The following is a 69874-nucleotide window of genomic DNA, read 5'->3' on the forward strand; positions in this document are numbered from 1 at the left end:
TGCTGGAGGCCAGAAGTTTGTACTAAGGTGGTGTCGGGGCTGTGCTTCCTCTGAAGGCTCTAGGAGGGGTTCCTTCCTGCCTCCCCAGCTGCTGGTGCTTCTTGGCTTGTGGCTGCATCACCCCAATCTCTGCCTCCATCTTCACATGGCCCTCCTCTCTGTCTTCTCTTCTTCTCTCCTCTTCAAAGGACACTTGTCATTGGATTGAGGGCTCACCCTAATCCAGGGTGATCTCATCTCGTGAACCCTAATGATATCCGCTAAGACCCTTTATCCAAATAAGGCCACATTCACAGGTTCTGGGTGTATATATATTTTGGGGCACCAGCATTCAGAACACTATAGGCACCACAGTTTTCTGGAGTCTTAGCTTTCTTTCTTTCTTTCTTTCTCTCTTCACTCATTCAATTTTTTGAAGCCAGTGGAGAACAGAAACCAGACACCCATCCCTGCCCCCAGGCCCACTTTGGGAGGAGGTAGGGGGCTGTCTCCTTGCCAGGAGGGGAGGCATAGGCCCGAATGCTGCCTGATGGCCCTGTTTCTAAAGCAGGCCAAGCCCTCAGGAAGCCAGCTCCTCTGTGGGCGACAGAGGAGCTGTGGTGAGCTCCCCACCTTGCCCCAAGTTCACAGAGAACACTCCAGCAAGCACCACTTTATCATTCTTCCATGGCGGGCTGGGCTGAGAGGTTGTCATTTCTCTTCCACCCGTCAGAACTCTGCAGTCCCTTCCACAGTTCCAAGGCTAGCCTCTGACCTGCCAGCCGATTTCTTTCCAGGGCTGACAGGCTGGGTTAAGAGGGAGTGCTCCCCTGAGCCCAGACATACTTTCTTGACTCCAAGTTGCTTCAGCCCTCCCTCACAGAGAGCCCACAGCTCCTGCTGTAAAGTGATGCCTCCCTTTCTCTGAATTCTCCCCTCCATTGTAAAATGGCCAAGCTGGCCCAGGACATGCGGTGTCTTGTGCAACATGTGTGGGTTAACTTTTTTTAAAAAAATAATTTATTTTTGAGGTAAAAACACTTAACGTAAGATTAACCATTTCAGAGTATACAATTTGATGTTTTTGCATATTCAAGTGTTGTGCCACTGTCACCAGTATCTAATTCCAGAACATTCTCATCACCCCAAAGGAAACACTGTCCCCATGAGCAGTCACTCTCCATTACCTCCTCCCTCCCCCCACCGCCCCTGGCAACCAATGATCTGCTTTCTGTCTCTATGGAATTGCCTGTTCTAGACATTTCATATAAATGGAGTCATACAATCTCTGGCCCTGTGTGTCTGGCTTCTTTCACTCAGCATCATGTTTTCGAGGTTCATCATGTTATAGGGTTAACTTTTTTATTGTGAAGCACAAATCTCTTAGGAAGACAACTCTGTGAATTAAAAAAATATGTTCCACCCTTTGTCACCACCACCTAGCCTAAGATATAGAATATTTCAGTCCCTTAGAAGCTCCTAAGGCTACTTTCCAGTGAGTGTCCTCCCCCAAGGGTCACTTTCCCAGTGGTCCTCACCTGAAGGTGATTGTGGCCCCCCACAAGGGACACCTGTCACAACTGGGTTACATGCTACTGGCATCTAGTGGGGAGAAACCAGGCATGCTACTCCACATCCTCTAATGCACAGAATGCCCCCCAACAGAGAATCCTGCAGCCCCAAGTGTCACAGTTGCCACCGTTAGGAAAGCTTGGGCTCTCCTGACTCTCTCCACAGATTACTTGTGCTTGTCTTTGAATGTCATAGGAATGTGACCTGGGACCACACTGTGTGTCCTGTGTCTCACACTTTTGCTCAACATTATGGCTGGAGATTCATCTACACTGCATGGATTCGTGGTTTGTTCTTTTTCATTGGTGCGTCATATTCCATTGTATGGATATACCCCAATTTATTTTCCATTTGCCAGTCAGCGGCCACTGGGGTGGTGTCCAGCATCTGGAGATGATGAATGAAGCTGCTATGAACATTGGTGTGTCTTTGGGTGGACATAAGTGACTGTTCCCATTGGGAATAAAGAGGAATGGAATTGCTAGATCAGAACAATGGAATGTTAGTAGATCAGTACATGATAGTTAAAGCTCAGGGAATTATGATAAAAAATCCTGACTTCTGGCTTCTCTTGAAGAACCATTCTGGCAACTCTGAGCCTGACTTCCCACATCGTAGCTCTCAGCTGGAGCTGAGTAGCAGCAAATGGCTGCCAGCTTAAAAGGGGGTTGTGTCTCCAGCTCCCCACAGCTGCCACCCTCCATCTTCACTGCCGCACACCTGCCCCATTTCTGCGTTTTTGTCCCCTGGTTGGCATTTGGCTTTGCAGCCCTTGTCCTGGGTCCATGCAAGGTCAAGAATCACTTTCTACCTTCCTGTGACTATGGCCTTGATCTCCATGAAAACCTCATCTCCATTCTCAACATTTTTCCCAGTTCCACTCCATCTCACAGAACCTATATCCCCTTTAGACCTGGCAGGCATTTTCAGGTTGCCTCCAGCCCTCCCACTACCTATTGCCCTCCTGCAGCCTGGACCCTGCTGGCATTTTTTTTCTTGGCGACATCCTCAGAACCTCCTCTCTGCCCAAACCATCAGGGCCTTCTATATTCCGTGGCAAGTTCCTGCTCTCTGCTTACAGGTTTGCTTACAGGTCCCTTCCCTAGCGCAGGCTTCTCTGCGTCCCCTGGCCAGGAAAGGCCTCCCAGCTGTACTCCCCCACAACCCCTACGGGTCTGCCACCCTTCACTGTGCTAATGAGTCCTTGACCAGTCTGTCTGTGTCACATACTGCCATTTGCCCATCACCCAGCTCAATGCCTAGTGAATACTGGCAATGGGGTGTGGGACATGAAAGAGAGAGGGAAAGCCTTCGTGCTAGGTTGAATAAACCACTTACCTGGCCTGTAGAAGTAAGCTGGGCTCCTAGGATGAGATTGGCAGGCACACCTCACTCCTCAGAAGCTCTTTCCCATTGCTAGCCCAAGGGGGCAGGGCCTGAGAAATCCGTGTGTGTCCTCTGTCCTCCCCACCCTTACCACCAAAGTCCATACCTGCCAAGGCTGACAAAGTGCAGGGCTCCTTCCCTAAGGTCCTTACCTTCCCACAAGCCAGGCCCACCCCCCAACCATCCCAGCTATCTCCATGCACTGTCCAAATGTCCCCCTCCAGGACTCTCTCAGACTCATCACGTGCTCACTTGTCTTCCCTCCCCTAACTTTGCCCTCAGTGTTTTCCTCCCAACTCCTCCCTCTGCCAGATCCCTCAGCTCTCCCCTCCACATCCCTCCTCTTTCCCAAGCACTCAGCCGCTCCTTCTCCTCCTCACCTTCTCACACCTCCAACCTCCCCAGGGCTCTTTTCGCCTTCCTCTAAGCAGCCCCCACCTCAGACACGCACAGCTCTCTCCCTCCCCTCCCCCGACTTTGTCCCCTCCCTCCACAACTCCTCCCCCAGCTCTGCGCTCTCCACCCCTCTCCCCAGGCGGGGCGGCCGCACCTTCAGCGCACCTGGCGGGGAAGGGGCGGGGCCTTTTCACCTGGCGGCCACAGAACAGCGGGGCAGCGGCCCCTAGCGGCCGGGGAGGGAAGCGCAGCCCAAATGGGCTCCCCTCTCAGCTAGTGCCTAACTGGGAACCACCACCATTCTTGCCTGCCTGATACTCAGACTCTTCCCCTGGCCGCTTCCAGGACTCTCGCTTTCTTCCCCCACTTTTTCCTGTGCCAGGAGCGGTTCTAGTTGCTAGGCATATGCAGTGAACAAGAAACAAAAATCGCTGGCCTGGAGGAGTTGATATTCGAATGAGAGAGACAAACAAATACATGAAATAAATTAGGTAAGGATATGGCCTGTTCCTAGATGGAAAATGCTATAGGAGGGGAAAAGGGGAGAGAGGAGCCAGGAAGTGAGGGGGGTGTGTGTTTGCAATTTTCAATAGTGTGGTGGAGAGGTGACTTTTTTTAGCAGTCCTGGAGGGAGGGGGGTGCAAAGCTTAAGGGGTCCTTTTGGCTCTGCTTCTAAGATATGCCTTAAATTTGAACACCTCCCCAGCATCGTGTTCCACGCCTCCATCGCCTCTCACCTGGATTAGCAGAGGCATCCACCTCCCTAGTCTCCTGGCTTCCTCTCAAATCCCCCCTATAATTTGGTTTCAATTGAGGTAAAATTCACATAACATAAAATTAACCACTAACCATTTTAAAGTGAAGAGCTCAATGGCATTTAGTACATTTAGTGTTGTGAAACTATCTACTTCCAAGACAGTTTCATCATCCCCAAAGGAAACTCTACCCAGTGGCGGTCACTCCCCATCCTTCTCCTGGCAACCACCAATCTGCTTTTCTTCTCTGTGGATTTATCTAAGGCAGACATTTCATGTAAGTGGAATCGTACAATATCTATGTCCTTTTGTGTCTGACTTCTTTCACTTAGCATGTTTTCAAGGTTCATCCATCCACACTGTAGTGTGTCAGAACCTCTCACTTTATGACTGAGTATTATTCCAGGGATTATTGCATGGATACACGACATTTTATCTGTTCATCCACTGGTGAACATTTGGGCTGTTTCCATCTTCTAGCTTTTGTGAGTAATGCTGCTCAGAACACTGGAGTGCAAGGATGTATTTGAGTCCCTGTTTTCAATTATTTTGGGCACATAACTAAGAGTGGAATTGCTGGGTCGTATGGTAATTCTACATTGTACTTATTGAGGAACTTCTCCTATAATATTTTAAACATGCAAATAAGATCATGTCAACACCCCAGCACGTGCTCAAAGCCCTTGGCTTCCTAGTCACTGAGAATCTAATCCAGACCCTCCCACAACCTCTGAGGCTATGCCTGGTGGTCCCATCATGCTGGCCCCTGTGCTCTTCAAATAGTCCTTCCAGCCTGTTCCAACCTCAGGGCCTTTGCACTTGCTGTTCCCTCTTCTTGGATCATACATGATAGTTTCCATCTCCGCTTTCAGGTTTCAGCTCAAATGCCTTAAATGCCTCCTCCTCAGTAAAGCCACCTTAGCCTAAATCATACTCATCCACATCCCGCCTCATGACTCCTCACAGTTTTTTCCTTCATAGCATCCATCACTCTCTGAGATGTTCTTTTTACTAGTGAATCATCAGGTTCCTCAATAAAGTGTGAGCTCCAGGAGGACAGTGACTTTGTGTCTTATTCACCATCATACCCTTGACTTCCAGAAAATGGATAGCCTGGAACCAGGTTCAAGGCCAGCATGAGGCCAAAAAACCCTCAGCTTTTAAGATAAATCATATTTTAATGCAATATTTTTAAAAATCAAAATTCATGCAAAAAATCCATGATGAATAAAATATTGAAATCTTCAATAAAAAGACAGCATCGGTATTCCTGCTTTCTCTTTCCCTCAGGTTCCAGTGTGTCTCCACATGGCATTCTTACTTTATTTAAAAAGTTGATTATTTTGGTCATTGTGGGTTTTTGGCATGAATTTTGGGTTTCTTAAATATTACATTGCAATTTATTTCTCTTGATCACCGAGTTTTTTGGTGTCCTCTTAAATTTTGTGGCCCAGGAAGCGCCTCACTCCCCTCACCCTAATACCAGCACTGGTCGGAGCCTGGTGTGCCCTCCTTTCATCACAGGTGTTCGAGGATGAACCGATGAGCAGGAGGGAAACTGGGAGCTGCGCAACTTCCAACCCCATAACCCTATTCCTTGACCCCTGCACAGCCGAGCATTGACTCCAAGTGACCAAGTCCCAGGGCCAGACATGTTTTTTTAACTATTTGGGTGAGTTATGGAGCCTCAGTTTCCCCTTCTGTACCCTAGGGAGAAAGTACCCACCCCACGCGGTAATCATAAAGAGTAACTGAGATGGTCAATGTTAACTTGGACCATTTCTCAGCTAGCCTAGGCCTCTCCCCAGTCACCATTCGACATCTCTATTTGAACATCCATCAAACCAAAGGTAACTCCTGGATTTAACCTCCAATACCATCCCTCCCTCCATCGTCTCCATCCTTCTAGATGCTCAGGCCACAAGCTTTGACTTGCCTCTTTCCCTCACATCCCACTTCCAATCTATCTGCTCCACCCTCAAAATACACCCGGAACCCACCCACTGCTCACCTCCTCTGTTACTACTCCCAGCATTGAGCACCTGGACCAATGCAGTCGCCTTCTCCCTGTCTCCCAGCTTCTGCTCTTGACCTCCACACTGTTTCCCTACAATGGCCAGAGGGTACTTGTGAACATCTGAGTCAGAACATGTCACTCCTCTGCTCAAGAACCCTCCGTGGCTCCCACCTCACTCAGAGCAAAAGCCCAAGTCCTCCCCAAGCACACCAGGCCAGCACAATCTGCCCCATCACCTCCCTGCTCGAAACTTCTTTTCCCCTCACTCACTCCCTCCAACCACACAGGCACCTTCGAACACCCAGCACATTTCTGCTTTAGGACCTTTGCACAGGATATTACCTCTTCCTGGAACTCCCTACCCCCAGTTCCTGCCGACTCCTACCTGGTCGCCTCAGGTCTTGATCCAAATACTACCTTCCCTGACCTCTCCTATCTAAATTGGAGGCATCATCATGCCTCCTTCTTCCTTCCTTAATTTTCTTCCATAGTACTTAGCATCATCTGACATCCTGTATCTTCCATTTGTCTGATTTCTTGTCTGCCTTCCTGATTAGAACGTCAGCCCCAAGAATACAGAATCTTTTTTGTCTTGCTCACTGCTGTGTTCCCACACCAACCACAGTGCCTGGCCCACAGTAAGTGCCCAATAAATGTTTGTTGACTGACTGAATGATTCCCTCCAGAAAGACAGCAATTGGGATGAATCCTGGCCCCCACCTATCCTCCCAGTCCAATGCTAAGACCTCTTTACCTTGCTTTTCACTTGGGTAAGGGTGTAGAACAGGATGGGGCTCAGACATTGCCTAAAGTGGGGGTACAGAGAGGCTCCAGGAGGGCCAGGGGCGCATAGAACCCCGCTGGCTCACCCCTCAGGACTCAGACAGGCCCACCATCCAATCCCTTAGTACCCTACTCATTTTCCAGGGCTAATTCTGTCATGTCTTCTGTGTCTGCCTTACCCACTAGCCCCAGGGTGCCTGAGAGGGCTCCCAGTCTTGATTGTGGGGCACTAGGCATCCTCAATGCCCAGCATGGCACTGTCCTAAGGGTACCTACAGGCGCTCTATGAGGAAGAAATGGAAGGAGTGAATACATGAACTGGATGATGAAGCGGAGACTTGGGCATTGCCCTGGTTCACCGGAGTCCAGAAACATGTTTCTCTCCCCTTCCCACCTTCACCCTCCCTTGCAGGACCTAAGGAGCCTGAGGCAGGACACTCAAAACCAGGGAGTTAGGCCTGAGGCAAAGGACGCAAAACACTGGGGACAGGGGAGGGTGGAGGAGAGCAGCACCCAAGACCGTTAGCGTCAGCGTTGGTGCCAGAGGCAGTGGGCGAACACATGGAGGGCGAGGACAGAGGACACAGTGAGCAGAGTAGTGTCTGAGGTCAGGGTGCCAGAGGTGCTAGGTGCAGAGCATATAGGGTCCCCAAGACGCGGAGGATCAAACGTGGGGTGTCCTAAGCGCGGGAATACTGGGTGTGGGGTTTTTCTGGCACGGGGTGCACAGAAGGTGGGGTGCCCAGACACAGGGTTCAAAGGACATGGGATGTCCAAGGTGCGGGGCACGCTGGGAAGGGGACTCTGGAGGCGCAAGGTAGGGTGCGTGAAACGAGGAGCTACCGGGGTGGGAGCAGGGAGTCTGGAGCGTGAGACCAACCTGCGCAGAGCTGGGCACGCGGCGACCAGGCGAGACTGTGGGCGCGCGCGCGCGCGCGCACGCGCTGGTTCCCGGAGCCTGGTTGCTGGCTTGGCTTCCATTGCGGCTGCGCAGCCGAGGGTCTCGAAGCCGGGGTGCTGCGGCCCTTTTGCACCCCCAGTCTCTCCCCATTCTTCGCCTCCTATGACCCCCGCCCCACGAGGCTAGAGACCGAGATGGAATGGGAGGTTGGGGAATCGATCCCAGCCGCGACCAGGGGCGCTGAGCTGAACGCGGGCATTGGGAAAGAGAGGAGGGGCTGGGAGGGGGTCCTGGTAGGGATTTTTCCAAACTGAGCCGGGGACCCTTAAAGCATGCCACCCTTTCCCCTCATATAAGTAAAGGCCATCCCTTCTTGCAGTCTCTGGAGAATGCAAGTTAGAATCACCTCCTAGGCAAACCCCTAGGGTCTGCAGGGGGGCGGTAGGTGGGCTACTGCGCACGTCGGGAGGGTGGGGTAATGGGAGGAGGTTTGGAGCCAGAGGATTCTGAAGGTGCCCAGCTTTCCCCCCTTTCAATCCTGCTGGGTTTATAGAAAGCTGGCTGCCTGCATGTGGGGGGAGGGTGTCCTGGTTGTCCCCTGAAGCACCACCCCCACACTCCAGCACCCCCAAGGTCTTCCATGGGTCCTACCAGGTGCTGTGGATATAGCTCAAAGTGGGAAACTGAGGCACAGAGAGGCGGGACACCTCCAACCCATTGATAGATTTGTGGCCAAACAGATGGATTGGATCCTTTCTGCACCTACCAACCTCTACATTTGCATTTGGTCCATCAGATCCCACCATTTGGCCTGGCCACCCAGATTCAAGGCTCCGGCACTGGAGCGATGGAGTCCTGCGCATTAAGGGGGAACGAAGGTGGCCCACCTACGCCCTTCACCCTGAAGTTTGGGGCACCCATGGGACCCAGGTTCCAGGCAGTGAGAATCCCTGCCCAGTCCTGAAACGAAGGCTGTACGTAAAAGGAGTGGTTTTGGGTTGCCACAAAGGTTGCCTCTGGTCACTCAGCCAGCCTGCAAGTCTGGTGTCTCTGCCTTTCCCTAAATTCAGCCACGAGGACAGGCTTCTTGGAAGAGATTGTCAGAGAACAGGTCAATAAATTTAGGTTTTCTTAGATATTCATAGTTCCCATGCAATTCTGCCCCATGTATGGGTATTTGCCACCCAAACCCTCCCACTGCCTCTCCCATATTCTTTCCCTATTCCTCACCCATTCTGTGGAGCCAAGCTTGGCGGGCAATACATACTCCTCTCTGGAGACAGAGACCAGGTTTGTCCCCCTCCCCATTCTTAGCCCAATACCTTCCTCTATAATCCAGATCCATATTTGTCTGCCCTATTCCTCCCCACACCCCATTAATGCCCAGTCTGATCCACTAAGATTCAGCTGCGACTTTGGACTTTGCTTTACTATTTAGGCCTCATTTGGATGGACTCCCTTCCCCAAGGATCCAAGCCAGGTATTTGCTCCTCCCACCCATCAGTCTTAGAGTTTCACCCATCTTTCATAAAATGGAGCCAGGAGCCAGGCTTCCAGGTCTGGGCTCCCCAAATCCTTACAGGATCTCACCGTTCAGGACTTTCTCCCTACAACCCTCTCCAGGCTTCTGATCCCTCCAATTTCTCCCCCAGCCCCCGCCTGGCACTGAGTCGTCCATTCTGTTGAAGTATCTACTTTTGGCCTGGGGCCGGGTTTTATAGCCCCCACTGTGGGTCTTGGCAGTCACCACTCTGGCTCCAGGGATCCAAGCCAGGTCGGACCCGAGAGGGGGTGCGGGGCTCCCTCTGCAGCCTCTGGCTGAAACCTGCCCGTGGCCTCCTAGACATCACCAGATGCCTAGGATCCCGCCGGTTCCTTGCCTTTTTCAAACCCACCAGCTGCAGTGTAGTTGCTAGGCTGTGGAAATCCGTAGCGGGTTTTTGCTCATGCCGAAAATCTAAAATTCATTTTTTGCCTCCTCTTCCCCGTCCCCCGCCTCCCAAAGCGAGACGTTTGAGGCGTTTCTAGATACTAACCTCCCCTTAACACTCCCCTCCGTCCCTGCTGCCCGGTCGGCTCCCAGCCCGTGTCCGGGTACCCGGGATCTTCTGCTAGGGTCTTGTCCTGTCCGGCTGACTCCAGTCCTGGCTTTGCGGCCCTCCCTCGTCTTTTATTGTAGGTCTGGTCTCCCAGGGTAGCGGCCTCCTCACAGCTTGTCGGGCGTATAGCCCCTGGATCCTGAAACCGCTTTTACCTGCCCCTCCGGTGCAGCCAGCGCTCCGGATCCCCTCGTGCTGGAGTCCAGCCCTCCTTTTGCCCTTCCCCCTTACACGTAGCTGCCAGGAAGATGGGGGCAACCTACGCCGCCTTCCTGAGCCCCCCTCCCCCGCGAGCCCAGGTCCGGAAATTACAGGCCGGGTCTTACTTGTTCCCACTGCATTAAGCATGACGCATTACTCCGTCTCCCGAGGAAGAATCCGGCCCGAAAATTGCGTGCCCCCGGGTACATTTGGCCCAGTCGCGGCTTCCCACCTCCCCGTTCATCCCTTCTGTTTAATCCAACCCGGGTTTTGCACACCCCTTCCAGCTCTCCCCATTTCTCCTCTCTCTGGACTCTACGCCTCTCCTTTACTTCCCTGCCGGAAAAATCCTCCCCGAGTTTTACATGCACCCGTCTCCCCTCACCCACTCCCCGTTCCGAGGCTGATATCTAGCACGTCGCCTTCCCTCTCCCCGGTTTTCCAGGAGAGCTGGAGGAAGCGCAGGGGAGAAAACTCCAGCCCGGGTTTTCAGGCCTGCCCTCGGTGCGCCCTGGCAGGTTGCGGCGGCCGGTCCCGGGCGGTGGCTCCGGGCCGGGTTTTGCGCGGGTCCATCGTCCCCCTCCCGGAGCTAGTGCGCCCGGGAGCGGGGCGAGCAGGCGGCTTGTCATTGCTGGTACCCGGCGCCGGCTCGGTCCGCGCGTCCTGCGGTGCCCACTGGCCCGGCCCGGCTCCCCCCTTCCGGCCGCTCCGGGGGCGCGACGCCGCCGTGCCCGCCTCCAGCCGCGCCCCCACCAGGCTCTGCGCCGCCAGCCCCCCACCCGAGCCCCCCGCGGCCACTGCGGGGAGCCCAAGCCGTCCGCGCGGGAGCTGTCGGCGCTGCGGCGCCCCCGCCCCGCCGTCTGCCGAGGAGGCCCCGGCGAATGGGGCCGCGCGGGCCCAGGAGTGGCGCCGCCGGGCGGCGGGGGGCTGCAGAGGCTCCTGTTCTGCCGCGTTAACCCCTCGGTCGCCGCCGCCGCCGTCGGAGGGGGCTGGGAAGTCGCCTGGGCGCACACGTGCCACCTCCGTCGGGGCTGCGGAGCTGCGGGGGAGATGCGGGCCGCTGCCGGCGCCGCCTCGGGGGGCTCCGCCTCGCCCCAGACCCGGGAGCTCTGACGCCGCCCCCGCCCCACCGCCTCCGCCGCCTCCCTACCCAGGAGGGGCGCGGACTCGCTCGCCCCCAGCCGCGAGCCGCCACCGCCGCCGCCGCGAGGGGGCTGCCTTTGGAGCTGTGTGATCCTTTTTTTTTTTTTTTTTTAATTTTTGCTTGGTGGCGGTGGTGCTGGGCCAGGGGAAGGAGGGGACACGGAGGCCTCCCTCTCCCCGCCATCCCTCACCCGTTTCCCCCCCGTCCCGGTTCCGGGAGATGTGCCGGGCGGGGGGCCCGGGTTCGCGGAGCCGCAGGAGAGAAGCGCAGGGCCGACCCCAGTGCGGCGCTGGACAGGTGAGTGTCTGCGAGCCCAGGGCGAGGGGGACGCCGCACCTGGGCCAGGTGTGCGGGCCAAGGGTGGGAGGATGGAAGCTGGGGCCTCTTTGGGCCGCGTAGGGGGAGGGGATGCTGGAGCCGCGGGTCACCGCGCCTGAGCCGGAGGGGCGTCGGGGGCGGCCGGCACCTCACCCCTACGGATGAGAGGGCCGCGAGGAGCGGTCCCCACGGAGCGCCGGGGGCGCGGGGGTGCAGATGGGCAGCCGCGGGGACCCGGCGGGGGGAGGGGACCGCGAGTGTGCCCGCGCGTGGCTGCGTGTGCCCGCGCGCGCGCCAGCCTTTGTGGGGAAGCGGCGCGGCAGTGCCTGCGTGTCCCTGGTGCGTGTGCGCGCGGGTGCTTGGCGCCCTGTTTGTGTAGGTGTCTGGGTGTGAACTGAGAGGATGCGTGTGCACGCCGCGCGCGGGCCCCGGGCCTCGGAGGAGCCGTGTCGGGGGCTGGCACCGCAGGATTCTGGGCTGGGGGTTGTTTTTCTCTGGGAGGCATAGGTACGGGGGATGGGGAGGGGTCTGTCTGGGCTCCGCTATCAGGAGGAGGGCTGCAGCCTGCAGCATCTTCTCTCCGTGGTACCCAGTTAAGCATGGGGAGCTGTCGGGTTTGAGCCACCAGATTCGGGCTTTGAAGGCGAGCTCATCCCGTCTACCAGGTGTTGGGGGGTTTCAATTGCCATCCTCTCATCTGAGGGTCCTGGGACAGGAGTCTGGGCCAGAAGAGTGTGAGGGTGTTGTATATGCTACAGCCGTTGCCAGAAAATGCCCCTCCAGTGCGCTCCCGGCCCCCATTTGAAGACAGAACCCTGCCTGCACATAACCTCCAAGAACAGCCCTGTCCATACTCTTCTAGCCTAGATCAACACCCAGCCCCATCCCTGCCCAGCACCTCACTGTACCTTCCTGGTCCTCCCCCACCTCCCCCAGCCATGGCAGCTGCGTGGGTGTCCTTCCATCCCAGTCTTGAGGCAGGGCCCCCTTTCCTCCTGGCTTCTGCAGGACCCTGAGCCTGGGTTTGTCTGCCCACATCCAAACATGTGGTGTGCCTGGGGGGGCAGGGGGAGGGGTTCAAAATGGCTGCCAAGATGGCTGGTCGTGTCTCTCTCTCTCTCTCTCTCTCTCTCTCTCTCTCTCTCTCTCTCTCTCTCTCTCTCTCTCCCTCTCTCTGTCCCTCCCTCCCTCTCTCTCCCTCCCTCTCTCCCTCTCTCCCTCTCTCTCCCCCTCCCCCTCCCTCCCTCCTTCCCTCTCCCTCCCTCCCTCCGTCCCTCCCTCCCTTTCTCTCCTGTCTCCCTCTGCTTGCCCTGTTTCCTTAGCAGTTACTGGAGTCACTGCCGGAGTCACTGCCCAGAAGGGGTTGGACAGTGTGAGGACAGGTGTTGGGGACACCTAAGGGTGCATGTTTGCTCTGGGCCTGTTGACCTCGATGCTGCTTGGGTAGAGGCCTTTGGTCTCTGCTCCCCTTTCCAACACCCCAAGGGTCTGCATGAGCTTGTAACCTGACCCCAGACCCGATCTCTTCACTCAGGCTAACCGCCTGGGTGCTGGCTGCCTGCCCTCTACCAGGTCTCCTAGGCCTGGCACCCTGAATTGATCGTTGGGGTGTCAGGGTGCCTCATGGAGTGTCTCCATTTCTCATCCTCTCCACATGCCCAGTGGCCAGGGGCTGATGAATCCGGCTGGGCCTCGGTCAGGCCCCAGCTGTGGGGCCAGGTGACTACTCCTTCCTCCCCACTCCTCTCCCACTAATGCTGAATTTATTACTTAAAAGTAGGATGAAAATGGGGAGAATAAGAGAAGGAATACAACCTTCATTATCATATCGAGAAAATTATCCGTGATTTTCCTAACTAGCAATTTGCCTGCCATGCCGTTCAGAACTGACTTGCCCATTAATTACAGAGATGAAAAATCATCTGGAAAGAGGAAAAGGGAACTAATTCGATCCCTGGCTGGTAGCAATAGCACCAAGCCACATACGTGTGCGCGCCCACATGTGAGCGCCAGCCCTGCTGCTGGCATCATTACTTTCCTCCTCCTCGTCTCTTGGTGAACTCCTGCAGGGCCTCCACCCACCCCCTGCTCTTCTCTCCTGCTCTCCAATGCCCTGCTAGGCCAGCCCTCCCTCCATAGGGTGCCAGTCTCAACCCCCACTCGTGGGCATCTGGTGGGGATCTGGCGTGTGAGGCTCAATCACCTGAGCTGATGCCTGCCCTTGGGCATGGAGATGGCGCTCTGGATGGGGGGAGGATGGGGAGCAGGGGACCAGTGCCCCTGAGCTGTGGGCCCTGCAGAGAGGAGGTGGAAGGCTGGATGGGGAGCCCCTTCTCCAGGGCCCAAGGAAGACCCTGTGGGTATGTGGGGCGTGGGGGAGGGGCCTACAGGCGCCAAATCTGCTCAGGAGTCTGTTTGTATCAAGGTCTGGGCTCCAGGCTGGGGCAGCTCCCCCTGCGTGTGGGGCTCTGTCTTGTGTGTGTCCCTCCTGCGAGCCCCAGGAGGTTGCACTGCCCAGGAGGTTGCACTGCTCTGCCCTGGACCGGGTACCTCTAATGGGTTACAGGAGCAGGAGCAGGATTCCCTCCATCCCCACCCACTGGCCACAGGGAGCTCCATTGGGATCTATGCCCCTTCCTACCTCTCCAGCCAGACGGGTGTCCAAGGACACGGAAGGCTCTGGTTTCTGTGTGGGCTCCTCCGGAGGATCCGATTTCCATAGGCCAGACACTTCCCGTCCTCCAGCCCCTTCTATGGGGAGGCAGGGGGAGGGGCTCCTGAAGTGCGGGTTCCCTAGGTCTGGAACCAGGATCTGAGCACAGTGACCCTGGCGATGCCTGAGTGAGCTAGCATCTCTCCTGGGCCCAGCCTTAGTCACCCCGATGCAAGAGGAAAATAGGGTCCCAGGGTGGGAGGGGGTCTCATTGTCCCTGGAATCCAGTCCTCTGTCCCTGTCTGTCTTCTGTACCTGTGTGTACCAGTTCTGTGAGTGATTTGGATGATGACCTGGCTGAGCCACTGTGTGGCCATGTGTCGTCAAGTTTGTCTTATGTTCATAGGGGTCTCCTGTGTGCTGATGTTTGTGAGTTTTGGAGAGGGGCTGGCCCTGTGTGTATGTATCTCCATGCGTGAGCAGCTGTCTGCATCCTGTGTGGACCTGCAGGCATTTGCCTAGGTGTGTGTACGCTGGGATCCTTAGAGCAAGGCTGGTCACCTCTTTTATGCAATCTGTGACCATTTGCCAAGTGCCTTCTCCACGAGGCACCGTGCTGGGAATGTCGTGGGAACAGTGCCCTGGTCTTATCCTCATGGAGCTCACAGTCTAGTGACACATAAGTGATTTCAGTCAAGGGCTCATGTCATAGGAGTTGTGGAGAAGGCTGTGTCTCCCACTTCAGAGTGGCCAGAGTCCCAGCTGGGGAGGGCAGCCCCAGATTTGGAAGGCAGCAGCCTCTGGGTCCCAGCACTACAGCCGTCCTAGGCATGGGGCATCCTGGATTTGACTCTGCAAAATCATCCCTGTCACCTCTTCCCCCTCACCCCCTCTCTCTCTTTGCTGCTTCTCTAACATGGGAAGCACGATTCTACCCCAGGACCTTTGCACTGGCTATCCCTCCACCTGGGACCTCACCCAGACATCTCCAAGGCTTTTGCTTTCTCACCTGCTTCAAATATCACCTCCCCAGTAAGTTTTACCCCGTGCAGCCTGTTTAAAATTGCAGCCTCCCCCCGCCTCCTGACTTCCCATAGCATGGCTGGCTTTTGCACACTGTAATTTCCTGATTTATTGCACCTCATTTATCGTCTGTCTCCCTGACCAGGATCCAAGTGTTCGGGGAGTTTGTTACTTGGTTTGCTTTGGGATCCCAGGTGCCTAGACTCATACCTGGCCCATAGTAGGTGTTTAAGAAATCTTGCCTGAGTGAATGGGAGGGCGTCTCATAAAGGACCAGAGACTTCTGTGTAACTCCCATGGCTGTGCACAACTAGGGCTCCCATTGCCCTGGCCTCCTTGGGAGAATTGAAGGCTGCCTGCCAAGGGCCAGACTAGACCAGCTCTTCACCTGTCCCCTGGCACATCTAGGCAAACTGTCTCTAAAGTGGCCTTCTCGTGCTTGTGGGTGAGGCTGAGTGGGTAGGCAGGTGGCTCCTCTATAGGGCTGTGTGCAATATAGAGTTTAGAGCTCAGAGGGAGAACATGGGGGCCCCCTGCCCTTGCCAGGGGTAAGAGCCTCAGCGTTAAAGCCTGAGCAGCCCTTCCCCGACCTCCTCCTGGAGCACTGACCCAGCCTCTCTCTCATGGGATAGGACCCATTGTTTCAGTCTGCCCTGGCCCCAGGGAACTAGCTAAGCAGAGGCCCGCTGCCACCCCTCCGACTCCAAAATTTGGGGAAAATAGAAATCTCAATAAATAGATGCCAAGTCTAAAAGTAGCCCTGCCCTCCTGCCAGCTAAAAATAGTCAAAGCCCCTCCCTCAGAGGGTAAAGATACCCGGGAAGGCAGGTGGGGCTCCTATCTGCTGCTGGGGAGGTGGTACAGGCAGGTGAGGTGGTACAGGCAGGTGAGGCGGTGCAAGCAGGTGAGGGGCCCAGGGCAGAGTCTGAACTGTGGCAGTCCTGACATTGGGGCCACATCATTCTTTGTGGGGGGCTGTCCTGTGCATCATAGGACTTTTAGCAGCATCCCTGGCCTCCATACTCTAAATACCAGTTAGCATCTCACCACCCCGACACACACTCTAGTGGTGACACCTAAAAATGCAGACATTGCCAAATGGCCTGGGATGAGGGGCAAAATCCTCCTCCTCCTGTGTTGTCCCCAACAACCCCCTCCCCCCTCCCCTTAGCTTCCCCTCCCCCCATTGAGAACCACTGGTTTAGATCAGGGGTCAGCAGACTTTCTCTGTGAAGAGCCAAATACTAATATTATTGGAGACTTCTGTGGGCCTCTTACCAGCTCTTTGCATATCCTTCCTCTGCTTCTTTTTCTCAACCCTTTGAAAGTAGCAAAACCATTCTTAATTCATTGGCTGTACAGAAACAGGTGGTGACTGGACCGTAGGTGGTCAACTCCTGCGCTAGAGCGTCCCCAAATTACCCTTGGTAGTGGAGATTGGGGCACCTGTGGATGCACCCTCATCAGCAGAGGGGCAGCCCCATTAGGGGCGAGTCCAGTGCAGCCTGTCCCTGTCATCTCCCTGCCCTCATCTCCTCCGGCTCTCCTGTGCTCACTCTCCACCAGTCACACTGGCTTCCTCACTGGTCCTCAAACATGCATGGGCCAACTGCAGGGCCTTTGCATGAGCTATGTCCTCTGCCTGGAACATTTTTCTCTTCCTTGGACACCTGTATGACTCCTCCCTCACCTGTACAGGGCTTTGCTGAAATGTCGGGCCTTCCATTATATTAGTACACCACAGAATTTCTTTAGTGCTCTTTGTGTCTGGCTTTCCACAGCTGTGTCTCCAGCACCAAATCAGTGGCTGGCCCATAGTAGGTGCTCTAAAAAACATGTGTGGAATTGCCACGTATGTTTCTAAGCCCCACAACCACCGTGTGAACCTTCTGTCCCATTTCCTCAGGAGAAAGAGAGAGAGAGAGAGAAAGAGAGACTGAGAGAGAAGAAATAAAGGGGGCCTCATCACATGGCCTGAAGTGGGCACAGTGGGATTTGAACCTAGGTCTCTGGTCTCTGCCAGCGTCTAGTGGCAGCAGAGGACCCAAAGGCTTCTCCCATGCCCTCTGTTTCTGTGACTGTTTCCAGCTCTGCTGAGCCTGGAGTGCGAGGCTTGGAGCTGGACAGTGAACAACTTGGTGGGGAAACAGACCACAGAGCACTGTGGTACCACCCTCTGTTATGGGGAGCACAGAGACGGTGCCTGGCTGGCTTGCAAGTCAGGGAGGGCTTCCTGGAGGAGGAAGCTTCTCAGCTGCAGCCTAGAGGGAGAAGGAAAGATAAAGTAGAGGGGAAGGAGAGTGAGAAGGAAGGGCCCATCCTGAGGTCAGAAAGAAGGTGGTGGCTCAAAGGGGAAAAAGAAAGATGTAGTTTCATAGCCGGGCATGCAAAGAGAGACTGGAGGCTGATCTAGGGAGCCAAAGGACTGAGTTTGTGAGTTTGCATTTCTATTTGTCCATGGGGCTGAGAAGGCCTGTGGAGGGGTCAAGTCACACAGGACAGGGTCTGAATATCCAATATGAGCTCCCTGTGGCTGCTGTATGGGAGAGAAGTGCAGAGGGCAGGAAGGGAGGCCAAGAAGAGGAGGCCATTGCGGCTGTCAAGGTGAGGGCTCCAGTGGGGACCTTGAAACATTAGAGATGGACTGGTGTGCGGTTTTCAAGTCAGAGTTGACATGATTTGGTGGGTGTTTGGCTGGAGGGCGGAGGAAAGGGGGAGGGGAAGGGAGAAACTGCAGGTTTCTGGTTGTTTTTTCCCCCCTTTTTCTGCCCCCCCCCCGCCCAACTCTGGTTCAAGCCATTGTTTCTCAGTCTAGTTGTGTAGGACACAGCTCCCTGGCCTATGCTGGTATTATGAGCCTTGTGCTCCCCCTGGCTGAGGCAGCCGGTCAAGGGTCATCGGCTCTTGCCAACTTCCGTCCATTCACACTGGCTGTCAGCCACTCATGGCAGCACACGGCAGCCCAGCTCCAGGGAGAGCCATTGTTCACAATCTTAGCTGTAGAGGGTGCAGCTCACTGGCCCATGTGGGAATCGAACCGGCGACCTCCGTGTTAGGAGCACGGCGCTCCAACCACCTGAGCCACCAGGCTGCCCCCATGTTTCTAGTTTTGACAGTGGGTGGACAGGGAGGAAAGAAGAAGGTGGGCGTGGGGAGCATCTGCCACTCTCAGCACCCACCCCCACAGTCTAATCTCCTCTTCCAATTAAGAGTCTATGAACACCTGAGTCAGGTCTCATTTCTCCTCTATTCAGAACCTCCGTGGCTCCCACCTCACCCAGAAAACCCCAAGTCCTTCATGAGGCCCACAAGGCCCTGCATGCTCTGCTCTGTAACTCCCCGCTCCACCTGGTCCTCACCTCTGCCCACTCTCCCTCTTTCTCACCTGGCTGCAGCTACACTCCACATCCAGCCTCAGGGCCTTTGCACATGCTGTTCCTGCTGCCTGGGATCTTCTTTCCCTGGGTACCTAGATGGCTTACTTCCTTGAGATCTGTGCCAAAATGTCACCTCCTCAATGAGGCAGTCCCCGATCACCCCATCTATACCACCCAAACATAACCTTCCCCCATCACCGTCTTGCCCCTTTGGGCCTATTTTTCCCCAAAGCACTTGTGACCCAGTGAGAACTAGGTAACTATCCACTGAATGGATGACCCATTCTCTAGGTTTGTTTCATCTTTGTTCATTAAACAAATTAACAAGTACCCACTCCTGGCCCAGGGCTGGGGATGCAACAGAGCGCCAAGTGACAGTGATGGAACTTTCCCTGTTGAGTCCCCAGTGGGTAGTCAAGACAGACGATCAACAGCAGAACTCAAATCCGATTAGGGGAGCAAAAGGTGGAGGCCCAGTATACTGCAAATGTGGGTACAGGAGAGACCAACGCAGTCTTGGTGGGCAGAGCTTTTGGGAGGAAGAGTGGGGCAGAGGGTGGTTGTGAGAGAGAGTTGTGGTGGGGAGCAGAGAACAGGCACCTTAGGAGGCCAGCGTAGAGAGGGTGATGACGAGGTGGCAGGAGACCAGAGCCTGGGACACCATGTTAGTGCACTGAGGCAATGGGAGCCATGGAGGACTGTAGGCAACGAGGGAAGTGATTGGGTTTTCATTTTGCAAAGGTCACTCTGGCTACAGGATGGTAATGGGATGGGATGGGAGTGGCAGATAGATGGGGGAGACCAGAGAAGAGGGAAAGGTATGTTTTGAACAGCCCCCACTCCCCTGCAGTCCAGCGCCACTCAGTAAGCAGTGACCTTTCAAAATTTAACAAGACAGGCAAACCCCACCCTGTGGCACAGACATCTAGTGGGAGAGAGATAATAAGCAAATAAGTAAGATGCATGGCTGGTGTGCTAGTGATGAGTGCTGGGGAGAAAAAAAAGGCAGAGTGGGATGTAGGAGTGCTGGGACCAGCAGGGGCCTAAAGGAAGCAAGGGAGGAGCTGTGTGGGTGGCTAGAGAAGAGTGAACAGCCTGTGCAAAGGCCCTGAGGGATTGTGCCTGGTGTTTTCCACCAGGAAAACGGGAGCTGACTGAGTGAGGAGCTGAGAACAGGGAGGTGAGAGGGCAGAGCATGCAGGGCCTTGCTGTCCAGGGGAGGACTTGGGCGATGGCTCTGAGTGAGGTGAGAACCATGGCGGGTTCTGAGCTTTGGAGGGACATGCCGGAACTCAGGTGCTCACAGGCGCCCTCTGGCTGCTGTGGGCGGAACAGACTGGGGGCAGGGCGAGCAGGAGTGGGGGAGCGGACTTGGGAGGGGGCTATGGTGCTAGGGCAGGTAGGACATGGTGGGGCTGGACCGGGGAGGGAGCCAAGGGGCGGGGAGAAGTGAGCAGATTCTGAAGGGGGAGCTGCTGTTGTTGGATGTTGGGGTGAGAGGAGGAAAGGGGTCCAGGATGACTGTACAGTTCTTGAGTGTAATGTGGAAAGATGGTGGGGCGGAAGGTGGTGGTGGTGGCACTGAATGTGCGGCGGGGACCCTGCCTTTCCTGAGCCCGCAGCCCCCTTTCTGAAGAAGAGCCACGTGCTGGGCACTGTCTGGGCAGTTGTTCCGTCTGTTCGAGGTAGACATGTTAGTCCAGAGTAGGGAAAAGGAAATAGGCCCAGCCTTGGGCAGCAAATTCAGACCCAAGAGCCTCGTCCTACCTACCCCAGGGCTTGCTGCTTCCCCATTCTGTCATGCCTGAGGGCCGTCTGGAGGAGGTGGACCTGTGGAGGCTGCTAGGTTTGGGGAGGGAGGAAGAGTCAGAGTCTTGTGTGGAAGGGCAGGACAGTGAGGGGCCCAGAGCCTTTCTGTCAGCACCGCCCTCCCCCCCCAGGCACTCAGACTCTCACCCACTGGAGCACTGAGGGTTGCCATGGCAGCCATACTCTAAGGCAGCCTGAAGGTGCTCCCCCTCTTCCAGCAGCCGGTTCTCCTCCTGTCACGTCCCCTGGCCCATCCCAGGGTACCCAAGCACAGAGCCTGGGCTGCATCACCTGCCCCCAGGACGCCCACTGCACCCCACTTGACTTGAGACTAATGTGGGGCTCAGGTGCAAACACTGAGGCAGGTGTGAGGCAGGTGGGCAGTCCACAGGACCTGGGAGCGGGACGTGCCTGAGGACTAGTCCCCCTCTCGGGGTGAGGGCAGTGAGCCCTGTTTCCCATGGGTTCAGTTGTGGTCACCCAAGTTCACTGAGGCTCGAGGTGGGGACAGATGCAGGTGCAGGCTCACCTGGCCCTGCAGGTGAGGAAACTCCAGGCATGTCCAGCTCTGAGGACCTGTCACACAAATGCAGCAGGGGCCTGCAGGTGGGGCTCTCTTGGCCCCCAGGGTTTCCCCAGTTCCTCGTGTCTAGCCTGGGGGACCAGCCTGCCTGGGTTTAAAGCCCCGTCACCAATTGGGTGCCCCTGGGACCTTACTTTCCTTTTCTGTAAAATGTGGGTATGTACGTCACCCCTCCTCCATTTACTAAGTTCTTATGAGGATTAAATGAGATAATTTGTGAGGATTAAATGGGGTGCTCTCATGATCACCCCATGGTGCTCCTCACGGAGCACGGAGGTGTCAGCTGCTGTGCCTGGCACCTCAGATGGTTCGGGCACTAGGTATCCCAGCAGCCCTCCACCCCACCCCTCTCCCTCAGTTTGTGAAAGATTCCCTAAAGTAGTGCAGCCCAGGGCCCTGCCCCCATCTCCGCCTCCCCCCGCCACCATGTGTCCTGACACCTGTGTGACTTTCCTAGGGCTGCTTTAACAAACTGCCCCAGACTAGGTGGCTTTAACACCAGAAATGTATTGTCTCCCAGTTCTGGGGGCCGGAAGTCCAAGATCGGGGTGTTGTCAGGGTGGGTTCCTCCTGGGGTTTCTGAGAACCTATCCCACGCCGCTCCCCGGCTTCTGGTGGCTGCTATTAATCCTTGGTGTTCCTCGGCTTGTAGAAGCATCACCCTGGTTCTGCCTTTGTTTTCATGTGGGGTTCTCCCTGTGTGCATGTCCACATTTCCCCTTTTTATAAGGACACCATTCTTATTGGCTGACTTTAATGACCTCACTGTAACTTGATTACCTTTTTTAAAGACCCTCTCTCTATTCTGAGGTCCTGTGGGATAGGACTCAAACATATCTTTTTTGGTGGTGGGGGGAACACAATTCAATATTCAATCCATAATAACCCCCTCTCAAGGCCTCAGGGATGATCCAGGTGGGTCCAACATATCGACACCTGGCCTCCCCACCTAAGTGGGCACCAGCTGGCAAGCAAAACTCTCCAGGGTGGGGTGGATGTGCAGTCAGGCCAGAAGGGTGGGAACGGGAGCCACAGTGCCTAGCTCCTGAGCTGGGCTCAGTTTTGGTGGTTCCGGGGGCTTCCTGGGGGAGCTCCAGGGAGGTGAACTCAGGGAGCAATGGGCAACCTGTGGGGAACACTTTCTGTGCCCCTAAGGCAATGGTGCTTAGCCTGTGAAGGCTAGGCTTGGCCCCCAGGTCACAGGGCAGGCACCCCGTCTCCAGTAGTACCCACCATCATCCTTAGTCACTTACCTTGGTTCATTCATGAACTGTTTGAGGCTACACTGCGTGTCTAGGTGCCAGGAGATGGTCTTGGGGGCTTCCATTCTCTTGAGGGTACAAAAGAAATCCATGAATGAACAGGTAGAGTCACACGACAGAGATGTGATCAGTGGTGATGGTGGTGACAATTGCTGCAGGGGACATTTTGCACTCACTACATGCCAGGCGCAGCCCCGAGTGTTCCATGTGTATGAATTCATCTTGTTGCACAACTATCCTATGAGGTATCCCCATTTTACCAAGAAGAAAATGGGAACACAGGTTACAGGATGGCAGGGGCTGGACCGGCAGGCACTGATTGCCAGGTGCTGTGATACGGGGTGTTGGAGGCCTGTGTGCATTTCTGAGGGGCGCGCAGCTGAGCTGAAATCTAAGGGATGTGAAGGTGGGAACTGGCTGGCTGGAGCAAGGGGGGAGGGGGCAGGCGTCAGAACACACGTGGCCCTGTGGACCATGAAACGGGAGCCAGTACAGGATTTCAGCTGGGGAGCGCCCTGTCCAGATTGTCCTGGAAAAGACCTCTCTGTGGAAACAACCCAAGTGTCCATCTTTGGATGAACAGATAAACAGAATGTGGTCCATCCACACAGTGGAACATTACTCAGCCATCAAAAAGGGTGAAGCACTGACACACACTAGCTGCAACGGGGATGAACCCAGAAAACATCAGGCTGAGTAAGAGAAGCCAGACCCGAAAGGCCACATGTTGTATGATTCCCTGTATATAAAATATCCAGAATAGGAAAATCCATACAGACAGAAAGCAGATTAGCAGTTGCGGGGCGGGGGGGGGGGCTGGGAGCGAGGGGAGGAGTTTTTGCCCCAAACAGGCACAGTTTCTGTTTGAGGTGATAAAAAAAAGTTTTGGAAATAGATCATGGTGGTGGTGGCACAGCATTAGGAATATAATTAATGCCACTGAATCGTATGGTTAAAATGACAAATTTTATGTTTTGTGTGTGTGTGTGTGTGTGTGTATGTATATACATATGTGTATGTGTGTACATATATATGAGATGTGACAAGTTCACGAACTTGTTGCAACGATGTTGTTAACCTTTTTTGATGTCAGAGGGATTATTCATTATGAATTTATGCCAATTGGACAAACAGTTAACCAAGTTTACTATTTGGAAGTGCTGAAAAGCCTGCATGAAAAAGTTAGTCGACCTGAACTTTCTGCCAACAATTCATGGTTCTTGCATTACAACAATGCACCAGCTCACAGGGCTCTATCTGTGAGGGAGTTTTTAGCCAGTAAACAAATAACTGTATTGGAACACCCTCCCTACTCACCTGATCTGGACCCCAATGACTTCTTTCTTTACCCAAAGGTAAAGGAAATATTGAAAGGAAGACATTTTGATGACATTCAGGACATCAAGGGTAATACGACAGCTCTGATGGCCATTCCAGAAAGAGTTCCAAAACTGCTTTGAAGCGTGGACTACCGTTTCCCCGAAAATAACCTAGCCCGACCATCAGCTCTAATGCGTCTTTTGGAGCAAAAATTAATATAAGACCAAGTCTTATATTATAGTAAAATAAGACCAGGTCTTATATTAATTTTTGCTCCAAAAGACGCATTAGAGCTGATGGTCTGGCTAAGTTATTTTCGGAGAAACAAGGTAGGGGCTGGCATCGGTGCATAGCTTCCCGAGGGGAGCACTTTGAAGGTAGCCGTAGTGATACTCAGCAGTGAGGTACGTAGCATTTTGTTTAGGATGAGTTCGCAGACTTAATTGTCAGACCTCATACGTGTGTGTGTGTGTGTGTGTGTGTGTGTGTGTGTGTACATATATACATATATATCATAATTTTTTTAAAAAATGTCCTTCTGGCTGCTGGGGGAGTCTGGCGTGTAGGAGTAAGAGGGGCTGGAGGGAAGTTGGGAAGGAGTCAGGGCCATCTGGGGTAGACAGTGAGCCCAGGTCTGGAGGGTGGCTGCTGAGGATGGATGGACGCTGGAATGTTCTGGAGGCACAGACCGAAACGTGGCTCCTGAACTGGATGTGTAGGGAGTAAGGGACAGAGAAGCCAAGCATTTTGACTCCTGAACGTTTGGCCTGAGGCCCTGAGAGGATGGTGAGATCATGGACTCATATGGGGGGCTTTGCTTTGGTCTGGTCAGGCTGCTCGTGACTTGGAGACCCGAGTGGAGGTGTACACAGTGAGGAGGGAGACAGAGCTGGAACTCGAATGTGGCAGTCGTCGTGGTACAGATGGTGTCTAAAGAGGCTGCTTGGGATTCCCAGGCGGGGGCTATGGATAGGGAAGAGGCCTGGGGACTGCATTTGGGGTCCCAGTGTACTGGGGTGCAACCGGGGAGGAGGGAGCGGAGCCCCCCCGCCCCTCCCCACACCAAGCAGTGGACAGCGCCCTCTGATGGCTCGCCTATCGTGTGTATAGACTGTTGTTCTTACCAGAATCCTGCAGATTTGAGCTACTGAGGGAACTTGGGTGGGGGAGGGGAAAGGACCCACTCAAGGTCACACAGTGCGTAAATGACAGACCCCCAGAGCCTGGCATCCCAGCCTCCCCAGCATTAACCAGCCACTAACCAGTTTGACTACCTCAGGGAAGCCGGGGAAAGGAATGTCCATCAGCCTGGGGTCAATGCCTCCCCTGAGCCTGACCCCGGCTAGGAGATGGGGTGGGGGGAGAAATAAGGTGGTGAGGAGCACCCCTCCCGCAATTGTAAATGCTGTGAAATGGTAAAATGCTGTGAAATGAACCTGAAGTTCCGCAGGCCACGTCTGGTTAGGGTGTGGGAGCAGACGCAGTTTCAGGCAGTCCAGGGGTGATTTCCTGCTGGCTGGGCTGGGGACGGGGCAGAGAACTGTTGCAGGGATGGGGTGCAGGGCTGCACTGTGGACTTATTGTCCCATTTCATGTGAGAGGAGACTGAGACCTGCAGGGGGTGGGTGTCTTGCCCCAGGAGCTTGGCGCACCATCTTTATTTCTTGAGAACCTGTGTTGAGTCCCTGCCGGCAAAGATCTCATGGTCTAGTGGGGAAGGGCGACAACAGATCTGCTAATGTTGATAGGTACTGTTAGGTGAGGTTGAAGGCTATGAATTAAAAATGGCAAAAGGATGGCGAGTGAAGGTGGTGGGAGTGTTTGAGGAGGTTGGGGTTGGTCACTCTGCTGGGGTGACCTTGGAGTTGAGCTCTGAACAGTGAGAAGCTGCCACATGGATGCGGGAACAGCCCAGGCAAAGGGGAGGGGAGCAGAAGGAGGCTGGAACGTTCTAGGAGCCGGAGGGTTAGAGAGCGCGGTGGCCCCAGATCTCCAGTGGCCGCTAGGCCCTGGTGAGGAACAGAGACGCCAGTGGAGAGCAGAGAGATTTATATCGTTGAATGATCCCTTAGCACCGAGTGGAGGGCAGGTTTGGAGGCAGGGAGGCCAGGAGGGTGAGCCAGGACAGTGTCCAGGCGCAGCAGAATAGTGCCTTATTCCTGGGTGGTGGCATTGGGAACCAGAAGTGGGCAGATTGGTGAGATCCTTTGGCAGCAGAGCCCACAGGACTTGCTGACGAAGCTCATGAAGGGGAGGGGAGAAGCGAGGAATCAAGGCACATTCCTACGTTTGGGGTCTGAGATTCATTCAACAAATACTGCTGTGTGCCAGGCCTGTTCTAGAAGCTGGGGATAGGTTGTGAGTAAAAAATCCCAAAGATCCCTGCCCGTGCAGGGGCCGTTCCGTACATGAGATAGTTACATTTGAATAAAGGCCTAAAGGAGGCAAGGGAGCAGAGGGAACAGCCATGTGGACAACTGGCAGGCAGAAGATACATGTAGAGGAAGCAACAAGTGCAAAGGCCCTGGGGCAGGGCCTGGTGAAGTGGAGGCAGGCATGACCGGAGCAGAGACAGGGGTCGGGGAACTAACTGCACCAGTCAATAGGCTTTCTTTTGGGGGGAAAAACAGTAGCCAGGACTCTGTTGAGAGATTCCAGACTGGACATAAGAGATTTGGAAAATATTGGGTGGTGAGTGGTGTTGAAACTGGGGGACAGGCTGGGGTGACGGTGGGAGACGGCAGAGCAGAGGTTTGTATACTGGATGGCTGGTTAAAACATGGGCATTGGCCTTCCCCAGAGACTATGTGTTTCTAGCAAGTTACTGGCCAGGCTGGCGCTGCTGGGCCAGGGCCACACGTGGAGAACTGGGTGTAGATACAACAAAGGGCTGAGTGCAGATCTGCGCATGCAACCTTGAGAGCATCCAGAGGAAACGAAGGCAGCAAGAAGTGGGAAGGAGCAGCCATGAAGGAGGAAAAGAGCTCTGCAGGGGAGGGCATACAACACAACACACACACACACACACACACACACACACACACCCATCTCCAGCTTATCCTGAGGATTCCCTGGAAAGGAAAGAGGGGACACAGTTATCCCTGATCCCTGATCTGTGGCATGCCAGCCAGCTGGATTCTAGGGGGGGAGGGAGGGAGAGAGAGAGAGAGAGAGATTGAGAGAGAGAGGAAGCAGGGGACTGCGGGTGGGGCCTGGGTTTCTGTCTGATCTGGAGGGGGAGGCTGCGAGTCAGGCCAGTATGCCTGGGTCCCCCACCCTGGACGCCACCATGCTGGGTGAGGAAACTCGGCAGGAGGTCAAATGGGCAGAGTTGGGATTTCGGGATGGGAACGAGGCTTCCAGAGGGTCCCTTTCCCCAGGATGGAGTGTCTGAGGGCTGCCTGGTGACATCCTGGTGAGTTGCCCCTGCCACCTGAGGGGGTCTATCAGACCATGGGAGGTGCTTCCAGGAGGTTCCAAGGTGCCCAGACAAGACAGGTGGGTCTGTCTGCTGGGGTGAGAGTGGGAGTGGGAGTACAGCGTGAGCCAGAGGCCCTGGTAGGGGGCAGCCTCTGGCTAGAGGGTTTGGCTTCTGTCAGTGGAGATTCTGGACCTGGGCTGGCCCCTCTCTGTGCTGCCGGACAGATGGCTTTGGCCACCAGCAAGAGGGAGTGGCCCAAACGCCCCTCCTCCTGGGCTCACTGGGGGACGGCCCCTGCCTCACTGTCCTTGTTCCCATCCCCCAGGCTGGTGGGCCAGGCCGCGGTGCCCACCTGGTGATGTGGGGTGAGGCCCACTGCACAAGCCACTGAGAGCCGCGAACACGCCCGCAGCTGCCGCTATGGCCCGCCTGGCTGCAGTGCTGTGGAGTCTCTGCATCACCGCCGTCCTGGTCACCTCGGCCACCCAAGGTAGGTGTTGTTGGGCTGCAGAGGGGCCATGTTTCCAAAGTGCGGCCGGGAGGACGGGTAGGGCATTGAAATACCTCTGACCACTCGTTAAAGAACCATGGCTCCCACCCCACCCCATCCCGAGCAGGAAATAGGTCAGAGAAAGAGTTGGTGATTACACGCCCCCAGCACCACCCAGGGATCCCCATCCCCTCATCCCCAACACCCACAGGTCCCAGAGCCTGGGACACAGGCAGGGGCCCCCTGGGACCGGCACAGGCCTTCCTGGGGAGCTGAGGCTCCTCTCGTGTCTGTCTCTCTTTCTCTCTCTCTCTCTCTCTCTCTCTCTCTCTCTCTCTCTCTCTCTCTCATTACATCTCCCAGGCTCTCACTGGGAAGAGGCTTAATTAAAGCATGTCCGCTGACGTTTATTTAAAAACAACTAATTACCCTGCTCGGCCCTCTGCCGGCCCTGGGATCCTGCACACGCCACAATTAGTGCCCCGAGCCTGCCCGCCCACCCTCACCGATTACTCAATTATGGTCCCCATGGCAGGTCCTAGTGGGGGCAAGGGCAGGGTGATGAGGGAAGTAGAGAGAAGGAGCCCACTGGCCTTGTCCCTAACCCTGGGGCATGTCTCCTGCCTGCCTCTTCCAGCCCTATCTGGAGGGTGCTGGCAGTGGATGCTGCTTCCCCGTGCCCGGTCATACAGCCCCACCTTCAGAGAGCCACAAAGAGGGAAGGGGCATTGTTCAGCCATGCCCCAGGGCCCTGGCACTGATCTGACCAGCTGGTAACCTCTGCTCCCCCAGTGCCCGAGTTTTCTGCCCATCCGGGTCGTGTCTCATAGACCCAGCTGGGCCAGGAGGGGCCACTTCCACCCTCAGACTCATCTGAGCCAGCCCTCCACCCCCGGCCTGCCTCCCAGGCCCGGGAACAGCTAAAATTAGCTGTGGAAGCAGATGGTGCTAGAGGAACACATGTAAAACTCTCCCCCAAGTGGGACAACTCACCCCAGAAAACCCCAGGGGCCTACCTGCCATTCTCCATGGGCTTTCAGCCAACATTGGAGGGACAAGATATCAGAAAAGGGGCCTGCTTGGCTCTGCTACCATTAGGCACTGGTACCTTCTCTTCCTCTGCAAGTGACACTCACCCCCACGTTGGAGCGTCTGGGCTACTCTGTGTATCCCCACTGGCACCCTGTAATGCTGGGCCCAGTGTCTGGGAAGGTGGCTGCCCTGGCAGGCATGGACCTTGCCAAGCCTGCTCTCTCCTGCAGAGACTAGCTGCCTTAATCATCTTAATGATAACAGTGGTTAGCACCATGTCTCGCTGAGAACTGCTGCACACACTGCACCCCTCATCCTGGTTCTATGAGGCGGGAGCTGTCAGCTCCATAGGGAAGGGAACAGGCACAGAGGTGGTCAGTGATTGGACAAAGCCACCAGCCAAGGAGTGGCCGAGCTGGGATTTAAACCCCTCAATCCAAGCTCTCAATCCCCACATGGCATATAACGGGGACTGACATGTGACGATGGGACCCCACCGGGAGCTGGGCCTGCCCAGGTATGTCCTTTCGTTGTCATAGGACCCTGTGAGGGTCCCCAGATGATAATGAGGAGGCCCCAACCTGTTGCGCCTCGATGGGCACAGCACCGTGCTCAGTGCTTCCTTCACAAACATTGTCCAGCACGTGGATTCCTCACAGTGCAGCCCTGGGCTCTGGGTGCCCGTCTTTAGACCGTGTTTCCCCAAAAATAAGACCTAGCTGGACCATCCCTCTAATGCGTCTTTTGGAGCAAAAATTAATGCAAGACCCGGTCTTATATTATATTATAAAGATTGGGTCTTAATATTAAAACAAGACTGAGTCTTATATTAATTTTTGCTCCAAAAGACGCATTAGAGCAGATGGTCCGGCTACGTCTTATTTTCGGGGAAACGCAGTAGATCAGGAAACTGAGGCCCGGGGAAGCTACAGCAACGGCTGGGTAAACTTGAGTGTAGGTCAGAATTACTGGTGTAGATCCAAAGGCTCCTGCTTTACCCCGAGATCCTGATTCAGCAGGCCTGGGTGGGTGCGGGGGACCGGGGGGCCCACAATTTGCATTCTGAACCAGCTGCCATCTGGTGCTGTTGATCTCCAGGCCACACCGTGAGAAGCCCTGGCCCAAGGGACACGCCTGGCCTGTCAGCTGGGAAGTGGCAAAGCCAGGCACTATGATTTCTTCCAGAACATGAGTGCATTCTCCCCTCCCCACCCAGTACCACCTTTGCTCCTTGTATGGGGTGGTGTGAAATTACCACAGTGCCCAAGATCACCCTCGCTTCTGACACTGATTGCAATCCAGGGGACCCCAGAGCACCCCGGGTTTGATGATTCACTAGAAGGATTCACAGTATTCAGAAATGCTGTTAAACTTATGGTTGCAGTTTATTACAGTAAACTGATGCAGATTAAAATTAGCCAGGAGAAGAGGTGCATGGGGCAGTGTCCAGGAAAATTCCATACACGGGGCTTCCAGTTGTCCCCTCCCAGTGGAGTTGTGGACATTGTTAACTCTCTTGCAATGCTGGGTGATAACATACATGGTGTACTGCCAACCTGGGAAGCTCCCTTCCACCTTGGTGTCCACCGTCTTTACTGGGGCCGTGAGTAGACATGACTGACCCCCCACACAGCTTGCCCTGATTTTCAGCCCCTCCAGAGATCAACTGAGACTTCATGACCCAAAGCTCCCTCCCGAAACCACCTTGTTGGGGTACTCCCTTGCTAGGGCTGCTGTAACAAAGTAAAACAGACTGGGGGCGCTCAAACAACAGACATTTACTCTCTCACAGTGCTGGAAGCTGGAAGTCCAAGATCAAGGTATTGGCACGTTTGTTCCTTCCAAGGGCTGCAAGGGAAGGATCTGTTCCAGGCCTCTCTCCTTGGCTTGTGGATGGCCATCGTCTTCCCTCTGTGTGTGTCTCTGTGTCCAAATGTCCTCTTTTTATGAGGACATCATTTATATTGGATTCGGGACCACCTTAATGGCCTCCTTTTAACTTGATTATCTCTGTGAAGGCCCTGTCCCCAAATTCAGTCACATGCTGAGCTCCTGGGGGTTAGGACTTCAGCATAGGAATTTTGAGTGGGGGGACACAATTCTGCCCATAGCAGCATAGACTATTTGGCGTGGCCCAAGGCCCTTAGGTAAACAGAGACACTCTTGTCAGACAGAACATTCCAAGGGCTTGGAGAGCACCTCCCAGGAGCTGAGGTAAAGGCCCGGCTCCCTTTGAGGTGAATGACCTTACTTACTACACAGGTGGGCACACTGAGAAGCCTATTTTACAGATGAATAAAGTGAGGTTATAGAGCCTGTGTCCTGGATACAGCCAAGCTGGAGGTGGTACCTCCTCAGCGGGGTCTTCCTCCCTTCGCTGTGGCCCGGGTGTGATGCCCTCCCCTGTTCCTCACAGGCCTGAGCCGGGCTGGGCTCCCATTCGGACTGATGCGCCGAGAGCTGGCATGTGAAGGCTACCCCATTGAGCTGCGGTGCCCAGGCAGTGACGTCATCATGGTGGAGAACGCCAACTACGGGCGCACAGATGACAAAATCTGCGATGCTGACCCTTTCCAGATGGAGAATGTGCAGTGCTACCTGCCAGATGCCTTTAAGATCATGTCGCAGAGGTGAGGGTCCCACCCGGCTCCTGGGGGGAGGGCCGCGTCCGTTCCTGGGGTCCCTGAATACAGCGCCTGTCCTCCACGTACTCCCTGGCCAGTGCACCGTGTTCACCTTCAGTCTTCCTTTCATGCATTCAATACACGTTTCCTGAACACCTACTGGGTACCAGGTGCTATGCAAATAATAAAGAAGACCCAGCCCATTCCATCCCCAGCCTGTCGCCCCCACAAGTCTATATCCCACCTCCTAACACACATGAGCCTAATGCCTCCAGAAACTCAGGCCAAGATTATCGGGATAAACTCAGGCCGTGGGGGCTTGCAATGTAAAGGCAATGGCAGGACAGGGTGAAGGTGTCATGGGAGCTGAGGGAGGGCCCGGCGATCTGGCCAGGCTTCCCTGAGGAGGTGACATCTGAATACGGATGACAGAAGTGCGTGTGAGGGCCTGAGTGTAAGACTTGCTCTGTGTGTGTTTGAGTGTGTGGTGGGGTGTGCCAGGCAGAGGCACTGTGTGTGCAAAGCTGCAGAAGCCTCACACCCACAGCCAGTCCACTTAGAGCTGATCAGTGCTCCCTTCAAATTATACTGATTTGACCCTTGTTTCCACATCCATGTCCACCCCACCGCCCCCCCACGCCCTGCAGTCAGTACCTTCTGCCCCCTCTCCCTGCCCCCTCTTGCCTGCTGCAGCCTGTTCCCTTCACAGCAGCCAGAGGGCGCCTGTGAGCACCTGAGTCTGGGCACCTCCCTCTTGTGCTCAGAACCCTCCATGGCTCCAACCTCACCCAGAGCAAAAGCCCCAGTCCCCCCACCCCCTCCCTGGTCCCCAAAGACCTGCGTGCTCTGCCCTGTCCCCTCCCAGCCCTCACCTCCTCCACACCCCCTCACTCACTCTGCTCCAGTCAGTCCGCCTGCTCCTTACATAGCAAGCATCTTCCCCTAAGGGCTTCCTCTGGGCCTTTGCATTGGCTGATCTCCCCAGTCTGGAATGCTGTTCCCCAAGACCCACATGGCTCCTCCCTCCCCTTACTCAGGGATTTTTCACCTTGTTATCCTCCGCAAGGCCTGCCTGACCACCTGCTCTCAAATCACAGCCCCCCACTTCCTTGCCCCTTCCCTATCTTTCTCCGAGCCCTGACTTCCATCCACAGTTTCGCCAGATATTTTGCCTCTTTATGGTACTTATCTTATGTCTTCCCTCACTGGGCTGTCAGCCCCACGGGGACAGGGAGTTTGGTCTGTCATTACTGTGTCTGCAGCAGGCACTTACTGAATTTTTGCCAAATGCCTGGGAGAATGCAGGGTTTACTTCTGTACCCAGAGCATAGAACTGGAAAAGGGAAGGAGGGCTGCGGTCAGCTCTACAGCAACTTGAGTGCTGGCAGAAGATTCTAGAATATGTCGCTGGGTGGGATCTCTGAACACCTCCAGAGAGTTTTGGGCAGGGGATGGACGTGGTCAGGTGACTTAGATGGGTTGGTTGGGCAGGAGCGCCTCATGCCCTCCCTCTTTACTCTTCAACGTCCATCCTCCTCCCACAATCGTACCCCTTTCTCCCCTTCCTATCTCCTCTGCATGGGTGGTAAATCCAGCCTGCCAGCCTTTGCTTGGGCTGTGGCCCCTTGTCCTTGGGAACCCCTTTCTCCCTTCTGCCTCTCCAAATTCTCCCTCCACTTCATTCATCGAGCACTGGCTCCAGGGTCTGTGGTATCTCCCCAGCACCTAGCACGGGGACTGGCCCAGGTCAGATGCTCGTGGGTTCTCAGTTCCAGAGGGGGGAACACAGCGCTGTGGTCACTAGAGCAGAGGCAGAGTTATGAGGGCGCAGCCTCACCATCTGGAAACCTGGAGGCACTTTGTATGAGTTACGGTGCACCTCACTGCTCTGACAGACGCCCCAGCAGAAATACAGTGATTGGAGGTGAGAAGCCCCTCAGTACCCACCTCCCTGCTTTGTGCTGCCCTGCACCCGGTGCTTTTAAAGGCCATGTCATGCCCACTCCCACCTCCCTGGCCAGATCTCGGTTATGGGCACGTCCAGCTGGAGGGGTGGCTGGGACATGCAGTCTCCAGCTGGAAGGCCAGCGGCTTTCTCTTTTCTTGATATTGAAGGGAAATTGACATAACATAAAATTCACCATTTGAAAGTGAACAATTCAGTAGTATTTAGTACATTTTACAATGTTGTGCAACCACCATCCGCACCTCGTTCCAGAATGTTTTCATTACCCCCAAAGGAAACCCTGTATCCACGAGCAGTCATTTTCAATTTCCCTTCCCCCTGACAATGACTAGTCTCCTGTCTGTCTCTGGATTTGTCTCTTCTGGACATTTCACGTAGAGTCACGAAACGTGTGGCCTTTTGTGTCTGGCTTTCACACAGCATGTTTTCGAGGTCCATCCACGTGGTAGCAGGTGTCAGTGCTTCATTCCTTTTTATGGCTGAGTAATATTCCACTGTGTGGGTGACCACGTTGTATGTATCTTTCATCCGTCAGTGGACATTGAGGTTATTCCCACCTTTTGGCGACTGTGAACGTTCGTGTATAAGCAGTTGTTTGAGCACCTACCTTCCATTCTTTTGTGAATACACGTCTATCAAGGGGTGGAGCTTCTGGGTCATAGGTTACTCATAGGTGACTCTCTGTTTAACCTTCTGAAGCCAGTGTTCTGTTTTTAAAGAAGGGGCTTGACGTGGGTGGGTATGAGCAGATCCTCATTGGTTAAGGGCAGGTTTGAACAGAGAAGACACAGGAGCCTGCTGTGCCCTGTACCTGTTGGGAAGCCCTCCAAACTGCTTGCGGCACACCTGTGGTCAGGTCACTGTTCCTCCGGCTGAGACCTGGCCTGCTCCAGGGAACGGAGACCCTGGCTATGGGGACAGACAGCAGAGGAGAAACACGTCTTTTGCTTGTTGTTAAGTGGGCCTCACTTGACATGTTAGCGAGACCCTGAGAAGCGAGTTCCCCGTGGGGAATCAAGAATGGCTTCACCGTGAGGTGTAGACTCTGCCCCTGTCCTGCTTGCAGATCCTCACAGCAGCGCTGCAGATCCTCACAGCAGCGCTATCCAAAGGTGAACACAGACAGACAATGGGCACGTCAGTAATAGCATTTGTCTCTGCAAAGATGCCCCCTCCCCTGTGTGGCTTTAATGTCTTCCTCTTCTGTGAACAAAGGAGGGGCTTCACAGTCCATTTAGGGAAAATCCCCAAGAATGTGATGGCACCAGTGACGTGCAGCTAGGATGGAAGTGACGAAGGGTGGCTGGGGAAGCAGTTTATGGGTGATGCGCTGGGCCTGGCCCTGAGCTTGATGCTGTGCTGGGGCTGAGAGTAGAAGAACCCTGTCTGGTGGAAAAGAGAGAGTAGGCAGGAAACAGAGAACAATGCCCAGAAAAGGCCCCTGGCCTTGGTCTCCATGGCTCCTTCCCAGGAGAGGGTGTCCATTCCTCTCCTGACCTGGGATGCCCCCCAGTTCTAAGCCTGTCTTTTCCCAGCTCCCTGTCTTTCCTCTGCAGGTGTAACAATCGCACCCAGTGCGTGGTGGTGGCTGGCTCTGACGCCTTTCCTGACCCCTGTCCCGGGACCTACAAGTACCTGGAGGTGCAGTACGACTGTGTCCCCTACAGTGAGTCATCTTGTTCCTTGTGTGGGCGTGGGCCCTTCCCCCTCCCAGAAATGAGCGAGGAGGAGACACCTTGACCCAACACACACACACACACACACACACACACACACACACACACGGCCAAGTCAGGGCCAGGTACAAAGGGACACTTGGGCCTGCTTCCTCCCTTACACATTCTCTTCTCCCAGACACCCTTGTACACCCTCAGTGCCTTCCCCATCTACCCCCCACCCCCAAGACTGTCCCTTTCCACGGGTTCTCCAACTCTTGTGACATTGGTCCACTTGCCCTGCTTCGTCCCGTGCCCCTGGCTCATTTACACACTTCAAGGCCACACCCCGATCCTCTGCTTGGTAGACTTGCACCTCTTCCCTCCCTCAGCCTTCACCCCACTGCCCTCTGGCCCTCTACCTCCCGCTTCTCTCATCCCGTCCCTTCTGAGCACTCCTGTCACACGCCTGCTCTTCCCTCTCCCTCACCACCCTTCCTCTCTGAAGTCCCGTTCCTTCCTGTTGTTCCCCTCAGCCCTCACATGCCCCTACTCCTGCCCCTTCCCTGTCTTGGAAGCAGGATTCTCTGCCAATAGAGAGGCAGACCACCCGCTGAGGCCTGGTGGCAGATTTGGTGTGTGGGGCTGGGGGCATCTTCCGCAGAGTCCCGCCCCCCGGTTGGTTTGCCCATTACTGTCATAGCACTTCCTGTCTGCAGAGGAAGTGCCACCATGTTGGACTGAGGGTGGCCCCAGGAAGCCTGAGAAAGGTAATCTGGGGAGCCAGGGACCTGGCTTGCTTGCACCTGGCCAAGGGGAGCAGACAAAGACAGGGTCTCTCCTCCTCAGCACCCCGCCCTTAACATCATCCTTCTTTCCTGCCCTCACTCTTCCCTCCGCTTCTCGCCTCCCCCCAACCCCCCAGCTTCACATAGCCAACCTGGAGTTAGGGCCTCCAGGCAGAGGGGGGAGGAGGCAGGGCCACTAGAGTGTGGCGGGTGGGGGCGGAGGAATAGGAGGCCCTGTGACTCTCCCTCCTCTCCCCTCCCGCTCCAGCCTTCCTCCCCGACCTTTGATTTCTCCTTGCAGGTGACAACCTACACTGGGGAAAACAGGATCACTTATGTGCTTCCATAACTTTCTTCTTTTACTCCTCACCTTTTCTTTTCAGCATCTGAGACATCCAGCTATCGCCTGAGGGGGACACCCATCTGATCCTTGAAGCTTCCCCACAGCACTGGGGACACTCCCCAACTCGGGGACTGGGACAGCAGGGAAGGAGGGTGGAGGTGGGGAGTATAGCACAGCAGGGACATCAGGCTGGGTTCGAAGCTCAGCCAGGCTCTTGAATTTTTCTGGCTCTGCAACTTGAGCAAATGACTTAATTTCTTTGGGCTGCTGTAAGAGGAGGCGAGTCAAGGAGTCATGCGTGCAAAGCGGCTGGCGCAGGGCCAGCGTCAGAACGTGCTCCCAGTGGCAGAGGCCACATCCTCACCCCCCAGCGCTCAGACCTGATCCTGGTTCAGGATGTGCTCAGTAATGGTCCAGGTGCCCTTTCAAGCTGGTATATTTATCTGTGATGGGGGGAAGGGACCAAACACCTTCCCTTGGATGCCGCCAGGAGTAAAAGTCCTTGTGTGCCCTGAGCCGTAAGTGCAAAGGAAGTGGTGCCTACTTTTGCCAGCTGTGTGCTTCATGTCACTGAGCCTGTTTCCCCATCTATAGACAGGGTTCTTAAAAGATTGCTCGGGAAGTGCCTAGCAAGTTCTTGGCACCTAGTGAATGTGGGCACGTGTAGTTATTGCTGTTGTTGTAACTACCAATTATCATTGCTGTTGGTAATCAAAAATAAAACTAATGAAAGATGATGAACCCAGTTTCTTCTGAGGCAGACAGGATAAAGGGCAGGAGAAAAATCCCCTGGTCCAAGTGGAGTCCAAAGTAAGTGGACACCATACAGGTAAAGAAGCAGGAAAAAAGTTCAGAGAGCCTGGGGCGGAGAGACCTCCTGGAGCCACAACCTGGTGTGGGCAGGGGCGTAACCCACAGAGACCAGGAGGGAGGCAGGTCAGCGCAGGGGACGAGCGGCCCCAGTCTGATGGCGGAGAGCTAGCTTGAGCCCTGAGGAAGACAGTACTCACACACAGTGGGGGTGTGGGGGACACAGCAGGGCCATGTGTGCCCCAGGCAGGCAGAGCTGGGGGCTGAGCTAGTTCCTGGTTCCAGAGGAAGAGAACTGGAAGATGGAAGCTAGGCGCCAGAACAGGGAGACTGGGTACTCACTTGTCCCCAAAATGTTCGCTGAGCACCTCCTGTGTGCCAGGCCCTGGATGAGACGCTAGGAAGGCAGCCAAACCCTGTAGAACTCCCTGCTTCCACCTCCAGAGAGGTGGCGGGAGAGCCAGGCCCTGGTCAGAGGTTCCTGAGGGGCCGGGGTACAGAGCCTAGAGGGGTGCAGCCATGGCATCCATCTTGCCCTGGGCTTCAGAGGCTGGGGTGATCCCCGTGCTGGTGTGGGCGGGGCAGGGGGGAGGTGTAGGCACTACTGTGGGTAGGGGGCAGTGACGATGTGGGATGCCCCCACAAACACACATTGGACAGGCCCGACTAACATTGCATTTGCTTTGCAGCTGAGCACAGTCTAACCGTGGCCCCTTCCTCCCCCAGGTGCCGCCAGCCCACCAGGCAGCGGGTGGCATGGAGCTCCTGGCTCTGGGGCCCCCCGGGGGGGGGACTTGGCAGAGAAACTGAGTCTTGGGGGAGCGTGGGAGTCTGTCTGTGCCCCCACCTGCTGTCCTGCCCCGTCTGTGCCGTCTCCCCACCCCAGCCCAGCCGCTGACCTCTCTGCCTCTGTCTCCCCACCCCAGCTCTCTGAGGCCCAGGGGCTCTGCCTGTCTGCCTCTCAGTCATTCTATGTCCAACTCTACCACCCTCTCTCTGTGTTGGCTTTTTCTGGGTTGTGAGGGCTTGGGGGAACCCAGCTGGACTCGGGCAGGGCCAGCACAGACACGAAAGGAGTTCAGCATGTTCTCTTAGCTCCCAGTGCCCAGGGCCTAGGAGGCACTGAACCCCCTCCCCTGGACCCCTGGTTCTGGCAGGAGGGCAGCAGGCAGGGTGGGAGGGGATCTAAGTGGTTCCTCTCCCCCTCCTTCCCCGCATCCCCCTAACCAGAGCCTGCCTCTCAGCTGGGACTCCCCCCTCCCTGCCCCGCTACACTGAGGGTGCCCACTCATATATGAGGCCATGGTCCCCCTGCCTGCCTGTTCCCACCTCCCCCTGTGTCACTCTTGGTCTTTGTCCTTCCGCGTGTCTCCCCCTCCCTGTGACTGTCTTCCCCAACAACCTCTCACCCTGACCCTACCCCAGAGGAAGGGACTTGGGGGGTGGGGGCTGAGCTGATGCTACATTGGGGTTGGGGAACCAGAAGTGAGGAAAGAAAGGAAAAGGGGGCGTGTTTCCAGAAAAGAAACAAAAGCAATTTAATCTCTTTTTTTTTTCTCTTTTTTTCTTGCACATTTTTTTTTCAATTTGTTTTCTCTCTCTCTTCCGATGCTTAAAGTAGAAGTGGAGCAGAAAGGTAAACGCACTGTTACCAATGCTAACCCCTAACTCACACTTTGTTTTACCTGTACCATACTTATGTGACCCGCCCTCCCCTCTCGGCCCCTTCTTCTCCCACCCCCCACTGGGTCCAGTTGCTAGCCCCCACTCCGGGTGTCCTCCCGGTGGGGCCAGCCCTGGTCCAGCCACGGGGAACTCCACCCTCGAGACACCCGAAGAAGCTCCTCTCTGAGCACGGGCAGGACCTTCTGTCTCTCTCTCTCTCTCTCTCTCTCTCTCTCTTTCCCTGTCCCTGCTTCCTAGTCCCTGGCCCTTACGGGGGACCTGGCCTTCTCTCATACTTCTTTTGCCTCCTTCAGGAGAAGTTTGTAAGCATCAGGGGCGGGTGGGGACCCCCTTCCCTGGCTCCCAAATGGGGGCGGGGGTGGGGGGGCACCGGTTGAGCGTCTTTCTCTTCTCTTCTTCCTGCCCCAACTTTGGTAACTTGTTTCCCATTGGGGGAGGTGGGATGGAAGGCACACCTTTGTTTTCCTTTGTGGGAGCAGATTCATCCTATCCCTCGGGCTCCTGGTGGCTTAAGTTCCTTCTGGTTTGGCGTTTCCAAGGCCCAGAGCTGTTTTGGAGCACAGAGCGCCAGTTTCCCCGCCCCCAACCCCCATCCTCAACCAGCTGGGGCCCAGCCCTGGGGAGGGGTATAAGCTGTCCCTAGCCCTGGGAGGGCATCATGCCAAATCTGGGCAAGGGGGTGGGGGTGGGCCTCATGGTGTGGGGAGTGCGGGTGGGGGAGTGATTTTTTCCTCTGGTTCTGAAACACTTGCGAAGCTGCAGTCAGGGTTTCTTCTGGGCTGTTGTGGTTAGAGGACCAGGGGGGAGGGCAGGGGTGGTGTAGGCTGGGTCTTCTAGGAGCACCGTAATTTCTTGGGGCTTTAACCTTCAGCAGGGGAGTGGGAGAACTCTGGTGGGTAGGGCTGTCCATCATAGGGGGTGGGCAAGGGCTTCCGCTGAAGGGCTTGGAGGGCAGGATGTTGGGGATGGTGGCTTCCTCCTCTGAAAGTTTTGGGAAATTGACAGCTCTGAGGCTGGCAGAAGGGGCAGTGCTGGGTGAGACATCCTTTCAGATCTCTTTTGCCTTGAAATTACGGTGGTCTGTGGAGCATCCCCTTTGAGGGAGGTGGGGCGGGGTCCCTCCGAGCTGCTCCCCTCCCCCCTGCCCCTCTCCCGCATCTCAGAGAGGCCTGGGCAGCCATGCCACGGTCTGCCCCTCACAGCACCCCACCACTCTCTCCCTCTCTCTCTCCCGGAGTCTCTCTCCCACCCAGCACCAGACACTCTTCTTGCAGGCCCGGTGGTGGTTTGGATACGAAGCCCTGGATCTTTTCTCTTCAAGATGCGGGTGGGGGGTGGGAAGAGGAGGTGTTGGGAGCTTGGTGCTAGGGAGGGGTCCTTGCTGGCAAAGGCCCCAGGCAGACCCTTCTTCATCTTTTCCCCCTACCCCGGGGTAACCTCTAACCACATTTTCCTCCTCCATGCCCTTCTGACCAGGTCAGACTCTGAGACCTCCCACCGCCCCCCTCATACACACTGCTGGCAGGTGGCCCCCCTGGCTTGGGGAGAGGGGAGTCCTGGGCACAGAGGAAATGGGTGTAGGCCAGGTGTCCTGGAGAGAAGGTGCAGGCCAACACCTCAGGGATGGGGACAGGGAGATGGTGGAGCCCAAGGGCCCAAGCCAGGATCCTTCTGTTTCCAGCCCACCTCTGTACCCTGGGCTTCCCTCCCCCTCCTAAAACAGGGCATGCTCCTGGCTGCTTTGTGCCTGGGGACCCTTGGGCTGCCCCCCAAGCCAGTGCCAGGTCCCAGCCCTCTCTCTCCCCCTTGGGGCCAGCTGCTTTGGTCACAGGCCAAGCAGAAGCAGAGAATTCACTGCAAACCCTCACCCTGGCCTGTCTGTGGGTTCTGCTAGCAGGGAAGTGAGAGGGAGGCCCCAGCTATCCTGGATGGAGGGGCCTCTGGCCATCACTACTCTGGGAGGAGGAGGGGAGCCTGACCACTGACCGTGAGAGTCCAGACCTCCACTGGGTCAGTAGGGGAGGCTAGGAGTAGGTGGTGCTGGGATGTGACGGGGCAAGGGTGGGCAGGCCAGCCGGGGCCGACGAGATGCAGTTGAGGTTTTCCTCCTTTTCAGGGAATGGGGGGGTGGGGCGGGGCCCCCCACCTTTCTGACATCAGCGCTGCCTTGGTCCCTCCTCCCGAGCCGGGGATGGTTGCAGGTAAATCGGGGTCGGGGCAGGGGAGGTGGTGGGCCTGGCTGGGGCGGGCTGGGTCTTTATCCTAGCACCTGGTTCCCTCCCTTGCCCCCTCTGAGCTGGACCTGGGACTGCCCCTCGAGGGACCCTCAGTCCGGCCTGGGCCTTGGAGTGAATTCTCTGCTCACCCCCTCTCTCCTCTGCCAGCACTAACCCTTTCTTCCCAGGTGGTCTCCAGTGTGCCTCCCTTGGAGCCAGGACCTCTGCTGAGGCCCCCCCACCTTGTCTCTCTTCCCTCCACGCAGCTCTCCTTCCCCTCCCCAATTCTCCCGGGGAGTCCCCTCCCCCCCATGTCATCCTCCCATCCCTGTGCACCAGTGTCAGTGCCTGCTGCTGAACAATCCCCATGAGAGACCCTGCCGGCTGGGGCAGGGTGCCTTGGGGAGGGGCTGAACTTTTCCAAAAACCTTTCCTGATTGTGTGGGTACTGCATGTGGGGGGGCACAGGCTGCATCAGGAATCTTGGGTGCTTCCCTCACCCTGGTATGGGGATGCAAGACTGACATCGACCTGACACCCATAGTGGGTACAGAAACATTACTACCTTGCAATTTTTGCAGGAGGAAGAAAGTGGAGTTAAAAAAACAAAACAAAACAAAACTGTCCTGGTGTGGTTGGTGAAGGATGGGACCCTGGACTCTAGCTCTTCCGTAGGGGGCGGAGACGATGGCGAAGGGGCAGGGGGCTGAGTCCCTGGAACCTCAAAGCCACCAGCCAGTGGCTGCAGTGAGGAGAATTTTCTGCCCAGCTTAAGGCACACGAGAATGGCTCTGGGAAGGCTCTTGCCAAACCCCTTATCTCCAGCCTGTGGGGTCTCTAGCAGCCAGGGAAGGAAAGAGGGACACTACCTCCCCCCACTAACCCTGCTCTTAATGGCCTCCAGGGTTGACATCTCCAGGGAGAGGGGCAGCTGGGCAGGGCGGGGGTCCCAGCCCGGAAACCCCCTTCCCATCACCAGCCCTACCAAGCAACCGTGACTGCAGCAGCAGGAGGGGACAGCCTGGCTCCCCCAGCCCGGCCCTGTGACCAACTTGCCTCTCTCTCCCCTCTCTCCCCGCCCCCCCTTTACCTCTTCTCCTCTCCTGTTTCCTCCCCACCCACCCCGGCCCACCCAGTCTTCGTGTGCCCAGGGACCCTGCAGAAGGTGCTGGAGCCCACTTCAACACACGAGTCAGAGCACCAGTCTGGCGCGTGGTGCAAGGACCCACTACAGGCCGGCGACCGCATCTATGTCATGCCTTGGATCCCCTACCGCACCGACACGCTGACGGAGTACGCCTCGTGGGAGGATTACGTGGCTGCGCGCCACACCACCACCTACCGCCTGCCCAACCGCGTGGACGGCACCGGTTTCGTGGTCTACGATGGCGCTGTCTTCTACAACAAGGAGCGCACGCGCAACATCGTCAAGTACGATCTTCGCACGCGCATCAAGAGCGGGGAGACAGTCATCAACACGGCCAACTACCACGACACGTCGCCCTACCGCTGGGGGGGCAAGACCGACATCGACCTGGCCGTGGACGAGAACGGACTGTGGGTCATCTACGCCACCGAGGGCAACAACGGGCGGCTGGTGGTGAGCCAGCTCAACCCCTATACGCTGCGCTTCGAGGGCACGTGGGAGACCGGCTACGATAAGCGCTCGGCGTCCAACGCCTTCATGGTGTGCGGCGTCCTCTACGTGCTGCGCTCCGTCTACGTGGATGACGACAGCGAGGCCGCGGGCAACCGCGTGGACTACGCCTTCAACACCAACGCTAACCGCGAGGAGCCGGTCAGCCTGGCCTTCCCCAACCCCTACCAGTTCGTCTCCTCTGTGGACTACAACCCGCGTGACAACCAGCTCTATGTCTGGAACAACTACTTCGTCGTGCGCTATAGCCTGGAGTTTGGGCCGCCTGACCCCAGTGCCGGTGAGGACAACTTGTGTTCACTGGTCCCGGAATGGGGGGTGCACTCTGGGAGCTCTTAGGGATCTAGAGGTGGTGGGTTTGGGGGAGCTCTGAAGCTCAGAGAGACTCACACAGCACGAGCTGTTCTAAGCACTTAGCAGCTGGTAACTAACTCGTCTAATCCTTGTAGTCTGTGACACGGGTTGTTAACTTCCCCCAGTTTACATATGAGGAAACTGAGGCACTGGGTGGGTGGGGAATAACTTACTTGAGGATTTGGCCCCAGGACTCTGGACCTAATCACGGAGGTGCACTGTTTTTCCCAGGGTCCTGTGCACTTTTAGCCTTGGAACTTTTATCAACCAGAATCTTGGGTGGAAGCCCAAATATCTGGTAAAATGGAACAAGGAGGACACTGCTGATGTTGATGAGGGCCCCTCTGCAGTCTCATTTGTCTCCTTAGCTGCCCTGAGCCCGCTCTGAGCAGCCCCAGGGCCCGAGGCTGACCTAATCCAGCCTCATTTTCATACTGGGGAACTGAGGAAAGGGACAAGGAGGGTTCCAGAGACCAGAGTGAGAGTAACTGAGAATGAGAAGCGGTGGTGTTCACACCCTTCCTGGCCTGTCCTCTCTAGTTGCTCTCTCAGACCTCACAGTGCACACGAGTGAATTTTTTACCGCCTTTTGATGCTTTAGACGGTCCCACGGGTGTGAGGGACCTCTGTGGGAAGAGAGAATGCAGAGGGGATCTGCTCCCAGACCCAGTGAGGACCAAAGACACCTTTTCACTTCAGTGGCAAGAAAGATGCTCAGATGCCAGGGACCCGGCGTCCAGGCACGCTGTGGTGGGGCCCGAACATGGGAGTGACTATCTCTCGTACTCCCTCTGCATTCCAGGCCCAGCCACTTCGCCGCCCCTCAGCACGACCACCACAGTCCGGCCCACGCCCCTCACCAGTACGGCCTCACCCGCAGCTACCACCCCGCTCCGCCGGGCACCTCTCACCACGCACCCAGTGGGTGCCATCAACCAGCTGGGACCTGACCTGCCTCCGGCCACAGCCCCGGCCCCCAGCACCAGGCGGCCCCCAGCCCCCAATCTGCATGTGTCCCCAGAGCTCTTCTGTGAACCTCGAGAGGTACGGCGGGTCCAGTGGCCAGCCACCCAGCAGGGCATGCTGGTGGAGAGGCCCTGCCCCAAGGGGACTCGAGGTGAGTACAGAGGCCTTGGTCACCTCCACTGTGGCTGGCTTGTGCGGTAGCCACTGCTGGTCTGGCCAGGGAAGGGACAGGGGACATGCCCACCACTCATCTTAGCATAGATCCACTTACCTGTCCATCTCCCCTGCCAGAGCATGGGCTTTATACAGCAGGGGTCATGCCTGGTAGCTGCAGCTGTGTCCCCAGAGCCCAGCAGAGCTCCCAGGGCACAGTAGCAGCTCAGTTAGTCCCCAGCCATCCTGTCCCCTGTCCTTCCCTGCAGTGCTGATCACCTGCCACATGCAAAACACCAGGCAGACCCTGCAAGGAGCCCACAGAGGTGACTTGGGTGGGCTCCAGCCTTGGGCTGAGATGGAACAGCCCTGGGAACAGCTGGTGGCAGGAGACAGCAGCTGAAGTGCCAGAGCGGTGGGGCCAGGACCACATGCTCCAGGGGCATGAGGGGAAGGTCAGAAGAGGCTTCATGGAGAGGGGGCTTCCAAGTTGGGCTTTGTTAGAAAGTTCTAATTTGGGTAGGTAAAGATGGAAGGGGAGCCAAGAGGCAGAGCTTAGGGAAGTGGGGGGTAGCTTATGTCACCTCAGAGTGACACCTCTCTTGACTGTCTGGTCCACTTCATGTCTGGTCTTCCATGTTCCCCTCACCTCTTTCCTCTCCCACTTGTCGCCCTCTGTCGTCTCCTTTTGCCCTCCTTTGGCCCGTCCTTCTCTCTTTCCTTGTGGCCCCTTCTCTGTTCCTGTCTGTCTGTCCCTGCAGGAATTGCCTCCTTCCAGTGTCTACCAGCTCTGGGGCTCTGGAACCCCCGGGGCCCTGACCTCAGCAACTGCACCTCTCCCTGGGTCAACCAGGTGGCCCAGAAGGTACCAGCAGCAGCCGCCCCTCCCAGACAGGCACCTGTGCTCACACACTGGGTCCTGGGTGGCTGGGCGCAGGGTGCAGCGGGGGCCGTGAGCAATGGGAGACAGAGGGAGACAACTGGGCAACAGGCTGAGAGAAAGGACTGTGGGTTCTCCCTGGCCTACAGAGTGGGGGAGAGGGCTGACAGGGAGAAGGGGCAGCAGAGAGCAGTGAGAAGGGCCTAGCAGGCTAGGCATGTGCAGAGGGACTGTGGGGGAAGCATGATGGCCCCTGACACCGCCGGGTCCCCCTCTCCTGCCTCACGCAGATCAAGAGTGGGGAGAATGCAGCCAACATTGCCAGCGAGCTGGCCCGCCACACCCGGGGCTCCATCTATGCGGGGGACGTGTCCTCCTCTGTGAAGCTGATGGAGCAGCTGCTAGACATCCTGGATGCCCAGCTGCAGGCCCTGCGGCCCATCGAGCGCGAGTCGGCTGGCAAGAACTACAATAAGGTGGGGCCTGGCAGGGGGGCTGACAGTGGGCACGGCCCCAGAGGCTCAGGAAGATTCTGGCCGGTACCTCCAAGCTAGGCTGCCCTGGACGGTCTTGGGGGTCAGGGATCCCTTAGGAACAACTCTTGCTAATGGCCTAGCCCCAGGTTGGTGGCAGATGCAGAACAGTGAGAGTGGGTGAGGGGAGTGGGGCTGGAGGACGGGCCTGACAGCGCCTCCACCTCTTTCCCTAGATGCACAAGCGGGAGAGAACCTGCAAGGACTACATCAAGGTGAGGCCCAGGGGGCTCCTGCTGGCCGAGGGCGGTGGGACAGGCTCCACTTGGCACTGAGGAATGGAGGTTGAGAGGAGGGGATAGAGAGCCCAGCTCGATGGACTAGAGGATGTGGGGGGACTCTCAGTGCACCCGCCCAACCCCGTGCAGGCTGTGGTGGAGACAGTGGACAACCTGCTGCGGCCGGAGGCTCTCGAGTCCTGGAAGGACATGAATGCCACGGAACAGGTGCACACGGCCACCATGCTCCTGGACGTCCTGGAGGAGGGTGCCTTCCTGCTGGCTGACAATGTCAGGGAACCGGCCCGCTTCCTGGCTGCCAAGCAAAATGTGGGTGAGTGCTGCGGTCTCACTGTGGCAAGTTCAGGTTCAAACCTTGAACCGTGGGGTCCACCCATTCCAAAGACCATGGGGGATGCCCTGGCACCCTGGCCCTTGACTTCGGATATCCGGACTGGAGACAGACCCCAACCCCATATGCCCTGCCATCATCCTCTGTCCCCACAGTCCTGGAGGTCACGGTCCTGAACACGGAGGGCCAAGTACAGGAGCTGGTGTTCCCCCAGGAGTACCCGAGCGAGAACTCCATCCAGCTGTCAGCCAACACCATCAAGCAGAACAGCCGCAATGGTCAGTGCCCGGCCCCACGCTGGCTGTGCCCGCCACAGTGGCTCTCAGCTTTTATGGGGTTGAAGAGTCCAAGAAAAGTTGGGACCTGTAACAACACACAGAGAAGTCCTCTGCTCAAGCTTGTGGGGACCCAAAGCCCCGCAGAGCCCAGGACACTTTGCAGTCTGCAGGGCACACTCCTGTGCAGCAGCATTTCGTCCTCACAGCTCAGGGAGGATTGTCCCGTTTGAGACTAAGGTTCAGTGAGGTTAGGGATTCACTCGAGGTTACACTGCAAGTGAGAGGTGCCCAGGGACCCTCCCAGCCTACTGCCCTGCTGTTTGGCACTGCCTACAACTGAGCAGTGGTCCCAGGGAAGGGCTCCCTGAGCCCCATTTGCCTGGGCTGCAGCCTCGTGAAGCCAGGTCCTGGTGGCTGAAGGTATGCTGGCCAGGGGCTGACAGCACACCCCACTGTACGTGTCTTTCCAGGGGTGGTCAAAGTTGTCTTTATTCTCTATAACAACCTGGGCCTCTTCCTGTCCACTGAGAATGCCACGGTGAAGCTGGCAGGTGAAGCGAGCGCGGGTGGCGTGGGAGGCGCCTCCCTGGTGGTGAACTCGCAGGTCATCGCAGCCTCCATCAACAAGGAGTCGAGCCGAGTCTTCCTCATGGACCCTGTCATCTTCACCGTGGCCCACCTAGAGGTGAGCTGAGGTGTACCCTGCCCTTCATGGGGGTCTCAGCTTCCCCCGTGACTCCCCCCACTGCATGTTCATATACCCCAAGAGCAGTTCCGAACCCTCCCTGGGCCACCAGCCCCCAATCTCCACCTCAGCCGCTTTGGCCATGTGTCCCCCAGATATCTCAGACAGCCGCCTGAAGCCCCAGGCACTTTTCCAGGTTTGTTGCTATCCCCATAGCTAGGTGTGAGGGCTTAAGGGGGGCGCCCCACATCTGACTCCCCGGTCACCACCACACAACAGGCGAAAAACCACTTTAATGCTAACTGCTCCTTCTGGAACTACTCGGAGCGGTCCATGCTGGGCTACTGGTCGACCCAAGGCTGCCGCCTGGTGGAATCCAACAAGACCCACACGACGTGTGCCTGCAGCCACCTCACCAACTTTGCCGTGCTCATGGCTCACCGCGAGATCGTAAGCTGGCCAGCGCTCTGCTGCGCTGCCCCGGGTGGGCCTGCTGGCCTGGCTTTGCATGGCATCATAGAGTGCGGCATGGGCAGTGCCAGGGAAGGCCAACTTCGTGGGCATGGGGGGCCACCAGTCTTGTCCAGGGGATGAGGCCACACATCTGGTTCTCTCTGGTCATGGTCCCACCTTCTGCCAAGGCACTCTGGAGAAGCAAGTTGGTGTCACGTGTGTCATCTCTCCACACGCCTTCCAGAGCATGAGGAAGTGAGCGTGCTGCCTGTAGAGGGGTGGGGGCTGGCAAGTTGGCTGGGAGCAGAAGGCTGGGGGGGTCAGGGGGGCTGTACCATTGCTGTTCGTGGCCCCAGGCCTGGCCCACAGCTGGCACCTAGCTGAGCACAGGGTGAGCCTGGCCGTGTGCAAGGCCAAGGGCACTGAGTGCCCCCTGCTGTCCCCAGTACCAGGGCCGCATCAACGAACTGCTGCTGTCCGTCATCACCTGGGTGGGCATCGTGATCTCCCTGGTCTGCCTGGCCATCTGCATCTCCACATTCTGCTTCCTGCGGGGGCTGCAGACTGACCGCAACACCATCCACAAGAACCTATGCATCAACCTCTTCCTGGCCGAGCTGCTTTTCCTGGTCGGCATAGACAAGACCCAGTATGAGGTGGGCCGGCCCAGGGGCAGGAGTGGGGGCAGCGAGGAGGGCCGACCGAGCCGCGCAGCCTCTCACATGTGGCACCCGTCCTGCAGATTGCCTGCCCCATCTTCGCTGGCCTCCTGCACTACTTCTTCCTGGCTGCCTTCTCGTGGCTGTGCCTGGAGGGCGTGCACCTCTACCTGCTGTTGGTGGAGGTGTTCGAGAGCGAGTACTCCCGTACCAAGTACTACTACCTGGGTGGCTACTGCTTCCCGGCCCTGGTGGTGGGCATCGCGGCTGCCATCGACTACCGCAGCTATGGCACCGAGAAGGCGTGAGTTGACCCCCTCCCGTCTCTCCTCCTGCCCAGTTTCCTGCTCAGCAGCAGGACCCTGCTGCTCCAGGACACTGGGCTCCTGGGGTTAGAGGGAAGCCAGCACCCCACCCCCCACCTCTCTCTACCCCAGCCCTGCTTCCTTTACAGCTGCTGGCTCCGAGTAGACAATTATTTCATCTGGAGCTTTATCGGGCCTGTCTCCTTTGTTATCGTGGTAAGTCTGAAGGTAGTACCCCTGCTACTGCGTCTCTGTCCTTTCCCCTGGCTAGCCTTGACGCTGAGCCCCAGTCTCCCTGAGCCCTTGAAAACCCTGGGGACTGAGCAGCCAGCTAAGATGGGAGCACAGTGGTCTGTAACGCTCCAGCACCGCAGTCTGTCGGTCCCAGAGCTGTGATCTGAGCCCCTGCTGAGTCAGGCTGGGGGCCCCATCCTCCCAGCCATGGGAGCCACGGCGCAGGCACCTGGGGACAGGCCCACCGGCAGAGGAGGCCCTGAGGGAGGGGGTCTGGGCTGAGCCTGCCCAGGCGCTCGCACGGCAGCGGAGCAGCCCAGCCCAGCGCCCCCTGCCGCCGCAGGTGAACCTGGTGTTCCTCATGGTGACCCTGCACAAGATGGTCCGCAGCTCGTCTGTGCTCAAGCCCGACTCCAGTCGCCTCGACAACATTAAGTGAGCACCCCTCTCCCCGCATCCCTGTCCCCCAGAACCCCACACCGGGCTTCCTCTGGTGTCACACAGTATGACTTAAGGACAGAGACTGTGTTTTATTACTGCGGTACATGGCGTTAGCACCTCCATCCTCCGGTTTGGGGGACATGACTGCTTAGGGTGAAGCTGAGTTCAAAAAGTGAGTCCATTTCCGGGCAACTTAAAGAGACATAGGCAGCAATAGATAGTTCAAGGGTCTAGAAATATGGCCCAAAGGATGAAGGATTCAGGGAAATGGCTGGCCGTTCATTCACAAACCCCGACTGCCGACCTCTGCCTGCCTCAGGCCCAGGCTGGGCAGCAGTGTCACTGGGCGGCCGTTCCCCCGAGGCCTACTCACCCAAAGAGGCCAATGGCGGAGGCATCTCCGCTGGCGGGTACTTTTGTCATCCCTGTCCCCTCTCCCCACCCCCAGATCCTGGGCCCTGGGGGCCATCGCACTGCTCTTCCTCCTGGGCCTCACCTGGGCTTTTGGCCTCCTGTTCATCAACAAGGAGTCGGTGGTCATGGCCTATCTCTTCACCACCTTCAACGCCTTCCAGGGGGTCTTCATCTTCGTCTTTCACTGCGCCTTACAGAAGAAGGTGAGGTCGGGGAGGGGGCCCTGGCGCTTCCCCTCTGCAGGGGTCTGTCTGCTGCGGGGGGAGGACAGGCATGGGGCAGGGAGAGTTTAGCCACAGGTGACGAGTTCTGGAAAACAGCAAGATGCAACAGACTGGAGGAGTGAGAAAGCCGGGCAGATGTGGGGAGCTAGGAGAGCACAGGCAGGGACGTGGTAACAGGAGCTCCCATGGCGTGGAGGGAAATGACAGGGTACCATCCAGATGTACGTTTCCTACTTTAATAGTTAAGGAACGAACTGTTGAGTTTTGTGGGGATAGAAAATTTCTTTTTTAAATAAAGTGTGTTAAAATCTAAATGTTAAAATAAATGAAGGAGGTAACAGAAGCAGAGGAATGTTGAGAGGGCATTCAAGACTCAGGCCATGGAAACTGAGCCAAGGCATTTGTATACTTGGTCCTGAAGGCAGTGGGGGGTCCCGTCAGACTGTTGTTGGTCTGGGGGACAGCGAGGTGGGTAAGGCTAAGGCGGGGAATGAAGAGAGCAGTGGTCAGAGTCCTGCTGCAAGGTTGACTGTATCCCTGCTCTGCTCAAAACCATCTGGTGGCCCCCACTGGACACACAGGGACAGTGACATCCTTACATGTTCCCCATGACACACAGTCAAAACCAGTGCCCTTGCACGGCCCCTCACACATTCCTTATAGGGGCCGCCTCCAGCCATTCTCTTCTCTGTTCCCGGTCCCCTACATTGGGACCCTCCTCAGGGCTCCTGCCCCACTCCTCCTCCCCAGGTATCTGCAGGGCCTGCTGCCTTAGCTCTCTTGGGTCTTTGCCGAAATGTGTCCTCAGTGAAGCCTCCCCTCAACTATTTGAAATTGCAAACCACCACCACCCTCAACCCCAGCCAGCACTGCCTGACCCCCTTCTCAGCCACAGGTCTGTCACCATCAGACATCCTCCATTAGGTACTGATGTTTGCTTCTACATTATGTCTGGCTACTAAGAGCAGTTTTGAGAGGTAGGGCTTTGTGTCTGATTTGTTCTGTACCATGCCTGGCACGGAGACGATGCTCACTAAAGAGCTGTTGAGTCACTGAATGGATGAGAAACTATCCATGGAGGTGGAGAAAGGAGGATGGGCTTAAGTGAGGAGAGAGAGTCTATCTCCCCGGCCGGCTGCTGGGGTACAGGAGACGGTGAGGTTTCTCATGCCCACTGGCAGCTTGGTTTCCGGGTTGCTGAGGTAGGGGCCTGGCTGCCAGCTGCCTGTCCTTGCCCCTCAGGTGCACAAGGAGTACAGCAAGTGCCTGCGACACTCCTACTGCTGCATCCGCTCCCCGCCTGGGGGCACTCATGGCTCCCTCAAGACCTCAGCCATGCGGAGCAACACCCGCTACTACACGGGGACGCAGGTATCTGGGCTGGGCAGGGCACAGGCAGGGCCCCCTGGGGCTGAGTGTCGGGCCTGAGAGGCGGGCAGCACTCGGCCCAGGTCCCTGGCGGTGCTCAGGTCCCTGGCGGTGCTCGTTAGGCGAGTGGTCTCAGAAGATCCTGGAGAAAGATCCTAGAGGGTGGGCAACTCGAGGGCCCCTCACGTCTGGGCTGTGTCCCCAGAGCCGAATCCGGAGGATGTGGAATGACACCGTGAGGAAACAGACAGAATCCTCCTTCATGGCGGGTGACATCAACAGTACCCCCACCCTGAACCGAGGTGAGACAGTGTCCTGGCTCCCAGCTGCAGTCTCTGGAGCTTCCAGGCCTCCTGTGACCTCTGTTCTCATGTACAGGTACCATGGGGAACCACCTGCTGACCAACCCTGTGCTGCAGCCCCGTGGGGGCACTAGCCCCTATAACACCCTCATTGCCGAGTCAGTGGGCTTCAATCCCTCCTCGCCCCCCGTCTTCAACTCCCCAGGTGAGAGCAGCTGGTGGTGGGAGAGGGCGACAGCCCAGGTCAGGGAGTGTGAGGCCTGCATCCCGAGGGGTCTTCACTTGGGCTGTCGTCGTGCCTCCTGAACTGGGGTCTGGCCTCGGCTTCTAAGCCACTCACCTTCTCTCTTTTCCCTCCTGGCTGGCACCTTCAGGGAGCTACCGAGAACCCAGTAAGTGTGACTTGCCTGGTAACATTTCTGAGGCCAGGAGGGGAACGTGGCAGTGGCCTCCTCAGATGGCCTCACTCACTTAGGGAGGAGAACTCAGGGTGCTCCCCCCAACATATCCACGCACAGCCTCTGGCTTGGCAGCTGGCTTGTGTTGCCTTTGGGCCTCACGTGGGGAATGAAGGTGATGAGGGTCAGAGCACAGGAAATGGACCCAGACACCCAGGTCTCCTCACACTGCTGAGATTCTGTGCCCCTAGCTAGGAGGGGACCCTGGGGAACCTGGTCTCCACCCCCACTTCCACCAGCCTGTTGAATGGCAGGTGTCCCCAGTGTCAGTAAGGAAGAGGGAATGGGAGACCCCACTCCCCAGGGGCAGGGGTGAGTTCAGGCACCCCAGGCCGCACGGCTCGCACCCCTCTTGCTGCCCGGCCCTACTCCTGAGTAGCCCCTTTCTGCCTGCAGAGCACCCCTTGGGAGGCCGGGAAGCCTGCGGCATGGACACGCTGCCCCTCAACGGCAACTTCAACAACAGTTACTCCTTGCGAAGTGGGGATTTCCCTCCAGGGGACGGGGCCCCTGAGCCACCCCGAGGCCGGAACCTGGCAGATGCTGCCGCCTTCGAAAAGATGATCATCTCAGAGCTGGTGCACAACAACCTGCGGGGTGGCAGCAGCGGGGCCAAAGGCCCACCACCGCCCGAGCCCCCTGTGCCACCTGTGCCTGGGGGTGGCAGCGAGGAAGAGGCAGGCGGGCCCGGGGGTGCTGACCGGGCGGAGATCGAACTTCTCTACAAGGCCCTGGAGGAGCCGCTGCTGCTGCCCCGGGCCCAGTCGGTGCTGTACCAGAGCGATCTGGATGAGTCGGAGAGCTGCACGGCGGAGGACGGGGCCACCAGCCGGCCCCTCTCCTCCCCTCCGGGCCGGGACTCCCTCTACGCCAGCGGGGCCAACCTGCGGGACTCGCCCTCCTACCCGGACAGCAGCCCCGAGGGACCCAGCGAAGCCCTGCCCCCACCCCCACCCGCGCCCCCTGGCCCCCCTGAAATCTACTACACCTCACGCCCACCAGCCCTGGTGGCCCGGAACCCCCTACAGGGCTACTACCAGGTGCGGCGGCCCAGCCACGAAGGCTACCTGGCAGCCCCAGGCCTCGAGGGGCCAGGGCCTGATGGGGATGGGCAGATGCAGCTGGTCACCAGTCTCTAAGGGACCTTACGGACCAAGGGCTGGTGGCCCAGGCCAGGAAGGGAACCCTGAGCAGGGCTCTGGTGGGAGAGGGAGACTGACAGAGGTAGTGGCTGGTGGGCCACTCTCTCCAGGCTCCCCTCGGCCACAGGCCCTTCAGGCCCCTTGGAGGCTCTGCCATGGGGACCTGAGGTGCAGGGTTCACAGACAGGGTTTCCCACCAGCCACGTGCACCAGCTCGATTTGGGGGAACTGCAGTAAGGAAGAGCCAAGAGGTCCCCAGGGGAGTGAGGAAGGAGAAATTGGAAGGGTGCAGCCCATTCTTGACTCCCCCCACCCCCTACTCCTACCTGCTGGAAGGAAATGCGGGCTTTGGCGTCCCTGGGCCAAAGACCCTGCTGGATGGAACCTGTCAGCTACTCCTCTTTCTGCAGCCAGAAATGCTGGGCTGCACCAGGAGCAGGAGGACAGACGGACAGGTTCCTCCCGCACTACAGTTCTCTGCTCCCTGGAGACTGGGGCCTTTGGCCCAGGAGAAAGCCCCAGGGCGAGAGGAACGGTGCATTTGTGGCTGGTGGTTTAAAGGTGGAATTTTCTCTGAAGCTCCTTTCCTCTGCTCTTCATCCCTGCCTCCCCAGCAAGCCTGCCCCCTCAGCCCTCCTCAAGTGCACCCAATGACCCCCTCCCTTGGGGTGACTCCTGATGAAGCACAACTCCCCGCAGGGCCCCCAGCCCACAGGGGTGGCCATATTTGGGCAGTTCCCAGTCCTGTGGGCTCGGCTATCTGGGGAGCAGATTTTGGGTCTGGATCTCCCTGGGGAGTGGGTCCGGGGCTTGGATCTTTCCCTAGGGGGCTCTCTTCCCCTTCCACTCTCCTCCTCCTCCCCCATTGCTGTAAATATTTCAACGAAATAGAAAAGAAAAAAAAAAGACAAAGAAAATCTCATCACTTGAAGCCACCAGGAGCCTGCAGCCTAGCCAGCCCGGGCTTTCTCCGGAGCAGAGCAGCGCCGCTGGGCCCTGGCAGCCAGGACTTCTCCGTGTATGTGTGCATCCCCAGCCGGGGTGGGCGGGCCGCCAGAGCAGCTTTTTACAATTCAGAGACAAAAAAATCTAGAAGCAACAGCGAAACAAAGAACCCGTTTCCTTCCCGGCACCTGTTTCTGTCGCCTCCTTCCCTGCTCTGCCTGCCCCTGGCATCAGTCAGCCCTCCTGGGGCTTGTACCTCACTGCCTGCCCCAGGACCAGGGGCCTGTCTTCCCCCTCCCCTCCCCAGTGGCCCAGGGGAGGCACCCCTCACACCCAAAGATGCTTTTGCCAAGATGGCTGCGCTGTCCCTTTGAGTTCCTGCCTCTTGTATATTGCTTCTGGAACTCGGCTGGGGATGAGGGGCTGATTTCCTGCCTAGAGGTAGCGGAAGGAAAAGGAGGGCAGCAGGGTTTGAGTGAAGAGGGAGGCCTGGGAGTGGTGAGGTGGACTTCTCTGGGGGGTGGGGGAGGTTGGGGAAGGTGCAGGGCACAAAGGTGAGAGAGATCACCTTCCCTACCCTACACCCTCCCTCAGGAGGCAAAGCCAGGTACCAGGGCCTGGAGTAGGACTCCCAAGTTATGGGGCTCAGCCCCAAACATATAGACCCCAGGAGGTCCAGGCTTGGGATGTCTCCTGAGTACCTCTCAGCCCCCTCCCATCCAGCCTGTCACCCTGGCCTTCCCAGCACGCCCCCCCACACACACACACTCTGGGGTTAGCTTAGTGCCATTGCCACCCCAGCCCAGCCCCGTCATTGCCATTTCCCTAGGGGTGGCCTCCACCTCTGCTCTGACTCCTCGTCTCTTGCCCCTCCCTCTTTTCTCACAAGTGCCATGAGTTTTCAAACATCTTCGGGTCTCAGCCTGCTGCTGCCATGAACTTCTTTGGGTTAAGGGGGAGGGGCTTTAGGGAGGAACTGGGGGAAAGAGACAGGTGGCTGGAGGGACCCTTTTTGCTGCTAGAAAGCCCCTCCCTTCTGGGGAGCTGGGGCTGCTGGCTTGTCCCTGTCAGGGGAGGAGGGGTCAGACCAAAGATGGTTTGTCCTGCATAGGGGGACAGGTGGGCGGAGAAGGCAGGGTTGGGTTCAATCTCTGGCTTCTTCTGGTAGGAAGGCTTAACCCCTTTCATCAGAAGATCATGGATGAGTCTGGACGGAGAGGAGAAGTAAGGATGGGGATGGTCTTGCCCAGAAGGCTCTGTGAGGAGTGCAGGAGCCAGCTCTGTGGCCGGCCTTGGCTTCAGGAGGCCAGGAGCTCCACGGTGGGAGGCGCGGGTAGAGGTCTGTGCAAAGCTGGCGGGAGACGAGGGTAGACGGAGGTGGTCGTCCAGCCCAGGTGTCAACCCAGCTGGACCTGGCTGGAGGCTGCTTCTGACACCAGCAAGGGGACTGAAAGAGGGCAGGGTGGGAGAGTTCCCAGGGGGACTGGAGACATGCAAGGAGTCCCTCATCCTCTCCCCTGCTGAACCCTCCTTTTATCTCTCCAGACACTGACAATCAAGCAGGGAGAGAGAGGGTGCAGTGGGTCCTTTGGTTCTCATTCCAGCCAGAATCACCAAGGTGGATTCCCAGGCCTCAGAGCTGTGTGGCAGGGCCCCCTGGTGGGGCTGGACACCACTGCAGTCCAGCGCAAAGCCAACCCCAGGAGCCCAGGTGTCCCCCCACCCCAACCAGACCTGGTGCCTTGATGCCCCCACCCCAGCTGGGACGGTATAGAGAAGGAAGGGTCTTGGTTTCCTCTCCTACTCCCTTCCTTGGGCTCCTGAATTCATTTGCTTTTAAATCTTGTTAATTATGTTTTTGGTTTTTTTGGTTTCCCTCGCCTTCCTTTTTCTCTGTGTCTCCACCTCTTTCCCTGTGTCTTCCTTCCTCACTGTCTGTGTTCCTCTTCTCACTCTCAATTTCTCTCTGTCCATTCGGGCCTCCCTCCCGCCCCCCCCACACACACACACCCAGTCCCTCCTTGGTCTCCTTTTCGATATGCCAAACCAATTTTGGGTCGAGTGCATTTAACGAGAATAAAACAAAAGGCTCATAACAACAAGAACGTTTCAGAAAAAAAAAAAAGTTAAAAAAAATTGTTGAGTCAAAAAAATCAATAAAGAAATTAAGATTTCTTGGAATGACAAGAGTGGTGTGACTTACTGGGGGTGAGAAATGAGTGAGTGGATTTGCACGGAGGATCCCATGAGGCTCTGACAGGGGAGCCTGCACTGCAATGTGTAGAACCCAGACAGAGGCCTGGAGAGTCACAGAATCAGTAACATTCACAGAGAACTTGGTAAGTTCCTGGGCCTGGCTGAGCAATTCTGGTGCAGCTTTTCATTGAGCCTCATAAACGCTCTACGGTGAAGGTTATTAGAGCTCCATTTTAGAGACGGGGAAACTGAGGCTTACAGTACCTGGATGCACAATTGCCAGGCAACTCTGCCATGTGTCTCAGAGAAGCCCTTCCCAGCCTGGACCTGGGTCCACAGGCTGCATTAGAGCAAGCACAGGAATTGTACGCTGTGCCTGATTCTACCTGCTTTTCCTAGACTCCAACATGCTGGAATGGTGCTTTTTTAAAAGTGACAACACAATGGAATTGCATTGTGTATTTCACATTTTCATATAGAACTGCTAGTGCTCAGAGGGAGAAATGACTACGCAAACAGAACAGCTCTCTCCATGCCCCTCTGCCTTCAACACCTGTATCCAGGACGCCACACTAAATTCTCCCATCTCCCCAGCCAGTCCTTCCCAGTCCTGTGGCTGGTTCCTTCTCATGTCTTGACCCCTTAACGTTGGCGAGGCCAGGGCCTCAGCCTTGGACCTATTCCCTACCTACCCTGGGAGCTCTCATCCCATCTTAAGGTTTGAAATGCTATCCATATTCTGATAACTCCTGAACATAGAGCTCCAGCCTAAATTTCTACCTTGAGCTCAGATTTACATCCATCCAACATCCCACTCCACATCTACCCCTGGGTGTCTGGTAGGGTCTCAAACTTAACCTGTCCTAAATCCAGCTCCTGACCACCATTCATTCCCCAGCTACTCCCACAGGCTTCCCCACCTCAATTAATGGCAAGTCCATCCCAAGACTCAAACTAAATCCTTGGAGCATCTCTTGAACTTATCTTGTTTTATACTCCACATTTATTCTGACAATAAATGCAATGGCAGCTCTAACTTTAAAATATGCAGAATTAACTAGTTCTCACCACCTTGGTTCAAGCCACCCCTGTCTCTCACCAGGGCTGCTGCAATAGTTCCCTAACTAGCTCCCTTGTCCCCTTCAGGATTTTCTCAACACAGAAACCAGAGTGATCTCGGTAAGCATATTTTGTCCCTCCTCTGCTCGAAACTCGCGAATGGCCTCCTCCCTCACCCAGACAAAAGGCCAAGGTCAGCACAATGGCCGACAAGGCTCTACAGCATCAGACCTCATCCCCACAGCTCCCTCCTTCCCTCCATGACAGCCACACTAGGATCCTTTTCCAAAAACATGCAGGCACCCTCCTGCCTGCCTCAGGGCCTTTGCACTGGCTCTTCCAGTAGGACTTATGCAAATCGGAGCTGCCCAGCAGACTTTCCCAGGCTACTCCATTTAAACGGCTACTGGCCACCTCCACAACTTCCCCTGGTCTTGCTTTGTCTCCCATAGTACTCCTATCTCACAAACTAAGTATCTTTTTTGCTTGTTTATTATCTGCTTCCCTCACTAGAAGGTAATATAGAATGGTGCTTTTCACTGCTGTTCCCCAGTGTCTATCTAGCACAGTGTCTGGCACACAGTAGGTGGTCAATAAATATTTGTTAAAGGACGGAAAGCTGAATTGAGTGTAAGACTCAGAGTGAGCCTGAGAGCTAAGAACGAAGGGAGTTGTGAACCTGCTGCTCCTTCGGCTGGTCTCAGTTCCCACGCGTGTTCTCACTGTGTAATGCTAAGGTTTTACTTCAGCATGGCCCGGAAACCTAACTTCAATATTTCAGCTAATGCTCACCCAAGAAAAGGCAATCTGTTCCTATGCTGGAAAATGAAATGATTCTACTGGACTTACTGAGAGATGCCCTGTGAGCCAGTTCAGGGGCTTTAAAGATAGTTAAACTTAACTATATGATTTTGACCTCATGGTCTGATTTTGAAATCTAATGCTGGCCTAAGATGAGATTCTACAACACAGCCTGTTCTTCTGCCTTTGTGTTCTTTCCCCAACTCTGCACGCATCCTTCCCTACTATACACACAGTAGAAATATGGTGTGCCTGACAACCGACGACTCTCAGGTGGTTGTTAGTGGCACCATTTGCAGGTGCCCAGGAATAACATTTATGTTGAGAATTATCATTTCAAAGCTCTTTCCTTACATTTCACCTCATTTAATTATCACAAGGTATGTGACTATCCCTACTTATCAGATGAGAAAACTGAGGTGAGTGATTACATGACTTACTCAGATAAGATTCCTAAGCAGTTCGCAGTGCCCTCACCCTGGATGCTTTACATGTGCTGTCCAATGTAATCCTTCCAGCGACTCAGCGAGGCAGGTGTTACTTAGCCCCATCTATAGCTGCAGAAATGGAAGCCCAGAAGGTTAGAGAACATCCCCACATGGTTAGAGAATGTTCCACGTTTACTCAGCTAATAAGAGAGAGCTGGAGCAGGCCTCCACCTTGGTCTCCTGTTTCCAGGGCAGCTTCTAGGGCTGTCTGCATATATCTGCAGTTGCCCACTCCCCATCACTGCCTGCTCACCCCACTTGGCACATGATAAAGGAGGCTGACAATCTGGCTCCTGGCATCAGAGGAGATGCCCACTAACCACACTAGTCCCTACATAGCTAGTATTAGGGCTGTCCAGAGTGGACCCATGGGAGTCAAGACGGAGGGAAAACCTTAATGCAGAGCAACAGAAGAGTCTCTTCAGATAACTAAAGAACGAAAGCAGTGGGGCCCTCTATCCTTGAGAAAACGTCCTCTCTTCCACGAACTCTCGGGAAGGCCAGGGGAGCTGGGCTGAGGGGAGTCCTCCAGCCCCACAACATTGCAAGTTTAGTCTGCTCTTCTCCTACGCTTTCATAGATCGCAGTCATGGAAACCAGCAGTGATGACAGGCCCCTGCGGGCTTCTCCTTCCCCATTTATATCACATCTACACTTCACCGGGACTCTCCTTGACCAAAACCCATACAACAGCTCCTCTTTTCTATCCCATCCCATTGTCTTCCACCACCTTCTCCCTCCATCCAAGTTATCCCAGCTTCTCAGAGCTGAAGCCCTCACTTTAACCCAACCAGTCCTTTCCTGGGACTCGATCCTAAGTAATTGCACATGTGCATGGAGACTCAGCAACAAGAAGGTTAGCTGTAGTGAGGCTTCTAAGAATAACAGGAAGTCCAAAATTTCAGCATAAAAATCAGTTACATAAATTATGCACATCCATAGAAATAGAAGACCATGCAACCATTAAAAATGATGATGTAGAAGAACACTAAATGATGTGGAAATATATTCAAAATAATACTAAGTGTAAAAAGCTAGATATAAAAGACTAACCCCAATTTTTAAAATGACATACATATGCCAAAAATGTACATACCGTGTTTCCCCAAAAATAAGACCCAGTTGGACCATCAGCTCTAATGCGTCCTTTGGAGCAAAAATTAATATAAAATGGTAATTTTTGCTCCAAAGGACGCATTAGAGCTGATGGTCCGGCTAGGTCTTATTTTCCGGGAAACACGGTACATATATAAAATTGTGTATGTGTGCATGTGTATGTGTGTGCAGTATATATGCACAATATAAAGCTATACACCAAAATAGTAACAGTTTATCACTAGTGGGTAATTTTTACTTTCTTGCAACAGGTTTTGTTTTTTTTTTGCATTAAACATATATTATTTTGTAATAGGGAAAAGTGTGTGTCCTACTTTCTGTGGACAAAGGCCAAGAATAACCATTATAACTGGAAGAAGAAAGAATAGGTGGGGAGCTAGCCTTACCAAAATTGGTTATAGTGTGGTAATATTTAAGACGATATGGTGTTGGCACAGGAAGAGACAAACGAGCCAATGAAGAGATTTGTGACTAGATGGAAACTTGCTCTACATATAGGTTACAAGTCACTAGGGAAAGAATAGATTGGTCCAGAGGATCTCAAATTTTGTGGTATTGAGATCCCTTTACCCCCTTAAAAATGGGGGATGACTAGGTGGAGCACAGAGTATTTCAAGGCAGTGAAAATACTCTGTATGAAACTGTAATGATGGACACATGTCATATATTTGTCCAAACCCACTCCAAACACGAGTGGACCCTGATGTAAACTATGGACCTCATGCTGATAATGTGTCGATATAGGTTCATCCATTGTAACAAATACCCCACCCTGATGGGGATGTTAACGGTGGGGGAGGTGATGGATGTGGAGGGGGTGGGGGACATATGGGAAAGCTTACTCTCAATTTTGCTATGAACCTAAAACTGCTCTAAAAAAATTAAGTATTTTTAAAAAATTAATGAGGACCCTAAAGAGCTATTGTTTAGAGGGATAGGGATTACATTTATATTGACTGATTTGGAAATTAAAATTGACAAAAAAATTTTTTTCTAATTTTTATTTATTTAAGTGTGTTTTTCCAGGACCCATCAGCTCCAAGTCAAGTAGTTGTTTCAATCTAGCTGTGTAGGGCGCAGCTCACAGTGGCCCATGTGGGGATCGAACTGGCAACCTTGTTGTTAAGAGCACCGCGCTCTGACCAACTGAACTAACCGGCCGCCCCAACAAAATTTTTTAAATATTTAACTAAATTAGTTAATAAATCTAATTAAATGTTAAACATAAACAACCTATGTTATTAAAAAATAACTATACTTTTTAAAAAACAAAGCAGTGAAAAGAATGGCATTGTTTTACATTTTTATAAAGCTCTTACTGGCTTAATGGGGAGACAGCTGGATTCTCACACAGACTTCTGCAATCAATTTGTTGTAATATGCTGTTTTGGTTGAAGTATATGAAGAAAATCCAGCCTCACAAAGATACATAGTTGGAAAAGGAAGGAGAGTATTATAGCCTTTTCAGCTAATAGGAATATTCTACTTTGTTACTACACCAAAACTCAACAAGTGGTGGTGGGTGTATAAAGTTAGTTACAATATGGAATATGAAACTGCATCAATGAACTTTTCTTACTCTGTTACATTGAAACCCATTAGTCTTATCTTACAATTTTAATTGATCTTTTCCCTAAGCATGATTTTGTAACATCATGCATCGGTCTTTGGGAAAATACTGACCTACTAAGTTATTACATTTCACTACACAATATTTTTAGTCATATTTGTTAATATCACCACTGATATCATCAAAAAAGCTTTTAAATATTAAAAAATGGCCAGATTCATGGTGGTGAATAAAAGTTTCCCAAACGTCTAAGTTTTGCTTGAAAGCTCAGATTTTATCATTGGCAGCAACGGTCAGTTGTTCTCACAGTGACTAGCTTACTCCATTCATTTCTGAGAAAATATCTGCTGAATACCCTAATCTGAGTAACCAGTCTGTCTTTCAAGTATAAATGGTGTTACATGAAAAAAAAGTCACCAGTTTCACCTCAACTCAAACAATTGTATTATCAATTACCATCATTCTTCAGCATGCAATAGAAGTACTCTATGAAAACTTCCCATTTCACCACACAGAATATTAGAAAGATCTGTTGCAGGGCTAAGCTTTAACACATAATTGTGTTATGTGTTATACTTTTCACTGTTTCTTCAAGGACATTCTTAAGTGAAAGTATTTTGTTTTATGTTGGAGTGTGTGGCGGCGAGGAATACAATAATAACTACTGCTAGTTTGGTGACACTACCTTGATTCCTGCTAAGATGCCAACAGTTTTACCCACCATTGCTTTTATACCAATAGTGCACATGACAACACAGCACAAATGAGAAAGGGAAACAACTCCTTCAAATTATTATGACAATGGTTTATCTCCTGGATCTCCTAAAAGGGTTTTGGGGATCCCAGGAGATCACATTTTGAGAACCATTGAACTACTCAACAAATGGGTCTGGTACAACTGGTTGATCACGTGGAAAAATTAAATCACAGTCCTACCTCACATCATAAACAAAAATAAAGTCCAGGTAGATTTTATTTTTTAAAGATGAATATGAAAAGTAAAACTTCCAGGATAAAACACAGTAAGATATCTTATTGACCTCAGGATAAGATTTCTTAAACAAGGGTCAAAAACCACAAAATATACATGGATTGGTAATTCTGATGACATTAAAATAATAAATTTTGAACATCAAAAGTCACCATAAAAATGAAAAGGCAAACTTCAGATGTGAGAAAGAACTCCTAAACTTAGTAAGACGAAGAAAACCCAGCAGGAAAATGGGCAAAGATATGAAAAGGCAATTCACAGAAGGCAAATGGTCAATAAACGTATGAAAATGGGCAGGCCCCCAGTGGCTCAGGCGTTTAGAGCTCCATGCTCCTAACTCCGAAGGCTGCTGGTTCGATTCCCACATGGGCCAGTGGGCTCTCAACCCCAAGGCTGCCAGTTCGATTCCTTGATTACCACAAGGGATGGTGGGCTGTGCCCCCTGCAACTAGCAACGGCAACTGGACCTGGAGCTGAGCTGCGCCCTCCACAACTAAGATTGAAAGGACAACAACTTGACTTGGAAAACCTAGAGGTACACACTGTTCTCCAATAAAGTCCTGTTCCCCTTCCCCAAATATATATATATATATATATATATATATATATAAAAACAGCTCAACACTAGTAATCAGAGTAATGCAAACTGAAACCTAATTCACACCCATCGGAAGGACAAAAACGTAAAAGTCTGATAATACGAAGTGTTGATAAGGACACTGAGCAATAGCAACACTGCTGGTAGGAGTGGGAATCACGATGATCTATTTGAAGAGCAAACTGTCAATATCTAGCAAAGGTGAATACTCCCATAACCCATAAGCCAGCAATTCATCTCCTAGGTTCGTATCCTAGAGAAAATCCTGCATGTATGCACAGGGAGACATACACAACAACACTGTTTGTAACAGGTGAAAGCTGGAAACCTAAATATTAACCAAGAGGTGAATGGGTACATAAACACTGTCCAACAAAATTTTCTGTGATCATGGAAGTGATCTCTGTCCATGCTGTCCAATGCAGTAGCCATTAGCCACAGGTGCCTATCCAGCATGTGAAATATGGCTAATGTGATTGGGGAAATGAATTTTTCATTTTATTTAATTTTGATTAATTGAAATCTAAATGACCACATGTGGCTACTGGCTACATCAGATAGCACAGCTATGCAGCAGTGAAAATAAATGAATTAGAGCTATATACATGTGTCAACATGGATAAATCTCAAAAGCATTATGTTGGACCAAAAAAAAGCAAGTTTCAGACGGTAGGGCAGGTCTAGAGTGAAGGAAGTTAGGTGCCTAGGGTGAAAACTGTAGGAGGTACTTACCCTCAGGGTCATACAAGTGCAAATTGGACACTTGAGCGACCCTGAGAGTGAGCACCTCCTAAATTTTGTGCCCTACGTGCTTTCCTTGCCTTACCCTAGTTCCAGCCCTGTCAGGATCTATCTAGTATGATACTGTGTCAGGGTTCCCCAAGATCACCCCCAGGTTCAATGATTCCCTAGGAAGACTCGCAGGATTTAGCATATAACTGTATGCATGGCTATGATTTCTTACAACAAAAGGGTACAAAGCAAAATCAACCAAGGGGAAAGGCACAAGGGGCCTAAAGTCTGGAGGAAACCGGGCACAAGCTTCCAAGAGTCCTCTCCTACTGGTGTCAAATGTGACGCGCTTAGTTCCTGCAGCAGAGCTGTGACAACTCGTGTGAAATGTTGTCTACCAGGGAAGCCTATTAGAGGCTCAGTGCTAAGGTACTTATTGGGGGTTGGTCAAATACCAGAATTCCAGACTTCAGAAAGAAAGCAGGTGTTCAACATAAACCACACTGTACAAATAGTTTAAGCACCATAAGCCACTCTTACCATTTAGAGACTGCTGGGAACCCTCCTAAAATCCAAGTTCCTAGACACCAGCCAAAGGCCAGCTTTGCCAATAGGCCTTTCTAAGAATAGCTGTCTCAGGCCTCTTAGGTTAACTCTTTTTTGCATAGATATCATTTATATAAAATTGTAGAACATGACACACTACAATAAAAGACACATGCATATAAAGATGCACAACATGCACAGAAAAATAAACACCAAATCCAGGGTTGCAGTAACACTGGAGGAAAACGGGAGAGGAGCAGGTTTGAGAAAGGGCCTTTCAAATGCATCACTAATGTTTTACTTCTTCAGCTGGGTAATGAGTAAAAGTGTATTTTGTCATAGTATTTCTTAGAGTTTTTCAAGTGTGTGCACCTGAAATATTACATAAGGAGAATACAGACTTACCTGCTTATTATATATAACAGTTCATGTTTATTGCGTGCTTTTTACATTCCGGGTACTATGCTAAGCCCTTTATATGGATTTATCCTTTTTTAAAAAACCTACTGAAGACTTTCTATGTGCGAGGCCCTGTGCCAACCTCTAGAAATACACTGAGAGGTCAACATGAAGCAGGTGAGAGCTCTGCCCTTAACCTTTCAGTCTACTGAGGGATGATGGGAAATAACAAGCACAACTTAAAACCAACATAAGTACAGATTCTGAGTGCCCCTAAGATAAAACTGGGTGACGTGATTAAGGAAGGGCAACTTGAACTAGGGTGGTCCAGGAAGGTTTGACATTTGAGTTGAACCATAAATGATTTGAATGAGACAACCATGCAATTATTTGAAGAAAGCAGATTCCAGAAAGAGGGAACAGCAAGTGCAAAGCCCTACAGCAGGAATAAGCTTGGTTTGTTGAAAGACAGGAAATAAAGCCAGTTGGGCTTGAGAGTGGTGACAAGAGGGAGACTGTAGATGAGGCCTGAGAGGTCAGCTAAGGCCACCATGCAGAGCCTCCTAAGCCACAGTAAAGATCTTAAGTTTCATTTTAAGTATGATAAGCCTTTTGAAGGTTTTAAGTAGGGTAATAACATGATCTGGTTTACAATTGAAGATTATTCAGCCAGCTGTACGCATAACGCATTACAGACAGGGCCATTTTTTTCATTGGCACCACAGACATAATGCTTGTGGCTGATTAGCTTTTCAGCTAATCAGCTGAAAAGGTTGGGGCTAGGGATAAAGGGAAACAAAGTTCCACAATGTAAAAAGAAAACTACAAAGTTGGAATGAATAACTGTTTAATTAAACATCTAGAAAAATGTAACATTATGGCAACTTTATTCATCATTAAATTTAGTATTCATAAGCAACTGAATTACATTTGAAAATAATTTGAAAATTAGATTTTCTAGAATCACAAAAACTTGCAACTATGCCCAATGGTTGCCAAGAAATCACAGGCATTACAAATGTGAATTTTCTTGTAGCCAAATAGTTTTTGGGGAGAGGTCTCAATTTTTTTAAATGCAAAAAAAAGTTGTGTTTTTTTTGTTTTTTTTTTTACTTGAGATGTAGCTATAAAAACATACCTAGCATTATGAGGCTGTAAGATTCTAGGGAGGCCACAGAAGTTGCTAGATAAGAAATGCTAGTGACTTGGACCAGTCTATTCAGGCTTACTCTCTGTGAGTTTTAACACTGTCCAGAGGACTGTTGGTAAAGCTTTTCTGACAAGACATTTGAACAGAGAGACGTAAATGACAAGAAGGCACCAGCCATGCCAAGAACTGGGAGAACAGATTCTAGGTAGAGACTCTGCGCAGGGAATGCCATGTCAGATTTTTAAGGAACAAAGAGGGGGTCAGTTTGGCTAGACTGAAGCTGGGGCTGGTGGGAAACAAAGCATGTAGTCTTAAAGACAATACAGTAGTGCCCCCTTACCAGAGGAGGACACATTCCAAGACCTACCCTCCGTGGATGCCTGAAACCCTGGATAGTACCAAAGCCTATATATTCTCCTATATATACATACCTATGATAAAGTTTAATTTATAAATTAGGCACAGTCAGAGATTAACAACAATAATAAAATAGAATTATAACAATATACTGTAATAAAAGTTATGTGAATGTGGGGGTCTCTATGATATGCTGGACAAAGGAATGATTCACCTCCTCGATAGCACAGGCTAGTACAAGATTTCATCTTTCTTCACAACACTCAGAATGGTGCGCTATTTAGAACTTATGAATTGTTTATTTCTAGAATTTCCATTTACCATTAAAGTGAAGCCAGGGAAGGGTAGGATTGGGTGTGTGTGGGGGGGGCATAGTTTCCTGGGAACGATAGAAAATCACTCACGTTATATGCAGGAGGATGACTGATTCAATTTCAGACCTGAACTGTCCAATAATAATACAGTAGCCACTTGCCACAGGGGCTATGAGCACCTGAAAATAGCTAGTGCCACCCTGAAACAGAACTTTCCATGTCACTCAATTTTAATCAATTAACATTTCAATTTAAAAACCTGCATGTGATTGAGCTCATGGAAAACTTTTAAGTATGTTGGGAACAGCTTGGACATGTGAATCTACATTTTCAACTGTTAAGTTTTATAAAACTTAAAGCCAGACCAACTCTTTCTAATGAAAACATAGCTGTACTCATAAGTGTAAAACACCCAGGATTTCGCAGCCTTACTACCCAGTAAAAAATGTAAGCTGTCTCATTTGTATTTTTTACACCCATCACCTGTTGAAATAATATTTTGTTTATACTGGATTAAATGCAACATATTAAAGTTAATATTTTTTAAAACTTTTTTTAACGTGGTTACTAGAAAAATGTAAATTAAGCATGTGGCTCGAATTATTTTTCCACTAGTTGTGGGTGGTAGCAGAGAGGGTGTGTGTTGAGGTGCCTGGAGTCTTCCAGGCAACCAACGGTGCTCCAGCTCGGCATGTGGGTGGAGAGAAGTTTCTAGATGTACCATGAATCATGTCAATGAATTTTCACGGCTTCGTTCAATGAGCAGGGAAACTGTGGCCTCGTGAGCTAAGTGGCTGAGGCCGGACTCGAACTCCCAGTAATAGCGTTGTCCACCTGACACCTCCCAGCGGCCCTCGAAGGGACGAGAGCGGGATTCGAACTGGGGCCAACTCCCGGGTCCGCGCCCCAGCGCCGCGTTACCACCGCTCCATCTCCCCTCAGGGGTGAGTCAAACGTTCACAACGTTCACAACGAACTCCCCGGCCGCTGGGCCTGAGGGGCCAAGAGGCCCTCAGAGAAGCTCCAGATAACGATCACCTGCCGACAGACGCCAAAGCAGCAAACGCTTCTCCTTTCTCTTCACACCCCGCTTAACCGCGCCGCCGCTTATTTCCGCTCCTCTCCCACGAATCCCCAGCCGAGTCTTCCTCTCCTCCCGCCCCCTGAGGCTAACCCAGCCAATCACATCTCACAGAAGCTGCTTTACTCCTTTCTTACCTGCCAATCACCGCTGGCTCGAGCACCACCCTTCCCGCCCTCTTACGCTAGCGCCGCGCGCCACCGCTCGGCAGTTGGCGGCGCTGCTCAGGAATTGTAGCGTCTCCCGGAAGGGAGAGGCGAAGGGCGGGCCACGCCGGTGCGGGAACTCTCGGCATTGGCTGAGAGGAACACAGGCTCTGGCTCCGCCCACCCCGCCCTTGATATCCGAGTCGGAAACGCTGGGGATTGGTTCCCGGCGGACACCCAAAAAAGCCGAGATGGTCTCACCTCCCACGCGCAGCCCCAAGAGGGAGCTCAGCGGATTGGCCCAGGGAGTCTCGGCGCGCGCCGCCCGGCGCTCCAGAATTGGTTAAGGGGGTGCTTGCGCCGCCGGGGAGCGTTGACGGTGATTGGCCGGAGGGTGCGGCCGGCTATTTGAAGGAGGCGCGCGGGCGAGATACGCAGTTCAGTCGGCAGACCAAGGAGGCGGTAGTCTGTGAGCATCGCTGTCCGGCTGACCCGACAGGACCCAGCCGTGGGCTCCGCCCCAGCTCTGGCTTGAACTGCGGCCTGGCGAGGCGATGGCCAAGGTGTCGGTGCTGAATGTGGCCGTGCTGGAGAATCCGAGCCCTTTCCACAGCCCCTTCCGGTTCGAGATCAGCTTCGAGTGCAATGAGGCCCTGGCGGACGGTGAGGCTGGGCCTGTATGGATTCCCCCCCCCTCTCCCGTTCCCCTGGCCAACCCGACTTCCTCGTAGAGGCTCCCGCGGCCAACACCGACCTCGAAATACACCCCCAACCCTGATCTCCCCACTTCCCTCCCCGCCAGCCCCAATCTCCGCGTGGAGACTTCCTCCCACCCCCACCTCACGGCCAACCCGACCCCCTTACCCAGTTACTCCGGTTTCCCCCCGTGGAGACCTCATCATTCCCTCGCTCCCTTTTCTTCCTGTGGAGCTCCTGGGCTTTCTATGTAGAGACCTTATCCGCCGCCATTCTTTAACTTGCGGACACCCTCAGCCTCCCCATCTTCCCTGTAGCAAGAAACCCCCCACCTATTTCTGTGTAGAAAATTCTATTTTATTCCACCCACTCAGTCTTCCCCCACCCATCCCCTCCTCTCTGTGGTGAGACACTCCTGCCTCACTTTTTTCCTATGGAGACTCCAACCTCCAGCCTCCCATTTTTTATTTATACGGAAACCCTAGCCTCCCATTTCCCTTATGGAAACCTCAGTCCCCTCCCCCAGTTTCCTTGTGGCGGCCTCTCCCTCAAGTTCCCTCCTTTTCCTCCCAGTGGAGCCCCTCCTGTGACCCTTTTTCCCTGTGAAGACCCTCTCCTGTGGCAAGACCTCACTCACCCCCATCTCCCCATTGTCTCCCAATAATCCCCTCCAGAACCTGCTGATATTTAACCAACCCCATTCACTTCTTGTTTTCTACCCCAAAGTACGTAACCTAGAACCTGGCTTCCCTTCTCCTTAGCCTGGCCCCAACCCTTTATTCTTGAGCTCCACCTGAGGAGGCATAGCCTGGCTTCTAGCTCCAGTCTTTGAGGATAACTTGGTTTCCCCAGCTCCAGTTCCTACCTCCTCCCTGACTGTGTACTTCGATGAACACACTCAAATCTGAAGGATGATCTAGCCAGGCATTAGCCAGTTCCCACTGTTTGCCTGCCAGGTTTCGGCTTGACCTACTGCCATAGTTCCTCCGGCACTTCTGATGGTCTGACCTAGTCTGGAGGGTATGTGGGCCCGGCTGAGCCATGATGGTACCCAACTTCAAGCAATCAGCTGGGGGATCACAACCTTTGGGGCATCTTTTCCAAGGTTTCACTGATGTACTTATTCATCTGTGTGACATAAAGGTGGACATGGCTCTCATCTCACAGATGAGAAGACAGGAGCCACAAAGAGTGACAGACCTCGCAAGGAAAGATCTGTAAAAATCCAAAAATCTAAGGTCGCCCAGGAAGTGTTAGCACCACTTTCAAGAGGAAGTACAAGCACAAGCATACCTTGTTTTATTACACTTCACAGATGTTGCATTTTTTACAAATTAAAGGCAAGACCTTCCACCAGCAAAAAGATTACTACTCAATTTATTGCGGTGGTCTGAAACCAAACCACAGTGTCTTTGAGGTATGCCTGTACTCCATTAGACCACTTCACTGGGTTAAAGAAAAGAGGCAACAGCTGAGGAGGTGGTCTGTGAGGCCAGGGTGTACTAACTAGCGCCTCTTGATGGTAGGTGGGTGGTTTGCCTGCAAAGCCGGCCCCTGGGATTAGTTTGGGGTTGGTACAGTTTGAGATTCATGTGCTTGGGCTCAGTCTCCCTGGTTTTTCTCCTTTTTAAATTACAGAGTCTACTTGTGGCTAACTATAGAATAAGTACAGTTAAATCCTTTCTGGAACAAGGCAGGGTGTAAATAAATAAATAAAGTGTAGAATGTCACACTGGAATAAGATTTAATTTTAAAGCCAGGAGGAGATGTAAGGAGCTAATAGATTAAGGGATTCACAGTTCCCACATGGCAGGAGATCAGGTTTCAATCAGCCTGCTTGTGCTCCTTGCATTTTAAAATGGTTATGTGGTCATTTTCTAATACTTTTATTCCTATGAAGCCCCTGCTCTGTTATTTTACTAACTTGTTTTTAGAATCAGAGTAGGAAAGATCCAAAATCAACCTGCTGGTCACTATTTTTTAATAGAAACAGAATGACTACTC

General features: G+C 54.2%; 2 protein-coding genes across 5 annotated transcripts in view; both read left to right on the forward strand.

Annotated features, from left to right (window-relative positions):
- The first annotated feature begins 11038 nt into the window (after positions 1-11038).
- ADGRL1 (adhesion G protein-coupled receptor L1) lies at positions 11039-53597 on the forward strand. 4 transcript variants are annotated; one of them, XM_033133804.1, is made up of 25 exons: positions 11039-11530; positions 27325-27489; positions 30938-31151; positions 34668-34777; positions 38326-38343; positions 41746-42546; positions 43423-43737; positions 44501-44604; positions 44910-45095; positions 45329-45367; positions 45521-45704; positions 45878-46000; positions 46471-46522; positions 46667-46685; positions 46965-47135; positions 47585-47794; positions 47881-48101; positions 48252-48318; positions 48680-48771; positions 49226-49394; positions 50658-50786; positions 50989-51085; positions 51162-51290; positions 51460-51477; positions 51940-53246. In XM_033133804.1, exons 2-25 carry the CDS (start codon positions 27420-27422, stop codon positions 52680-52682), a joined length of 4281 nt encoding a protein of 1426 aa, XP_032989695.1. In that variant the 5' UTR covers positions 11039-11530; positions 27325-27419; the 3' UTR covers positions 52683-53246. The 4 variants fall into 4 exon arrangements, with proteins under 4 accessions (XP_032989695.1, XP_032989692.1, XP_032989693.1 ...); XM_033133801.1 differs by having other exon boundaries at positions 11329-11530; positions 46471-46685; XM_033133802.1 differs by having other exon boundaries at positions 11330-11530; positions 38329-38343; positions 46471-46685.
- A 13821-nt stretch (positions 53598-67418) lies between these two features.
- Positions 67419-69874, forward strand: part of ASF1B (anti-silencing function 1B histone chaperone) — a 9080-nt gene continuing 6624 nt past the window's right edge. Inside the window, exon 1 of the mRNA XM_033135543.1 lies at positions 67419-67837. Coding sequence (XP_032991434.1) covers positions 67729-67837 — 109 coding nt within the window. The 5' untranslated portion in view covers positions 67419-67728. The remainder of the gene's footprint in view (positions 67838-69874) is intronic.

Source organism: Rhinolophus ferrumequinum, chromosome 18 (genome assembly GCF_004115265.2).
Source record: "Rhinolophus ferrumequinum isolate MPI-CBG mRhiFer1 chromosome 18, mRhiFer1_v1.p, whole genome shotgun sequence".
NCBI classification, from domain to species: domain Eukaryota; kingdom Metazoa; phylum Chordata; class Mammalia; order Chiroptera; family Rhinolophidae; genus Rhinolophus; species Rhinolophus ferrumequinum.

Coding starts and splice junctions, on each gene's coding strand:
- ADGRL1 (XM_033133801.1), top strand. CDS start 27,420: ATGGCCCGCCTGGCTGCAGTGCTGTGGAGTCTCTGCATCACCGCCGTC. Junction 42,547..43,422: donor GCCGCCTGACCCCAGTGCCG/GTGAGGACAACT, acceptor TCTGCATTCCAG/GCCCAGCCACTTCGCCGCCC. Junction 48,102..48,251: donor AGCTATGGCACCGAGAAGGC/GTGAGTTGACCC, acceptor CTTCCTTTACAG/CTGCTGGCTCCGAGTAGACA.